The following is a 72,089-nucleotide window of genomic DNA, read 5'->3' on the forward strand; positions in this document are numbered from 1 at the left end:
AGTTCGGTGCAAACTGTTGTGAAAGGAACACTGAGCAATTTCCTTTACTCGTACTGTGGAGCATCTGGGACGAGTAGAGCAAGACTATTAACAGGGCAATTCTTACCAAGGACGTTCCTTAAAAGTTTGCCATCCCCGTGTAAAAATCAATATTTTGGTACATTTTCCTTAAAAGTTAAATGTATTTTTTTATTCTACTTTATTGTATTCTATTTTCTATACATATACGTCAAGATAATAATGACTGAGGAGAATACCTAAAATGACAGGGGAAAAAAATTAAGAAACATGCGTTTTTTTATATCTGCGGTAAAATGTACCTATGGGTACAAATAAAGGGTTAATAATATTTTAATAAAAATTGAAGCACATTTGATTGGCTTTGATTTGATACCCATATCAATGATATACGATACGCCATTGCGAATCTATAGTCAAAAGAATAGAAACAACCACGTAATTTCTCCCTTTTTTAGAGCCACCAACAATTTCAAGGCCTAAGCGGCAGGCATAACCGCCGTCCAAAATCCAAATGACTGGTATATTTAGTTTCTATAGAACTGGGAAAATTGGAAAATTTCAAATATTAAAAGGTTTGGAAAAACAGTTTAAATTTGAACAGGTCTAATGTACATCCATATTACGCATGTGTTAACCCTTGATTGATCGTTTTGGTGTTTGTATCTCCCTCTAAAAGTAGAATTATCCCCTATCTTTGTTGTAAATTGTTTGAAGAATGCAGAAAAAATTAAATTTGAAATTAAATCCGGGCTCCCCAAGCTTCTGGTACGTTATAAAAGAGGTGTGAGCCCTGGTGTTGTCTTGATGTAAAACGATTCCTCTCCTATTCACCATTGTGGTGGCTTCTGTTTGATAAGCAGCTTCAAACGGCCGAGTTGTGTACAGTAGAAGACATAATTGAGCGTTTGGACATGGAGGATCAGCTCATAGTAGATTTTTAGCTGACAGTCCCAATGAAAACTCAGCATCACCTTCCTTGCTGCCAATCCTAACTTTGTAACAATCTGGACCTCTTCACTGGCTTTCGAATTGACGTAAGCTATCTACTTTTCACCGCCATTTACAATCCACTTCAGAAGTGGATCTGTTTTTGTTTTTTTGGTCCATGAGATTTTTAAAACATGGAAAATTTCTTCTTTTTAAACCTCCCTACTCATTGCATGATAATTTACCACTGAACTGGTCATGCGCAATACTGTCCGAAAAGTGTTTGTAGTATTCACTCAGTACAACATTTTATCGTATGGTCCGATGTGACCAATAATGAATAAGATATACATAAATTAAAAAAAGGGTGTAAAAAAATACAAAGTTATTTTTCCCGTAACCTTAATTATTTATTTACTTAAATATGTACATAATGGAAATCCAATCTCTCTCGTTTGATAATGAAACAATTGATAGGAATGATCTGCAATATGAAATAGACCTTGACCGATATTTAAGAAAATATGTAGTTTATTTTAATTAAAAAAAAAATTTAACATCACGCCCTAATAATGAGATTCTCGTAAATAAAAATAACTAACTGTTCTACAAAAGAGGAGTAGGTTGAGTGATAATAGTGCTATGTATTTGTTCCTATTCCATTTATTTATCTACATATATAGGGAATAGTTTAATAGAGTTTTTATCACATTATTATAAACCTTAAAGTGGGATGAAATTCAAATCTAGATGAAATTGTTATAAAATATTTATTTATAATTCCATGAATCCTAGGACATTTTTTTCCTATTATGTGACTACTTAGCATGTGAAAGTTACAATCCTACAAACAGGTTTTGAATGAATGTACATGACGTTATTACCTATTTGGCGCATTCGTTCCAGGGTCATACTATCAAATAGGGTGGGGTTTCTGACCTTTTTATGAAAAATATGTAAGGGTCAATCACCTAATATATGTATATATATTATATTTTATCTGTTTCCATAAGATGACAACGTTAACAAATTGTTCAATATCCAAATGTATTATTTTACATCTTAAGTCCCTAGAAATGGTGCAAGCTTGACATGTGCTCCAATGAATTTTAAACAAAAAGATAAACCTTTATACCCTAGGTTGGATATACTAAACCTAGGGCACTTTTTCCACGAACTAAACTTTATGACCACTATACTACACTACTAAAGACCAAATATATACTGTTTTAAAAGTATTTTTATACGTGAGCGGACAATTAGGCGAATTTTTTTTTGCCGAAGACAATTTTCCGAAGAACATTTTGCCGAAAAGGGAATTTACCGAACGGGCAATTCACCGATGAACAATTTGCCTTCATGACAAGTTGGAGAACAGCCATTTGCCGATTGTTAATGTAAAGTAATTAGTATTTTTTCCGAAAATATTTTTTTTATTAATTAGGTATATCCATTATTGATCATTATATATATGAACATAACACAGTAGAATGTCGTTCGAATCTCTTACCGTTCTTGTACTTTAAATAAATTAAACAATAAACAAACACGACACTAATTCAATCGAATGGACAAAGTGCTAAAAAGTAATCTCCGTAATATATCCCTTATCAATTTCATATTTTTCACTTTACTACAATGTTTTATAAAAAGTGTTAAACTCATCCAATTTTAGCCAAGTATGCCCCGTTCTGTTCGATATGTTGCCATCGAGAATTCAACTTCATAATATCCTTCTCGGAGAGACCCTTATCCCAAATGGCAAAAAACTTGGACAACCAATTTGCACAATCCTCTTTTGATGCCAAATTTGTATCTCCAAGCTCAATGGCCATATATAGTACTCACTTGGTGTCAGGTCCAGACTGTTGGGTGGATGCATAAGAACTTCCCATCCAAGCTATCGGAGCTTCTGGTGTGTCTTCAAAGATGTGTTCAGCCTGGTGTTGTCTTGATAATGTCTTGTTGCGTCCTATGGATCAATACTGGCGTCTTATATTCGATTACATGCTTGAAGGTGTTGAGTTGTTCACAGTATATTACAGAATTGAGCATTTGTCCATGGGGAGCAGATCATAGTAGATTATTCCCTGTCAATCAACACTTTCCTAGCAGTGAATCCTGGCCTGGCTAAGTTCTTGGCCACTTTGTTGGCTTTCGAATACGATCTCTGTCGCTTGATATCAATTTAAGTCATCCATTTTTGATTGCCAGCCACTATCTGCTTGAGAAATGACGTGTTTTTTCCTTTCAAGTAGTAAAAATAAAAATATAGGGGATTTCTTCCTTTGGGATATACTTATCCGACGTAAGATAATTAATGACTCAACTGGCTAAGGGCAAAACTGTCAAAAAAACTTTTGTAGCATACAATTACAAATTGGCAACACTTTATCGTATGATCCAATGTGACACATAATATACAAAATAGACTTTGCTAAAAAAAAGGGCAGGAAATACAAAATTACTTAGTCCCAACTAAATATTTACATATACATATATTATTTAGATTTAATATATATATATTCTTTGTTGAACTCTTATTTTATTCTTAAAAGTTTAATGTTCTTATCTTAAATGTATTACTTCTACATTAAATGATAATTTTTATATTTCAGTCGTTTCTTATAGGCTTTGATTATCGCCGCTGGTTAAAAAATAAATTAATATGTCAAGATATTATGGGAAATTTCATACTTCTATGAACAGGTCCACGCCTACATCTTAATATAAGCCATCTTGATTTAGTTACACAATATATCAACATAAATTGATGGCAAAGCTTTCTAAAATTAAGATTTATAATATGATTAAATGGTGATATGGATAAAAACTATTTATATTCTTCCCTTTTCTGAATGACAATGAATACGAATCTTTTTAACCTTGTTCTACATCAATTGGGGCTCTTTTATATAAATAATGATACCTATAAAGAATCAAACCTTTAAACGACCTAGTAGTCATGACTTGGATATTATGTATAATAAGTTTAATCCTTTTAATGTTAGTTTATAAACTTTACCCCTCTTTTAAAACTTTGAAAACAAACTGAATGTTTTTGGAATAACTTAATTTACCTATATACAACATATTAGGGAATAAAAAACTTTTAATTGTAAATACAGAGTTAGTAATATGTTGCTAAAGTATATTGATCTTACGAAGAGGTTATTCACCTATATTCTCCAATTCACCACTTTTTAGTGAGTCAACTGTCCATTCCCCACTACAGCATCTGTCTTGAGAAATTCGTTTTTAACCACTGGAGTGTTTAATGCGTAAATGGGTAGAACGGTTAGCTAATTTTAATATATAAAAATGTAAATCCCAATGGTTAATCGATACAATAAATCAGGCTTGTGAACGGAACACAAAATTGAACGGCGTTCAATGAAAGGAACAAAAGTATTTCTTTAACGTTGAACTAAAAATGAGATTGAAGCATTTAGTTTCAATAATACTTACAAAAATATCAAATCGGCCATACTTTGCACCCATCTTGATAATGAAAGAACCGATCTGTTGCGCATTTGAGCTCTAATATTCGCTGGATTATTGTGGTAAAAAATCTTGAAACCTAATTCTCAAATGAGGGCTCCCTGACACTATAAGGATTGAAGTTGCAATTGGCTGTCGTACAGTGACCTATATGGTACTAAGTTATGATTAGCACGCGGAACAGAACGGAAATAAGGAAATTTTCGCTCAATGAAAAAAAAAAACAAAAAACAAAATTGAAAGGAATAGCAGGACACTTACAAGTTTGCTATAAATATATTTTAATTTGTGGATATGTCTGTTTTCATAGTGTTTTAAATATTGTCTCGTAGAATTATATAACTATTCTTAAATTGTAAATATATCTGCTATTAAATTGGCAATAGCTAGTAGGTATATGCTAGAGTGTGTTCTGCTCAATTTTACTGTATCTGAGGCTTGGGACGTCTCTTTATCTGTTCTGCACGGCAGTGTACTTGGACCTACGCTCTTTGACGTTTACATCAACAATTTCGTGAGTAAGTTTCCGGAAAATATATTTTTATACACGGAAAATATAAAAATCTGATATCTACTATTTCGTTGATGTTTGTACTAAATTTCTTAATTAGAGTGTCACTTGGAGAATGCCTAAAAATGTTAATAAATATATACTGCTTCCATTTTCCAAAAAAAAAAAAATCGAATCATTAAAACAAGTTTCAAAACATGTAACTCTTTGTTCATGGTGAAACTTAAAAATTTGTGTTGTCCCGATTTTAATGTATATAGCTTAGATGGGGAATACTTCTAGAAACTATTCGAGTTAGGGTTGTTTCAATTTTCTTTCATTGCAACAATACCACTATGCAACAAAATCAAGATTTTGGAGTGCCCGCAGGCTAAAGCCCTCAACTATTATGCCTATTTAAGCAGTAGGTTATGAAAATGGTCATTTAAGCTTTCAAATTCTATATGTTTGACCTTTAAGATCAAGATTTAAAAAAAATCAAGTTTTTAGGGTATATCTACGATTCAGTACAAAATTTACACTTGAAAGAAATATCTAGATGAAAATAAAAGTAAATATAAATTGGTATAAACATATCATAAACATATTACAATGACAAAAAAAAATGCATTTAACCACCAAAAAATCATGTAAAATGAAGGACCATACTTAGAAGTTATTATGTTTTTTATTTTTTTTTCATTTATTTTTTATCCTAGCTGAAGTTATAAAATATCTCTTAAAATGAATTTTAAAAAAATGAATTAAAAAATAAAGGTTGATTTTGATTGATTTTTGTTCATTTTAGTTTTTAATATTTATTAAGATATTTAAATATAATAAGCTGGTCAGGTTCCATGAAAATAGATTAGAATAATATTCCAGGGGGAAATGAATTGCTTATGAGGATAATTAAATAAATGTTTGAATATAAAGCCAGTAATTTAATAAGTTTTTTGTGAATAGCTGAGGAATTTTTAATTTTTTTAAAATAGCTGTGGATTTTTTTTGTCAAGAAATTAAGTTTTTCGTATACAGCTAAAAAAAATTTAATTCTTCTTACAAAAAATTTCACATTTTAGATTTTTGAATAACTATGGTTGTTTTGAAATTTTAATTTTTGCATGTTTGTTTAAAAAAAACTACAAAAACCAACCCCTGGACATCATTTCAGTTGAGAAGATTCATCGTAACCTCCTTCAAAGAGATAAGCTACCTGAAGTTTGAAATAAGAGGTGGCTGTCTAGAAAAGTGATTAGGTTGATGCACTTAGGAATAATTCTTCATTTCTCAAGTTCCTTCTTTATTAAATTATGTACACAAGATTAATATATATACAAAAAGAATGACTATGCAGAAAGTGTTACGCAACTTAATATACATAAATAATCACGCAACTCCTTAGTACTGATCAAACACTTCATACAAATCTAAGTCAAGTCCAAATCCTTAAATACTCCTTCAACTCGAGTATTTAAATACTCCGATGAGTTTAGTTTGAGTCCTCAGATATAATTTTAGCTCTGGTCAAGTCAATAGTTACAAAATAAAGTTGAATATGTTAAGGCTTTTCTTGAGTTCCGTATGAAATAGCTATCTAGTACAAATCGTGTTGCAAGTCTTAGGTATCGAGTGCAAGTCAAGTCTTTGATCATGAGGTCAGTTCGAGTTAAAATTATTCAAAATATGGATTCAAGTCCAAGTCGAGTCGCAAGTCTCAAGTTTCTTTTGTGTATTGTCAGGGGCGTGCAAAGGGAGTGGGGTAGAGGAGCTGTAGCCTCCCATTCTAAAAAATAAAATAATATTTCCCTTTAACTTGAAATTTTTTTGTCATTCGGCAAATTATGCAGTAGCTCAAAAAGTTTAATATTTGAAATTATTTTGAAGAACTGTGGATTTTGAATTTTTTTTTCTGAAAAATTTAATTTTTTGTGAATAGCTATAGATTTTTCAAATTTTTTTCACAAAAATTGAATTTTTGGAATTTTTTTATTTTTCCCAATTTTTAACTCAAAAATTTAATTGTTCAATTTTTTTTAAATAACTATAGATTTTGTTAATTTTTTGATCTAAAATTGATAAAAATTCAAAAAGCAAGCCCCTTCCCCCCCCCAAAAAAAAAAAGGTATATATAAAACCCTTTATTGTTGACAACATTTTTATACAATTACCATAAAAAATCCATGCACGTAATATATTCATTATCCAATTTCAATAGTAACAAAATAAACTATATTGCATAAGATTCCAATACTAGTTTAGTAAAGCATTTCTGTATTCAAGTAACAACGAAGCAAACAGCAAGGATGCCAGTTGTGACACCCTCCTTCAACTTAAACGCGTGCAATGACAATAATATATCATGAATTATAATCAGAATAATACAAGGCCAGACTATGTAAAGAGCTCGCCGACATAATGTGAGCCCTACAACACATTCCTTCGTAGGATTACAATTTACAACGTTCGCCTAAGTCTGGAATGTATCTTATCTCATTCCTAATGCATATTTATATTAAAGACTTATGTGGATCAAGTGATTTTTTTCGTTTCAAAGAATAATGAATCTTCTTGGACTCTCCTTTGCTCCGCTTTTTATCCCGATCGAAAGACGGCTTCAAACCCTCGCAACATTTATATGGATGGGTAGCTTTCTATGTGGAGCTGTAATAGGTGCCAGTATTCTCTTGTATCTTTTATGTTATACCTCTTACTGGTGGATTTCATTGGCGTACATATCTTGGTTCGTTGTTGATCGCAATTCATGTAATAAAGGAGGCAGAACCATATCGTGAGTTTTAAGTTGACCTATTATAAAATGGGGTTTAATTTGAGTATTTTTAGGTGGATGCGGGATCTTCGTATATGGACGTATTTCCGGGATTTTTTCCCTGTAGAATTAGTGAAAACAGTGGAGTTGGATCCAGAGAAAACATATTTATTTACCAGCCAGCCTCATGGTAAGATTAGTCAACCTACTATAAAGCATATTTATAAAGAAACGATCCTTTGAGTCACTCTAAAAGCTCCCTCAACCTTTTAGTTTTATTTGATGACTATAAATAGGGGTTTTTCCTATTGTATGAGTCATATTATCTTCACTCCAAAAACTAAAAAAACTCCATAGGTGTTTATTTATCTTTCCATAAGACATAAATATGAAAAATTATATACGAATAACAATTGAGACTCTTATCATTAAGGAATTTGTGTTAGTAATACACATTCTACGCAGTACGATTAATAAATATCTAAATAAATAATAATATCATTCAACATTTACTTCTATTTTTAAAACAATCTAGCTAGAGTCTTCACATATGTTTGATAATACTATATGAAACATGAATTTTTACGCAGAATCAAATACCAAAATCAATTTAATGGCCCCTTCTAATGAGCTAATAAAGAAATGTTTGATCGATATACTATTGTTCTACACGTACAAATCAACTTTCTTTTTAAGGGCAACATACAATTGTCACGTAAACAAACGAAATGATATTCAATACGAGTGAGTATACTTATATGTTATAAAATACTTTAGATATATTCAGTAGTTTAGCATGGTTTCGATCCATTGTTTGAATATATGTACGATATTTAACATATTAAATTTTAGAGAAAAATGATTAAAACTCCCTTTAAATACTAAAAAAGGGTTGTACCAACAAGAAACTACATTTAAAAATATAAGACTTATTTATAGAACAAGACTACAACATTTGAATACATACATGAAGAATGTAATTTAATTCTTTACACAAATCTAATGATATTGAATTATTGCATTTATGACGCATATATGCTGTATACTTATGCATGTATTGCACATAAGTTGTAGCTAGTACAATTAGGCTGTACACCTTGTAATAAAAAATAAGATGATACATTTTGAATGCAAATTTTACATATGAATTAAGAACAGTACAATCATTGAAGTTCCATTAGATGTGTGATATGTTAATGAGGTAATCTTTGGGTCTTTTGATAAACATGGACTACAAATCGACATGTATTATGTCCCCCAGTATCAAATTGAAATGCCCACAGCTATATTGCTCCTTAATAAAGCAAAATAAACAACTTAATGTGATGTTAAATAGTAGCTTCGATGTATACAAGTGTTTTGACAGTCCTTATTTAGAACTGAAGATTGCAGTCCCCCTCCAGTTCAGTCCTACATACCAGTCCTACCTAAAACTATAAACCAAGTAGCGAAACGAAGAACTACGTGATCAATAGCTGAAAAATGTCGTGGTGTACAGAAACTTTTTTTGTCCGCTAGAGGTACAGTTTAGTTCTTATTTGGAGATACCATTAGGAGTTACCATGTTATCTAATGTATTTTACTTTTTTAGAAGATGTTCATTCGAGGTGCGGAAGACAGATTTAGCTTTACTAAAGAATGTTTTTGTAAAATGGAGTTTTGTTAACCCACTAATTTGTTTATTCGAGTTCAAAGATGTTTATTCTGCGTTAGCGAACTTAAAAATCAATTCAACTTTATTTCTTATTCTTTTAATCAGCCCCAGTACTGACAGTCCGAATGACCGGCAGCTTAAATAAAAATATACCGCAACAATACTGTTACATGGTGTCATTAACATAGATCAATAACCGACAGATTATAGGCCTTTTTTCTTTTTTTTCGGAAGAAAGCTTGTGTAATACAATAAAGGTAACGAAAACTCCTCTAATCAATGTTAGTTATATTGAATGTTTAAATTAGAATTAGGAACTGTTTAGATGTGAATAATTCCCCACATTTATGCCATAATAATTTTAAAGCGGGTGGTCCATTAAAATGTGAGCCCTATAATGAGATTATTCCCAAAATTTCAAGGCCATTATCGTTTTACTGGGGTGCCCATTGAAATCTGACCACTTACTAACTCAATAATTAATTGAGGTCGAGTGATTGAAACTTATTCATATTTCGATAAATTAAAGCATAAACAATTAGTTCCAAAACAAAACAGATCTGAGCTCTCTACCTTACGTACAGTCGAGAAAATGAAACTTAACGTGATCGACAAATTTTCTTTTGCGCAGTCTAAACAGTTGGGTGTCTCCAGGACCACCTTCTACGCCGTCATGGAGTCCGAAACGTTTCAGATGAAGAAGGGACCTCTCGAAAAGGCCAAACAGGATCCGGAGGAGTTCAAGAAAACAAACCAGGGCAATCCCCCCAGGTTCTTGAAGGGCCATGCATGAGATCTCGGGATTTCATAATCCCCCTGTCCAGAGATATATCAAAAAAGTGTGTGGAAAGAGCCTTGTGAGGGTGGGGAGGCCACTTTTGACACAAACAATGAAAAAAAAACAATCTCCTCCGTTGCAAGACTCTTTTGAATTAGTCTTTTAAACTCTTTTTTGACACTTTTGCCTCCCACTCACTGATGTTATCCCCGTCGACTAAACCTTTTGGGTGCATGTCATGGGGAAGGCATGCAGTGTCAATATTCCAACCACCGAGGCTGTCAATGTCACTTTCAGCCAGCACTGTGGCTATATCTGCACCGGGTACCAGGCCTTCTGCCATCGCCTGGAAGCCATCATTACCAGCTCTCCACATTTAATTATAGTATTAATTTTATTGAAATTTGATTGTTCATTAATAAAGTATATATTGTTGAAGTATAAAAAATTATAATTGTTCAGATCTTAATAGACCACTCGATAGCTAAATATTAAATATTTTTGGGACTTTTTTTTGATAAAAAGTTTGGGTGTACAAGTTAAAATTTATACAAAATTGCAACATGGACATAACACATATTATACCAATTGAATCTACTCTTTACAGTTAAATAATTACAAGCATTATATTCTAGGAGTCATGTGTGCTGGAGCCTTTGTTTCCTTTGCAACGAATGCATTGTCGTTTTCGAAACTCTTTAATGGTCTACATAGCCGTCTCCTAGTTTTAGAAGGACAATTTTGGTTCCCAATTTACAGAGAGTTCCTCATATCCCTTGGAGCCTGCAGTGCATCAAAAAGCAGCATGACTTACTTACTGGAGTAAGTTCGAGCTTGATCAAATATCAATCAATCTAGCAATAATTCATTTAATTTATTTCGTTACAGAAATGAGAAAAATGCAGCCATTGTTCTAGTCACCGGTGGAGTTTTGGAAGCAATGGAGAACAACAAAAATGTCATGCGCTTAGTTTTGAATCGTCGTAAAGGCTTCATAAAATTAGCCATAAAGCACGGTGTCCCTCTCGTGCCCACATTTACATTCGGAGAGAATTTCATATATGACATAATTAACAATCCAGTAGGATCCCTACTCCGGAAAATTCAGGAATTTTCTGAAAAGAAATTTAGTTTTTCACCCATTTTGTTTAATGGAAGAGGGATTTTTCAATACAGCTACGGAATTGTTCCTCGCAGGAAGAAATTAACTGTTGTGGTGGGAAGTCCAATGGATATCCCTAGGGATGAAGATCCATCAAGAGAATTAATTGAAGAAACACACTCAAAGTTTGTTGATTCAGTGCAAAAACTCTATAACGAGTATAATCCCAAGTATGGTGATCCAAAAATGAGTCTTGTGGTCTCATAATCATTTCTATGCATGGAGGTCCTCTTTTAAATACATTCTTTTATATCATTATCGTTGAATTAATCATTGCTTGTGTGCTAATTGCCATCATTATAAGGGAAATTGTTATTTTAACATATTTTTCAATTAAATATTTATTTAGGATTTTATCAATTGCGTATTTTCGTTAAATAATTTGACAGAATATTTTTATTGATAAAAAAATAAGTTTATAAAGGACATGTACAAAATGAAATATTATTTTACTTATTCAAACTATCTTAATACAAAACTAAGAACAAATGTAGCTTGTATACAAATCATTATTCACTTATAATTATCGTTATTGCTTTTGTAAATATGTAATTAAACGGGTATATATGATATATAATTAATCAAATAGTTAAATATTTTTATTTAAGTGTGTGCGAAATTATCAGAATAAACATGTGAAAGGTTGCGTGGTAGTTGTATAAATTTGTTACGTATATTCGGTTAAAATCAATATAATAATATTTTAGTATTATCTTGTTTCTTTATTTTCAAAGAATATACAAGTAGTGATTTAAATCCTGTGAATTTTGACACTGGCCCCTTTGTTTGGAATTGGTAATCTGAAGATTGCGTTTTCTTATCTTTAGCTGTTGTCATTATTATTTAATTCCTGAGTTGTTAAATTCCTTCTCTAAATAGATTCCACTATATTCAAAACCTGCATGAACATTCGTGTGTGCTCATGGAAGACATTTGAGAATATGTTGCAGAGTTATAATTATAAACCTTTGTTGGTCGAGGAGTAGAGATGGGGATCGAAATTGGATTAATTCTTGCATATATCCTTGTTTATTTCCTTCTCCACTCTTCATAGCTTATTTTATCTGATTTCCTACAAAACATTCTTCAAATTAGTTGGGCTTCATATTTGATTTTCGGTTTCTTTTTTTTAAGCATGCCCATTAAACACACGATTTTCATCACTCAGTATGTTATAGAACGGGGACGTACAACAGTGATTTGTTGCGGCACAAGTGCTATCAAACTCCTCTAAACAAGATTTTTATCGCTCTCAACACTCAACCACCGAAAGGAAGAATTTATAAAAATCTTTGGTCTTCTGTATTTTGTTTGTTGTAAACTGTTAGCTGTTCTTTAGAGAATAGTTTTGTCATTGAATAGATAATCTTATCACTTCTTAAACAATTTTTAAACTCTTTAATGGATAATATTTAATATGACCATGTAAAATCTATGTAATACCTTTTATAAGATAAGTAAATAGTATGTTTTCAACCATACAATACTATACTTTTGAAAATTTATGAAAACAGCTGAAAGGAAAATACAATACTTCTATGGTACCACCATTAATTTTCATAAGTTGACTCTTGTATGTATTTTCAAAAAAGTTATTAGAGAGGATTTGGGTTTTTATATTTATTTTTAATTTCAATGGGTTTCGTTTAGAATTCGTGTCATGCCATACTCTATCATTGATACTTATTTTTATAGAATTATCAATTCAATCTATATAATGATTAATAACTAATCCTTGAATAATAATTTAAAGTTGGTAACAAGAAAAATAAAGACGGCTAGCTATCCTATTTATTTATTTTTTTTCAAATTTTTCCTTTCCCCTTTAACGGTCGGGGTTGAGAGTGGATTAAAAACAATCGTAAACAAAAACCGTTACTTTTATGTTATCATAAACCTACGAAACCTAGCAAAATAAGATCTATATATCTCTCCAGTACTCCCAACCATTCATTGTCATGTTATTTCTCCACAATTTATATAATAAATTACATAAATATATCTCGTAATATTAAAATCCTACATATTATTTTATTGGATACTGTTAAATATTGCTTAGTAATATTTTATTAAAAGAATATATGTTTTTATATGATAGTCAAAATTTCTTCAAGGAAATAAAATATACGAGGAAGGATTATGGAAAAATTGAATTCCTGTCCTTTTGGAAACGGAGCTTAAGTATATTCAGAGATGCATAAGACTTTTACTAGAAAATCGGAGCGGCTTGTCTAGTTGACAATCTGAACGGAATATACTTCAATGAGAATTCTTACTTGAAAAAGAGTAATTGCAATACTATAATGTTTACTCATACTTAATCAGTGCAAGTAAACCTGACCAATTAAGGAACTTTAACGAAGAAGAAATTTAAAGTCCTTTAATTATTCAGACTGAAGAGAATAATTAAACCTAAGAGTGTTGTCAATTGAACTACGTCGTTCCATTAAGGCTTATTTATTCTCCAAATGTGTTATCATTATTATTTAATTCTTGAAGACCAAACATTTATTTATAAATCAATCATGATTTATAAGTGGATTTCCTTATTGGACTTGGAGTAGAATTAAGGTGCGAGATCGGAACCTTACCAGCCTATATGTCCTTGCTTTATTCTTAAATACCTGTGTCACATATTTTATGCTTCATAAAAGAAGAATTCTCCACTATCTTTTGTGGAAATTGTTTTAAAAATGCATAATAAAATAATATAGGAATTTAAATATAATTACCTCACACGTCATACTTTCTCTTTCTATCTCGAAATTGGAGACAGCCACAGAGGATAGTTGAAATGCAACTCTCGCAACCTTTTAATAATAAAGAAATTAATTTCTTACGCGAAGAGTAGGGAAGAATATAATTGGCTGAGGAAGAAATGACGCGAAGTCTTCCGAGTTATTTGGTTAATTAACACTTCGAAGGGTCACGAAAGTTGTTGGAAGTTCTCATGGTGTGGAAGAAGTTGTGAATTTGGCTCTTATGGAGTGTTGGGAGGAGGGGGGGGGGTGAGTTCTGCCGGAGTCCATCCGTTGACTGAGAGAGGAGACCGGAGGGGATCATATCTAATTATGTAAGATATGACTTCCGACTATCCTAGGGACCGGTCCCAAGAACTGATAGATTAAGGCTAAAAGACTATCGGGTTGTACATTGAAATCAGAATACTTACTAATTCAATAATGAATGGTTGAGAAATGGAAATTAATTCATATTCCGATATATTGAAGCATGAACAATTAATTACAAAACAAAACAAACTTGAGTTCTTTAGCTTATGTACAAGTCTAGAAAATGACACTTGAATGTGATCGATGAATTTGCATTATTGTCCGTATTACGCTTAGTCGGTTCAGTTCTGAATCGAGTATGGGGGTCTCAAAGGAAGAAATTCGCCCAATTCTAAAATTTTCCTACCTTTAATGGAAAAATGCATCTAAACTACCAAAAAAATTTGCGATGTATACAGGGCTGATACTGTTTCCGTTCGTGTTGAACACCAGCAGTTGCAGCAATTTTTCCAGCTGAATTCTGCCCTCTACTGTGAACAACTCGACCGTTTGATGTTGGTGATCAAATAGAATTGGCCAGCATTGGTGAATAGGAGGCAGCAAGACTTCATCAAGACAATACCAGTCCGCACGCATCTTTGAAAACGCACCAGAAGCTACGTGAGCTCGGATGAGAAGTTCTTATGCATCCACGTTACAGTCTCGACCTGGTACAAATTGGATACCTGTCTATGGTCAACGTGTTTAAGGTTATAAATTTGACCTCAATGGAGGTATGCGAAAATTGGTTTCTCACGTTTTTTGCCAATAGGGACAAGAGCTCTAAGGACATGATAATTATGAAGTTGAATTCTCGTTGGCATCAAGTTTTTGAACAGAAAGATGCATAATTGGCTTAAATCAAGTGATTGTAACCTTTCGTATAAGGCAGGGAAATAAAGTGGAAAAAGTACAAAATTACATTTTCTCCAAATCTATAATTTACTAACAAGCAGATTATGCGTGGAGATCCAATGGATATAAATCCTTTAAAATACTGACCTCAAGAACAACCTTAGCATTATGGACTTGACGTAAGCTCGAAATATATCTGAAGAATCCATGAAAATACTCGTATTCAAAGTATTGCACTTGCAAGCAAAGATATGTGACTCGACTGGGAATTGGCAATGAAGATTTATTTTAGCATACAAATATTTCCTCTCATATTTTCATAAACTTGCATTCTTAAACAGTTAAATTATTCATAAATGCATTCACGTTAAATTTTATTTGAATACCTTCCTCAAAGTTATATTTACCTATTTAGTAGATACATCACTTAGATAAGCACACAAGTATACAACAATTTCCGACTCAAAAAAAGAATTTAAGGAATTTTAATACTTCATAACTCGACTTACTTATATATTACTCTTTCGATCATAGCTAATTTTTGAATATATCTTATGTGTGCTCAATCAATTACAGACACTTAGTGATTACTGCGTGCGATATAAAATCGTGGATTGGACTTGAAATCAATCTAGATATATTTTAGGATGTATTCATTTTATAATACATGTTTGCATTATTAAAAGGAGGGACTATTACTGTTAATAAAGGGTAACAAAAGCTTTTCAATATCAACAGCTGTCAGCACGGAGCAAAAAAGGTAAATGATTTCTGATTTGCTCTAGGCCAAATTTATCATTCGGGAGATCATGAAAGTGATAAAGTACTTCCAGAGTCTTGTTTATAAGATTAAAAGTATTGCAGCTTCAGATCAGGGCCCTGAAAGGTTAATCATTGATTTGCCTGTGAGGAGGTATGTGAAGAATTTGGGAAAAGCATCTTATATATGACGACATCGGCAACTACTTTCAACAGTAACCAAGGCCAACTGGGTCAAGAGAGACTAGAAATTATTGACTTGGTGTTAAAGCATGATTGATCAACAGTTCACATCTGTTTACAGACTGTTCCTCCCTAAACTATTCCGTTTTGGGTGTAGTCGAGAAGAGAGCCTGGAATAAAGGCTAAGTGTTGCACTCCTTTTCGTTCATGCAAACGTTTACCCTATTTGTTCATGATCAAAAAGTCCACGATTTTATGTTGTATACTGTAAAAACATTATTGTTCCCCTGTTAATTCCTTGAGGGTTTTATTTATTATAGCCACTGAAAAATATAATTTGGTTTATTTTGGAGGCAGAAATTAATCCCACGACGATCGATTAAATAATGAATAAAAAAGAAGAAAGAATACACGCAACAACCGTTTTTTTTTCTAATTTTATTGGTACTTTTTTCATTAGAAACTACTCCATTGTTGTGTAGAGAATAATGTATCTCTACCGATTAGAAAAGGAAAAACAGTTGAAGCGTGTGCTCTTTTTCCTTTTTTGTTTATTTTTTTATAAGTCATGGGTGTGTTAACATATCCATCTAAAAGAAAAATTATCGCCTATGTTTGATGTAAATTGATTTAAAAATGAATAAAAATATATAAACATGAATTAAATACAGTTCTGATCTTTTTCCTACAATAAGGTTATTTTAAATGTTAAAGGTTCTCCTCCTTATAGGATTAATTCCCCCCCCCCCCCTTTTTCCAAATAATATAACAGGCAGCAAATATTAACAAGGGCCTTAATTTAAGGTGTACCATATGTGATGATTTAGCTCTTACACAAATTCAGGGAGTTTTTTTCCGATCGGCAATCAATTGCAACATGGCCATGTTATATCTCTGGCTTAGTATTGCAATCGGTCCTGATCTTTATACCGCTATATCACAACAAAAATAGCAAATTAAGTGCAATTAGATTAATTTCTACAAAATTAAATATTGTGTAATAGTACTATGGTTCTCGAGAACGGTCTTTGTCCTAAAACTGCTGAGTTTATTACCTTCGGTCTTAGTCTTGGTCTCGAACTAAGAATATTGATATTGGTCTCGGTCTAGATTTTCCTCTCTAACTTTATAACATCGGTCTTAAGTTTGTGTTGATCTTTATATATGTCGTGGTAACGGATTTTTGCCTATATTTATGGATAGGAATTTTTGGCATTGCAAATACTGAATTTTAATTTCTTCACCAAACGTGCCAAAAAGATGGATACAGCCAAGCAGGAACTGGAAAGATACCTGGCTAATTACTCTGAAGACCTGGAAATGATATTGGCCTACCGGAGGGTCTAAAAGGTATTTCAAAGATACAATGTCTTACTTCCGCGTGGTGTCAGAAGGGAACGTTTGTTCTCCTAGGTCCAATGGATCCTAAGAAGGACTAGACAGAGTCTGGGAGACGAAAACTTTGAGATGCAGCTCCTGTTAGTGGAAAATAAAGACCTACATGAGAATAATTTATGTAGATATTATATTATTCACCAATAGACTATATTTTAGTTTTTTCTATATATATTTTATTTTTTTGATTTTAGTAAAATATTGTAAATAAATACATTTGAAACAAGTGAAGTGTTCTTTAAGTTTAAACACTATATACAGGGTGCCCACGATAAATTGGAACTACTTTATACTTCATCCAGATCCATAATGTGGATATTCGAGGTTAAATCATACTAATATAAAAGGGTGCGTGAACAATACATTATAACTTCCACCACAATTGTTTTGACAACAAACAATAGTTATCATTGAACAAGCAAGGAGAGACGTCATCCTCGAATTGGCTCGCGCGGGACACAATCCCTCTGCTATCTACAAACTTCTTAACTACCCCAAAACCACGGTGTACCAGGTCTTCAATGCCTGGGAGGTTGAGGGGAAAGTCTGCCACAAGGCCCACAACATGAGAAGTGACCGAATCCGCACTCCCCGCTTCCTTGAAGGCCTCCGGAAGTCCATCAAGGCTTTGCCTGGGACTTCCTTGTCCAGGTTGGCCAAGAACCCTGGACTGAGCAAGTAGCTGGACTCCAAGGCTGTGAATGGCATCCATGAAGGCCACCAGGCTCTCCAACGGTAAGTGTCTCCTCAATGACCTGAAGAGCCATGGAGAAAGAATCATCTTCTTCTCCGACGAGAAGAACTGGACTGTCGACAGAAGCTACAACATCCAGAATGACAGGTGGCTTGCCAAGGAGAGAGAAGAGGTCCCTGTGGTCTTCACCACAAAGTTCCTGGCCTCCGTGATGACCCTGGGTGCCATTTGCAGCACTGGTGAGCTGATGCCTCCTTTCTTCTTCAATCCCAAGGAAAGGGTTAACGCAATAAGGTACTGTGAAGTCATAGAGGAGTTTGTCATCCCCTGGATGAAGGATACGGCCGCTGGGAGGGAGTTCATATTCCAACAAGACTCAGCACCCGCACACATCACCATGAGGACCACTAATCTCTTCAACTCCCACTACATCACTTTCTGGGATCGCAACATCTGGCCCTCCACCTCACCCGACCTCAATCCGTGTGATAACTACTGGTAGGGGAAGTTGGAGAGGGAGGTGTGCAAGGTCAGCTACAAGAGCATCGCGGCCCTGAAGGGCTCCATTACGAGGAAGTCGTAATTGTCGATTCCGCAGAAGTCATCAGGGCATGCAAATTATTTAAGAGCAGGATGGAGAAGATGGTGGCTGCTGAGGGAGGACATGTTGAATAAATTTATTGTTTAATATCATGTCTAACTTTTTCATATTGACAAATACAATCCAAATTCCATTTTTATCAAGCAGGTTGAATTTTAAGATAGTTCCAATTTATCATGCACCCCCTGTACATAAATAGATTTAAAGATATGATCATCATAAAATTGATCAAATTGCTGATCGCAAATGGGGCTGATCATTATTATATCGCTTTATCGCAGTGAATTTCAGATCGCAATGCTTGATCAGATTGCATTTTTTTCCTGAGCACTTACAAGCCTGCACAAATGATATTTCTAAGTTTCATTTGTATCAACAACAAATAACAAATTAAGTTTAATGATCGGATGGCTCAATACCCAAGGAAAGTGCCGGAGATATTAAAAAAAAAGATCGTAAATTCAAATCCGGATTGATTGATGTTTTTGTATCATTTCGTATGTTCTTATGCAGGGTCCCACTTTTATCATTCATATGGATTAGAGATATTCCATATCAAATAACCCAATAAAAGGCTATATTACTCTAGAAGTCATCATAATTTGATCCTTTATCGCAAATATTAAATCAAATAATATATTTGCAATTATGTGGATGATCAGTTCTCAAGACTCCAAATTTCAAATAAGTTGTACCCACTAAATCTGAGGGTCAATTTAATTGAATGGTTTCAAATATTTATACAAAATAAAAATAGTTTTTTCATCTTTGACCCTGTAGATTAAATTTCATTTTATTAGTAAAATGGAATTCATTGTAGCCTTGTAGATTTGTTGCGGAGTCCTTGTTGGACTCCAACAAAAATTGAGGATGGACATTATTGTAACTCTTGGCAATGTGTTTGTTAATTTTCTATTCCGCACTTGTCACAGCTGATCGTAGCTGATCTAAACATCATAAATACAAAGCTGCTTTTCTCCAAAACATTCTTCAAATTGTCAGAATTTCAATGTAGATTATTCGGCTTTTTTTTTAACATGCCCAAAATAAACATGATTTTCATAATTAATTATCACCCAGTTATAATAAAAACAGCATACTTCAACAAATTTAAAGGGTGATTCAAAACGAGAGGTTTTTGGATTGTAGAAATAAAACACATAAAATATTATATTATGGTCAAAACTTTAATATGAACCGAACAAACAATCCTTTACAATTATTTCTAGAAAATAATCCCCTTCATATGTTGGCCTCAACTAGCCTTTAAATGGCCCATTCTTTCGCGCCAATTTTCGATGACGCGTTCGTGCATTGTGACCGGAATCTCACAAATAACTCGCTCAATATTTGCTTCCAATACTTCAATCGTCCCTGGTTTATCCACATAGACTTTTGATTTTACGTATCCACAAAGAAAACAGTCCAAAGGTGTGATATCACACCATCTTGGTGGCCAATTCACCGTGCCAAAACGTGAAATTAATTGCTCACTAAAATGATGTCCCAAAATCCATTGAATCAATAAGTCCATTGTTACGCGCGCTGTGTGGCAAGTGGCATCGTCTTGTTAGAACCAAATATGGTGGAGACCATGTGCTTTAATTTGAGGTAGCAAAAAGTATGTTACCATGGCGTGATAACGTTCGACGTTGACCGTAACGTGTTTTTCACGATCTTTGGCTACACATTCGGCTACAGCCGCAATATTTTCTACGCTGCGAGCTGTATGTGGTCTACCAGACGACGGGACATCCCAGCAAGTTGCTGCCCCTTCAAATTTATCGATTATTCTGCGAATTGGGGATTCTGAAGGTCGATTATGTGGACCATAAGTTGGGCGTAATTTGCGAAAAACATCTTTCACAAAACGCTGATTTTCATAGTACAATTGAACAATTTGTACACGTTGTTGGGGCGTATATCTTTCCATGAAAAATTGTAAAACAATACTGAGTAAAAATAACGTATGAGTTTGACAGAACTCGCGCGTGCCTGTCAAAAAATCCCTACTGGAAAAAACCGCTTGTTTTGAATCACCCTGTAATAATTTAATGCAAACTCTTAATAAAAGTAAATACACTAAATATCAGCTTAAAAAAAGCTATGTAATTTTATCATATTTTTGTCAGGAGAAATTCAATGATAAAATTCAAACGACATTATACAATAATTATATCTTATATATAATTTGAAATACATCAATTAACTTTTCTTTAATTTTATTATTATTATACATGTCCATAAATCAACATGATCATAAGTTGAGACTGAAATTTAAAATGTGTTTATCGGCATATTGAACAGTATAAAATAATGATGGAAAATAATTATTACAAACTTACAAAGACCCCATATTATTTTACAAAATATACCTTGGCCAACAGGTTGTGCAGGTGGGCAGCTGGTCCCCAAGGGAGATCAAAACCTATCGCCGCCAAGATCAAGATCGGGGATCAAATTGTCGCCTACTTTAAACCTTGATATTCCCTTGATATCACCTTGAGTTCCCTGCAACGGTCATTGTGTTCGGAGTGGTCACCAGTGAAGGTCATGTTATGCCTCCCCACATGTTTGAAACGGGTCTAAAGGTCAATACAGAGGTCTACTTGGATGTTATGGAGAAGGTGGTTCTGCCCTGGATCCAAGGGGTGGCCGGAGACAGGCCCTGGGTGTGGCAACAGGACTCAGCACCCTGCCATGTGTCCAAAATCTACATGCAGTGGTTAACCGAGAACTGTTATGACGTCGTAACCAAGGATTTGTGGCCTCCTAACTCTCCCGACCTGAATCCTTTGGACTATTTTGTCTGGGGCTATCTCAAGAGACATACCAACAGACATCAAGGCCAGCCTGATGGACTCCATCAAGGAGGTATTCGGCAACATGGACAATGAGATGGTCAGAAGAGCCTGCGGCCGGTTCAGAGGCCGTATTGAGGCTGTTATTGATGCCAACGGTGATTATATCAAATGAATGGCTACTCTATACCTATATGCTCGTCATAGTTTTGATTTTCAATAAAATAGTTAAAAATATATATTTTGTGTTGTTTTTTGTAGAAAAATATTTTGGCGACAATTTGATCCCTGCTCCCTGTATAATACCAAAAATAGTTCAAGCCCTTGAATTTTGTAAAATTAAGGGAATCCTTGATGCTAAGGGAAATAGCGGCGGTGTGTTTCGAAACCATTTTTGGTTCAGTAGTTCATATACACAACCCATTGATCAGGGTGTGTTACAGGATATTAGAAGGGGTAATTGATGTTCAAGGAAGTGGCAGCGGTGAGTATTGGCCCACCTTGTGGACAAGCAGTTCACTTGCATAACCTGTCGGTTGGGGTTTATTAAAGTATGTTAAAAGGGGTGCATGATTATCAGGATAGCGGAAGAGATAGGTTTTGGTCTATCTTAGGGACCAGCTGTCCACTGACAAACCTGTTGACCAAGGTATATTTTGTAAAATAATATGGTGTCTGACGAGACAATTTCTTATTATATAATAATTTGAGAATATGGAAATAAATAATTAGGACCCGTCAAGGAATTAAATTTCTTATCATACAATATAAATTTCAATGAAAATGCACACGATTATCAAATTGAATCATAATCAAATTGCTTGGAATGAATTGTTTAGCATTGAAATTACCCAAAATAGTTTAACTTACAATGTAAATGAACGTAAAATAATCGTTTTATTGGAAATGTTATGGATTTCCCGGACGTTTTACACAATACTGCTTTTATAGGCAACCTGCAAAAAGCCTAATTTTGCCAAAAAAAAACAAGCAAATTCGAAGCACTAATTTTTACCAGCCTCAATTAAGGCTAACTTTGTACCCTCAGGCAATGTTGGCCAAAGACATGATCAGGTTGTAAGGAGGATGCATAAAAACTTCCCATTCGAGGTCACGGAGCTTATTGTGCTTCATCGAAGATGTGCACGTTCCAACATTGTCATGATGATGTTATTCACCAATGCTGGCCGCTTTGTTTGATCTCCAGCTTCAAACGGTCGAGTTGTTTACAGTACAGAGCAGGAAATAAATCACTGGAACCACTGTTGTGTAACACAAACCAAAAGTGTATTAGCCCCATACTTGGCAAATTTTCTTGGTTGCTTTTGAGAATATTTTCGAATTCAGGTAGTAAAAATTTAAAATATGCCGAATTTTTCTTTGATACCTCCATAACCGACGAACAATTATTCATAACTCAACCAGCCAAGCGCAATAGTACAACGTTCTATCGTATGATTGGATTTGACCAATAATGAACAATATATACTTAATTTAAAAAAAAGGGTGGGAAATATGAAATAATTTTTACCCCAACCTAATATTTTGTGTGTTTACCTATAGTATCTACATGGGTTTCTCATTTCTGGTAATTTGTTTCAGAACAAAATACTGGTAAATACAGGTATCCTGTTAGAAAATAGCTTACCTGGCATTAAGATTAAGTCGGTGCCTGTGTGTGCTGTCATTTTTGCTATGATGCATCAGTCTAATGGTGTCTTTTTTTTAGCGGCAGAAACGTTGTTTTATCAACAAATTTTAGAAAAGTTTTGGGGATCATAGCGATTGCTGCTCCAGATATAAATGAGTTTGAAATTACAGAGGAGGAACGGTATTACACCGTTATGATGATTTTCTAGACAACAATAACACATTGTCGTTGATCCATTAAATCGATAGAGATCGGCCTTCGGTCTTGTAACAAGGCTCATCACCTTGTCATGTCTCATGTAAGGATTGCTATGACTTGCCCCCAGCAGTCTGGATCTTATTCGAATGGATTTTTTTATGAAACTTGTTAAATCTAAAACAAATTGAGCTTTCTTGTACCATCATACACACACTGATTACCTCCATTCTTGCAGTATACATTGAATGGGATCTTTCTCAACATTCATATGTACAGTTCAAGTAAATTTTAAAGTAAATCAGCCGAACCAGGTGGCCTCAGTTATAATTTATAGATTTTTGAAAAATGCGCCTATTTGATCTGAACTTTTTTCGAAAACTATTGCTGGAAAAATGTTGATCATAAGACAATCTTAAGCCCTTACGACAATAAAGACCGTTTTAAATGCTTTGATAATTGCCATAGCATTCATGTTAGGGCTTTAGGGATATAAAACCTTGTAAATATGTAAATAATCGTTCCAAAACCAGTATTTTTTCCGGCTTTATCTTAAATGATTTTTTTGGTCTAGATCGCAGATCGACCTCAGATCGAAATTGAATCGTTTTCAAACAGATTTTTTTCGATTTCAATTTATAGATCGATTTGTTTTCAGTCTCGCTCTATAGAACAGTTATTCTTTCTCTCCCTTAATTTACGAGCTTTACAAAAATGAAGCAGATCTAATTTTGGTTGACGTCAGTAGGACGATGTTCCCCATTTGGAAACATACATGACATCATCAATAATTCATCTCTAAAATATGTTTAGAAACACACATGACATCATCAATAATTCATCTCTAAAATATGTTTAGATTGGAATTTGAAATAAGACCGATTTTTCTTCGAGACTGTTCTATAGAGAATATTTTTATTAGATCTCTTCAGACGGAATTAGTTCAATCCATCGATATTTTTACAGTTTCAGACAAGACCAGGATTTCTAGACAATAACCAAATATTAGCATCTAAAAAACTAATGTTGGATATGAATATTTGGACATGGCTTAACCGTTTGCATAATAAAAAATACGGAAATGATTTTGTAAGTTTTTAATCAACATATTATCTATAATTGCCAAATAAAGATAGCTTAAAGCTACCAAATAGTATTTGGTCATAAAACAAAACAACAATATAAATATTATTGCCAAATATTTAAAATGACGCCGGAGCTAATTTTTGTTAGATTATTAACTTATTCATAATTAATGAACATGCCCAAAAAATTAGAGTATAATAAAAATTAATTAATTAAAAATAGTATAAGTAGTTTATAGCATCTTGCTTATTAATTGACAAAATCAACTTTGTGGTAATAAAATAACTTTTCTTGTGGGTATTTATAAACAAACATTACTCGAAATCCTTAATTTAGAGCGGAGTAATGTAGCACTGAAGTTCGAGTGTCCTTCGATAAGGGCACTCCCAAACGAGCCCTTGTACTTGCATAAGTCTAAAATTTCAGACATAGTGTTCTTTTGTTGGAATAAACACCGGCACCAAAAATACTCAGAATCGGTGTTCACCATGTCGTAAATTTCCGAAAAGTTTGTAAATTTGACATGGAGTATCCCTCAAACCATAAATACTTTGTAAAATATATATACAAGTTCTGTCAAAAGATTTAAATCTATCATTTGTAAAGCAATTTGTGTCCAATTTACCATCTTCTGATATAAAAAGAAGTCAATTTTATTAGACAAGATTACGGCCGAAAAAGATAGTCGAAAATATAGGTCGTGCTTGTAGGCTGGGGCAGTACGCTAAACCCTAAGAAAATAAAATAACAAAATATATTATATGTGATCATATATATACGTATATGTATAAAAAAACGTACCGAAACCCACCGCTGTATAATCCCTTTGTTTTCTTCAACTTATCAATTCTTAAGGAAATAAATTAGGTGGCTAAATATATTTAGGAAAAAAAAAATAAAGATGAAGAGGTAAAAATAAATTCATGTGTACAAAATGAATAATATGGAGTTTTTCTCCTCAAAATGCCATCAATTTCGTTAGTCTCTTCCTCAGAACTACCGACGACATAAAAATATATAAAGAATAAAAAAAGCAGAAATTTTATAAAAATAACTAAATAGATAATTTAGAATCTTTAAATCATAGGATAACTTGATTTGAGTTAAAAATAAAATATGACACTGAGAGTTTTCTATATCATATTACGTGACCTTGAACCATTCTGCAAAATGTCCTTAAACGCTGTATATAAGGAACTTGCATAGTTATACCTATATGAATAAGTTGCACTATCGTTATCTAAAAATATATATTTCTTATATTTGAGAAAACATATTCTGGTTTAACAAATTATTCTTATATTTGATTGAAGCTTCAAGAAGGAAACGTTTTTTCTGATGGTCAAAAGTACACGATAGTATTTTTAAAATGAAAGAGGAGCATCTTCGTGATGCTATCACGGTTCAATTATGTTCAAACGGGTTTATCAGTACACCTGAGTGTATTCTTCATCATAGGAATGTTAAAAATAAGATACGCAAAATATTTATATAAAAAGAAAGATATACTTGAGAAAAATGATCAGTTTATTTGATAAAACAGACCCAGTGTCATCTCATTAAATTCTTTATAGTTCACATATTTTAATTTATAAAACACAATCCAATATGAATGCCTTTATGTCCTTTATACTTTTTGCCTTTTTTACAAGTAGCAATGCCCAACTCTCAAACTATGCCACTAGTAATGGCGGTGAATTTGGAGGCTCTAACAATCAAGGCTCTAATGGCTTCGGTCCATTCGGATCCTCATCCAATGTTGACCAAAGAATTGCTGGTTCTGGCTTTGACTTAAATCCCATTTCCGCTTTAGAAGAGGCTCTCCCCGGCGTTCCAGGAGAGGACTACCCCATCTTTGCCAAGGTCCCTGAAACCTCTTTCTCATGTGATGGACAAATTGAAGGAGGTTCGATCCTTCATTAAGTGTTGCACATCCACATAAATAATAATTTCTTTTATTGACAGGATTTTATGCGGATACAGAAACCAACTGTCAAGCTTTCCACGTTTGTGCGTCAACTGCTGAGGACGGCCTTCGCAAAATGTCCTTCCTTTGTCCCAATGGAACCATTTTCAACCAAGAGTACTTTGTCTGCGATTGGTGGTTTAACTTTGACTGTGCCAATGCGGAGTCTCTTTACTCCAGAAACGAGGAAATCGCTGCTGCTAACAATGAAGGATTTGTTGATAACTCTAACAATGTGGGATTTGTTGATACTTCTAACAATGGTGGATTCATCGATGATTCTAATAATGGGGGATTTGCCGGTTCCAGAACCAACAATGGTCCCTTTGGAGCTGCTTCCGGAACTGATTCAATCATTGAAGAGGCTCCTCAATCTAGTTATCAATCCCGATCTGGAAGATTCTTCCAAAACCGCGGTGAAAGAAGGTTCTTTTAAATCATTATGTTATTTGTTGATTATGTCGTAAAATAAATTGTTTTTATAGCCATTGAATTAAGTAACTAGCTTTCTGTTTGTGATTACTTTTTGTAGTTTCTAAGACACATCAGAGAATAGTTCATATTATTCTCAGAGGAAATCATTCAATCATAGTGAAGGCGCATATTGCTCCTTTAACCTCCGATGTTTAACTTTAATAAATGAGTGTTCATGGCCCAAGTATCAAATTCATCTTAAAATTAGCACTTTGGTGTTAAAATTTTCGAACGAAAACAATTAAAAAATAGGCACAAGTGACTTTTTTGGTAACTTAAGAACCTTTAAAAAAACATTTATTATAATCATAATAAAAAAACTGAAATTTTTTTTTGTTGAGTTACTCAACCTTTGATTTCCATATTCTTTTAATAATTTGAGGGGTAGAAATAGGAAGAAATCTGTGTATAGTACTCTCTCATGTAAATTATATAAATATATTTTTGATATAACAAATATTAATGTAGCCCTATTATTTAAATATTTTAGGCGTTTGAATGTATAATAAGAGCACTGTTTCTGTCTATTTCTATTAGATGGGATCTCTAAAGACTAAAGTACCCATCACTTATCCTAATATATAGATTTTTTTTTTCTCCCGAATTATTATTGTTATTCTTACATTATTGAAGCAAGAAATCATATAGGTTAATATACGTTTGATTAGTTACGAGTGAACTTCGTCAAGAAAAATGAGAGTAACATTGACCATCAATATTATTAAATCAAAATTTGATTTTTTAGTCGACGGACGCCTAATTATTCCGAGCAATGTCGTCGGTTACTACCTTTCTTGTGATATGAAACAACATCCTTAAGTTTAGTTTGACAATAGCTCAATCGAATTCTATGAGTGCTTGATAAATGGCTGTCAATTCCTGCTGTATCCAAAATACAGGTGTACGCGTCTAAAACTGAACACTCCTTTAAATTTTACGCCATGCACAGATTCGTGATTTTATTGTGTTAAACCCGGTTTATACTTTGAGGCAAGGGTCTTGAATAGTTATAAACAAAACTCCAGCAAAATCTAAATAGCAAGAGTGAAACAACAGCCGATAATATGGAGAGACGTCGAGTCGCAATTTTGGAACTTTCCGCGCGGGGAAAAACTCCCACTGAAATTGCCAAGGTTCTGAATTGCAGCCGCAACACCGTTTACAGCGTAGTAGCCATGGAACTCCTGAGGTGACCACAAGATCTAAGTCAAGGCCTCGAAGGTCGGACAAAATGGTTGCTGCTGTGAAAAAGTATGTCGAGGACAAGAGAGGCAAGGTCACCGTCAGCGGCCTTTCCAGGGAGTTAAACGTCAGCAGAAGGATCATCAACCGGCTATTTAAGAAAGATCTTGGCCTTAAGGTCTACAAGAGAACCCCTCGTCAAGCCCTCAATCCTGTAGACAAAGAAAAACGCCTTGCAAGGTCAAAGATTCTTCTCAACAAGCTTAAGAAAAGGACTCACTCGCCTGATTATTTGCCGCTTGACTTCGCAGTGTTTGGGCGTTTAAAGGGGATACTATTGGGAGTCCAATACAAGTCCAAGGACCAGCTGAAGTTTGCCCTCAAGAATGCCTGAGCCAACCTCGACCAGAGCTTCATCTTCAAGTCATGCAGCAAGTTCCGGTCCAGGCTGGAGTTGATAGTGGAGAACATGGGTGGCCATATTGAATAGACATGTGGTTAAGATTCTCATCTTCCATGTTAAATAAATTAATTCGTCGACAACTTTAAAAATTAACGAATTATTTTACTATTTTTAATAATTTCAGAGTGTTCAGTTGTAGATGCACACATATGTATTCCTAAATGGCTCATTTCTTGAAATGCTTGGATTTATTTGAATAATATATGGTATTCACTATATATTAGAAGCAAGATAATCATTTACTCAGAATAATAGTGTAGTTTTATCCCTCAGACTCTTTTGATCATTTCAAAGAAAGTTGATCATTCATGGGACGCGGAGCATTAGTCCGCTCAAGAAATCCTGACCGTGTTAACGCTCCATTAAAAATGAGCGGCTCTCATTTTTTCGATCGTATAGGTGAATTTTAATTTTGACAACTTTTTATGATTGTAACTAAATTCAATATATTGCCAGTTTAAGTGTGCCGTACCATTTGTGCCATTCCTACTCTATTGGTAATAGTTTATGATATTCCAAATGATTGGTTTAATCAAGCTTTATAGAAATACAAGGTTATACCATAACGCGTGTATGACGAATGTTTGACTTCCACCACGCTTTTAATATTGACGTCATAGTAAATGAGGGGTTTTGTGTTTTGTCAAAACCTGTTTTCATTGCCCAGCAATTGGTATAATACATCAGATTGAAAATTGTAGCAAGCCCAATTACATGATGATCTAACCTTATATTTCTATTAACCTTGGGTTTAATTAAAATATGTGTGTCAAGAAATGTTTACTTATCTTATGGTGTGGCTTGTACACAAAAAGTTGGGGGAAATACTGTCTTAAGGGACATTAAAACTTTTCGTGCACTATCATTCAGTTAAGCCTGATAATTAACTTGAGATTAAACAATGGTAGCCCCATTTTTGAAACATATGTTTCCATGAGATTTTGAGATCTTTCCTCAATTTACTACATCCAAAAATATAAAAATTGTATTTCAGTTGGGATAATTTGTTTACAAAAAAAAATATGATTTATCTTTCAAAGGTACATCCACACTGGAAGGAGGTAGCATAGGTCTCTAGGGAATCAATATTTGAGTTTTCTTTGACTGTCCAGCTACATGAGAGGCAAACTCATCCACTCAAACAGCAGAGAGTCATGCATACTGCATGTAAAAAAAAATTGACCTTATCTTGAGAAATAACTTCAACCGGCTATTCTTACAATCAATAAAATTTTATACCTATTGCAGTCATAATTAATATGTCTTAACTCATAAAGGTTTAAAAAGTTGCCGATGAGTAAGTATGGACCAAATATACCCAGGCAAAATTATATGTGTATTAAATTGTCTTGTATGTCAAGGGTTAAATAAAATTAACAAATATGTATACAAAGTACATTTATTATTATAAATTAAATATAATTAAGTCCATGATATTACTAATTCTATAAGTAATTAATATTATAGAAGCAGGAAGATTAACCCCAATTTAAATATGTTCCTTATCCAATGAATTTAATTAGTATTTATTGATAGGATGTAAATTATTTAATCGGTTTATTTAGGTATATTGTATTTCTGAACAAATTTTGTCTCTAAATTATTCGGTAATTCTTATAACAAGCCGAATTATGAACTAAAATATACGCATATAATTTCAAAACATTTTCAAACAAAATTTCATTATATATTTTTTTTGGCTTTTACTTAGCATTCCTATGTTTTAAACTAAACACAAACAAAAAGAAACACGCAAATGCAATAATAAAACGATAAATTATCCCTTTCATTATAGTTTGTATAATGTGACGGGCAATGTGCAAAATGGCCGGGCAATTTATAAAATTTCTAATAGAGTGGTCAATGGTTATTTTAACTTAATTTACATTGTCAGGTGAAATGATTGTAGATAATTTGATTATTAAACAATTCAATTCAAGCAATTTGATCATTAAGGATTTGATTGAGATACAATTTCATAGCAAGAAATTTGATAATTAGGATGTCCAACCTGTGGATCAAAAAGGACGTCTCTGTAATAGCATAGAATGATGCAAAATTAGTTTATTTGGTTAATATGTTTATATTTAGGATATATATTTAGTAAAAATATTCAAGTAAAAAATTTAGTAATATTAGATATGTTTAAAGGTGTTTTTTTTTGCGAAATGATTACATTTGACATAGAAAAGTATATTTGAATAAGTTTTTTGTTTGTTTATTTTGAAGAAACTAATAAAATTTATATCAAATATACAACCGTGTAGTTCGAATATTATTTAATAGGACCAACAATTCTAATGTAAATTTTTATTAGATCTTTACTTGTTGCCGCGAAGTGAAGCAGAAGGATCTCAAATTTCCAATTTGTTTGGTTAATTAGCACTTCGAAGGGTCACGGAAACAAATGGAAGGTCTCATTGTGTTGAAGGACATACTTAAATAAGGAAAATAATTTATCCTATAATATATAAAAGACGTTGAGAATATTAATTAATTATAAAACTTTGAATATATTAATAAATTAAAAACAGAGTAAATTAATAAATATATAAACAATTAATAACTAACAAAAATATCCGAGTTAAAAAAAATTAAACACAAATGAATCAACATGTAATAAAATAGAGCATTCACAAGAATATAAATTAAATAAACAATTAACACTAAAATTTAAAGAAAAAAACAGATAAAATCATATATATAATAGTCCAAATTTCCAATTCGTTTAATTCACAATCCTTCCGAAAGAAAATGTTTTTGTTTTGATCCAAAGCTATCGAACAAGTCGTATTTGGGAATCATATTTCAGGTATATTTCTTCTCCTTTTTGGATGAAAGTAATGGGTATCATTTTGAGGAACATACCGGTAGTTGCATAAATACGCAGACTAATTTTTAAACGCTTATATCTCGAGGTTCCGTGACCAGAAATAAAAAAATCCAGCAAAAGTATCTCGGTCAATCTTTTTGCTTTGTTTTGTTTTTCTTACTCGCATCAAACAAAGTCTTTTACGATGAATGATGAGGCAAAACATGCCATTTTGGAACAAAAACATTTGGCCACCTCAATCACCTGATTTGAATCCCGTTGACTACAGTGTGTGGTGGCAAATTGAGAAGAAGGCCTGTGCTACCCGCCACCCAAATTTGGACTCATTGAAGGCCAGTGTCAATGAGCAATGGGCAGCCATGGAAGACCATTACATCATCTATGTGTGCAAGGCCTTCCACGGGAGCTTGGAGGGTATCATAGCGGCTGATGGCGGTTATATTCAGTAATTATATTACATTTTATACCAAGAATAAATTCTTTATTATATAATTCTCAAAAAAAAACGTCATACAAATTTTATTACACATTTCATTATTTGCTACAAATAGTCCGCGTATTTATGCAACTACCGGTGTATGCCATCAAATCCAATATGTCATGAAAGAGAAAACAAAGCATAAATGAACTTTAAAACATAATTGAAAAAAATAAAAGAACCACTTATCGGATATTGGCATAATGTCGTCAAGAATTCTATAAAAATGACTAATATCCTTGAGAAGCTTCCTCCACATAAACCAGTTGAGATATGTCTGGAAAAACTCACCAGAGGTATTTTATCCTAACGTCTTAACCGTCTTAACATACCTCCGGTTAATAAATCAACAGTAAAGTGTGCCATATCTAATTCATTCCCAAGGTTGCGATAGTTTGCTCAATCGTCAGAAATGACAGTTTTTCCGGGTAAAAAATGCTCAGCAATGAGTGGTAACAATGTTGCCGATGAACGATCTTAAACTTTAACAAGGAAACATTCCCCACAGTCCCTCTCGACAACTCCAAAGACCAAATTACCCTCCTGGTACCTACCTTCATGGTATTTATTCTTCCAAAAAATATTTAATATTTAAATAAAAAATTAAAGCTTTGAATTTTTTCCAAAAAATTATACTTTTGAAATTTGTTTAGAAAAAAAAATTTTTTTTTTTAAATAATCCAAAAACAAATCAGTCCCCTCAAACAAAAAATATAATCCAGCTTACGCCCCTAGATATAAATATATGAAATCATATACATATATAAATATCAAAGTAATGGATTTTACTTTTGTATTGTAAAAAATACTATACATCAACAATTTTTTTCTAAGATTGAATTGTTTACCCACGTATGATAAATTATTAATTTATAATACGATATAAAAAAAGCAGTATTCTGTTTATTTAATTATATGCATTTATTTAAAATGTGATATTTTACAAAATATCCTTATACTAAATTATAACCCGTGACAAAGACAGAGGCGTCTGCAAGGACTGGACTGGAGGGGTTGTAGCCTCTTTCTTCTAAAAAATTAAAGCCTTTTTCCTTTTTACTAGATAATTTATTATTTAACATTTTTCAACAAAAACAATTTTTTTTTTTTTGAATTGTAGATTTTAGAAATAAAACTAATTTGTAAAATTTAATATTTAAAAAAAAAATACTTTTTGAAATCAACAGCTGTGGATTTTTGAAATTTGTATACAAAAAATTCAATTTTTTGAGAACAGATATAAATTTTTACTAAAAAAAGTAAAATTCTAACTTTTATAAATAGATGTAGATTTTTGAATTTTTTTACAAAAATTGAGTTATTTGAAATTTTATTTGGAAATTTATTTCCAAAAATTTAAATTTTTTGTCTTTTTTGTTTTTAGTTTAATTAAACCAAAAAAAAAAAAAAATTATATATTCCTGTAGACGCCCCTGAAACATGAATGTATACATGATAAAAAAACAATTATTTTTGAAATTCCTCATCCACACTTGGTATCTCTATCTCACCACCATTTTCTAATGTTTGAAGTATCGCTGACCCTTCATTAATCTCCATCAGATACCCTGTGGTCTCTCCAGATTCATCTTCTTTCGTTGGTTCATTAATAACTTCAGCCTCAATTTCCTCATGATTTAATGGAATGTCCTCTTGTGTGAGATTATCAAGGATTTCATCAATGGTAAGTCCATCCCAATGAAACTTTTTCCATTCATTTCGGTGTGGAACGCAAACACAAAGTAGTTTTCCTATGTTTGCTCGTATAACGTGAAGGCGAAGTTTGATAATTCGCAAGAAAAGCTCTTTCTTGTCAAGGGAGCTGACAATTGAGTTGCATTCAGCATTACATAGGTAATTCTCCTCAACAGGCTATGAAATAGAATATAAAGTTAATTAATAATTAGAAATCAAGATTTAAATTTAAAACGTGGGGAATTGCAAAATAATAAAAAAAGTTCTGAAATGCATGACTAATAACTGAAAAAAGATTTAACTATTTTATTCATTTTTTACTTGCCGTAGTACCCGGCATTGTCATGACTTGTTTTTGTCGTTCAACAGATAAATTTTGCTTTAAGTATATTATATCATAGATATATTCTTAAAATAATTACGAGGGACTTCTATATAGGTACGCGCGTATCACACATATATTTACATTCTAAATCCGGTAGGAAGCATCTTAAATAATGGCAATAAATTATGCAATATGAATATATAGAATATTCATCAGTATGAATTATCGTGTTTCATGATTACACTCACACGTCGATGCTCAATAAATAGATGTTCTTTTCTCGAGAATGAAACAATAATAAAATTTAAAGCTTGAAGGGGAAAAAAGTTATATGAAATTATGAGAAAGGGACTACTTTAGTATATAGAGCGCTACCAAAGTGAGTATAAGGTACAAAGACACGTTCTTAAAAATAAGTTTACAACCCATATTTTATATTACCGGGTGATCCATTGAAATCTGATGACTTTCTAATTCAATAAATAGTTAAGGTTAAGTGATTGGAATTAATTCATATTCCGATATATTAAAACAGAAAAAAATAGTTATAAGTCAAAATAAACCTGAGCTCTCTAATTGATGTAGAATATGAGAAAATGACACATGAACGTGATCGACGAATTTCCCTTTGCGCAACCCATTGACACTGGGCGTCTCCAGGACCACTGTCTACTCCGTTAGAACGTTCCGTCCGGAACGTTGGAGAAGAAGAAACGCTCTCTCAAAAAGGCCAGACTGGATCCGGAGTAGTTAAAGAAAACAGTTCAGGCTAATCTTATCAAATTTAGGAGGGCCTGTGCAGGAGATCTTGAGGTTTCACATCAGACTGTCCAGAGTGCTATCAAAAAGTGGGTTGAAAGCGCCTTGTGAGGATGGAGAGTCCACTTTTGACACCAGCAATAAAATAAACCTATCTCAACCTCTCCATGGAAGCAAATTATTACCGTGAAAGGCGGCTACATTAATGATTAAGAGAGCTCAGACACACATCCTTTTGTTGAAATTCTATAAAATTATATAGTTAATTAATAAATTATATCTTGTTGAATTTTAAAACTCAAAGTGTTCAGATTTTAATGGACTACTCGGTGTACAGGGGCTCCACGATAAATTGGAACTATCTTAAAATTAAATTTTCTTGATAAAAATGGAATTTGGAGTGTATTTCTTAATATGAAAAAGTTAGACATGATAATAAACAATAAATTTATTCAACATGTCCTCCTTCAGTAGCCACCATCTTCTCCATCCTGCCCCTAAATGATTTGCATGCCCTGATGACTTCCGCAGAATCGACAGCATTCCACTCCCTCGTAATGGAGCCCTTCAGGGCCGCGATGCTCTTGTGGCTGACCTTGCACACCTCCCTCTCCAACTTCCCCTACCAGTAGTAATCACACGGATTGAGGTCGGGTGAGTTGGAGGGCCAGGTGTTGCGGATCTCAGAAAGTGATGTCGTGGGAGTTGAAGAAGTTAGTGGTCCTCATGGTGATGTGTGCAGGCGCTGAGTCTTGTTGGAATAGGACCTCCCTCCCCGCGGCCGTATCCTTCATCCAGGGGATAACAAACTCCTCCAAGACTTCGCAGTACCTTATCACGTTAACCCCTTCCTTGGGATTGAAGAAGGAAGGAGGCATCACCTCACCGGTGCTGCAGATGACACCCAGTGTCATCACAAAGGCCAGGAACTTTGTGATAAAGACCACAGGGACCTCGTCTCTCTCCTTGGCAAGTCCTTGTCATTCTGGACGTTGTAGCTTCTGTCGACAGTCGTGTTCTTCTCGTCTGAGAAGAAGACGATACTTCCTCCATGGCTCTTCAGGTCATTGAGGAGACGCTTACCGTTGGTGAGCCTGGTGGCTTTCATGGATGCCGTGAGGAAGTGTTATTTGACCATTTGGTATGACCTGTACCCGAGGTCCTCATTCACAGCCTCGGAGACCAGCTGTTTGTTCACTCCACGGTTCTTGACCAACCTGGACAGGGAAGTCCCCGGCGAAGCCTTGATGGACTTTCGGAGGCCTTTAAGGAAGCAGGGAGTGCGGATTCGGTCACTTCTCATGTTGTGGGCCTTGCGGCAGACCTTCCCCTCCACCTCCCAGGCATTGAAGACCCGGTACACCGTGGTCTTGGGGTAGTTAAGAAGCTTGTAGATAGCAGAGGGATTGTGTCCCGTGCGAGCCAGTTCGAGGATGGCGTCTTTCCTTGCTTGTTCCATGATGACTATTGTTTGTTGTCAAAACAATTGTGGTGGAAGTTATAGTGTATTGCTCACGCAACCTTTTATACTAGTATGATTTAACCACGAATATCCATATTATGGATATGGATGAAGTTTAAAGTAGTTCCAATTTATCGTGGACACCCTGTATAGAGTTGTATAAAATATTAGTTTACCTAAGAGCCTAAGAGATTTTATTCATATGGGAATGCCGTTCTTATAAAACTCGAAACATATATGATTTTAGTGGTATAGTTTGTGATTAAAAAGATAGTGCGAGGAGAAGGCTAGAGCAAGACATATGGTAGGGGTGAATTAAGACCCATGTTAATATTAGCTTCCCATAACATTATTTTTTTTGTTTTTTGGTGGGGGGATGGGAGAAAATGAATTACTGGAAGTAAAAGGAGAACCATCTACATTTAAAATGATATTATTGCGTTGACAATATTGTAATAATATTTAAATTCATATATATTTATTTTATTTTGCGTATTGTAAACAATTTAAACCAAAAATGGGCAATACTACATACTTCAGGTTTAGAAACTAACACAGATTAAATTAATAACACACATCAAATATTTTTCTTCTTCCAATTTTTGAAAGTAGTTTTTTTCATTTCAAACCACTCAACTCTATATCTATATTATATAAACTAACTTTTCTTTTTTAATATGATTTGAAGGCTTTATGTTAGATACAAAAAAGCCCGAGAGAGTTTTATTAATATAAACATATTGATATTAGTCTTACCTCAAAAATATGTATACCACATACATCAGGGAGCACTGTAGACGGTTTACCCGGTATACACGACCGATTCTATATGGAAAACATCTACGATATTTTATTACTATGATAATATTGTTATTTTTGAGATCTATAATAATTAATTAGGACTTTTAATACGATATAAAATGTATGTTTGAAGCAAGGACGCTCAAACAGGTATGTGTTTCACTATGCCTGTTGTTTTGTAAAAAATCTCACCTACATCAATAGCCACATGTACAAAGTGCCAGCAAGTTTTGCTGGCGTTGTGAAGGGAGTTTATTTCCTGCATTCCATTTGGGGTTCCCAGGATCAAAAAGTTTTCATAGCCCCTGCTCCAGAGGTTAATCATATTTATGACATGTACCTTGGGACTCAATGTCCTTTAACCCTAACTTTATGTTTACGCCACTTTATAAGTTAAATAAATTTTTAATCAATGAAATAAATGCGGAAAAAAAAGATAAGATAAGAGTAAGGTCAAATGGATTATTTTTATCTTCGATTCATAGTTCTTCAGTTTTAAATATTACCAAAGTCTATTTTAATAACTTAAATGTAGCCCATTAAGTTTCGAAGTCAGGGGTCTAGGGGACTTGTACTCTGTCGCGTTCAGGGGCACCGTGAGGATAATCAGGGGTGCTGTTTATATTTATTCTTTAAGGTCTATGAGGGGAGAAAAATATTTTAACAGTTTTATAGTTCTTGTAAGGTTATTGTTCCAAGCAGGTTACTCTTAAGTTATAGGAGAAACGTGGCTCAATCGATTGTAGGTTGAGATGGTTTAGGTTTAAGTTCTTACTTATTGGTTTGCTACTATAATAATATAAATTCTTCAAATGCTGGAGCTCTAACTCTTATGCTGAATCGACTAGGAGATGTAGGATTGCTCATACTAATTTATGCTATAGTTAATTCTAGGCACTCCATAACTAGGTTTATAAGGGTTTCACGGGAAGTGGGGCGTTGTTATTACTTATGTCCGGCACTAAAAGAGCTCAATTGTCCTTTAGTACTTGGTTGCCCACAGCCATAGCTCCTCCCACTCCTGTGTCTTCTTTGGTCCATTCTTCAACATTAGTCAATATTAGGCTATCAAACTGTATACGTGTCATTAAATTTATCCAATTGATAGCATGTTTTTAAGATAATATATGTATACTTTGAAATTATTAAAAGAAATGAATATACTAAATTAAAGTGTATGAACCTCAAAGAATAAATTATATAAAAACTTTTAATATCGGCTCATTCCATTAAATTATGAAGTTTCAGGTGGTATAAGAATTTTTCTCTAATCTCGAATATTTCGAACCGACCACAAAGTATAATCTTTTAAATACCGACAGCATTTATTTAGAACCCCCCCAGTATTGCAACTATGCTGCTGAAAACCTTACGAAACTCTTTCAGTATAAGATCTGGGATCCTCAGAAAAGCAAATGCCTGATAGAATGACAAACTCATTGATCAAAGACGTAATATGAAGTACCTTGAAAAGGAAAATCTACAAAATACTGCAATTAGCAGTTTGATAGACAGCTGTCCTAACAGTTTTTATCGTAAGGAAGAATCATTGGTGACCTTCCTTGACATAGAACTCACTATTGACAGTGTTCACAGTGATCATATCATTGATGCCATGTACTAGCAAGTTGTTGACAAAACAACAAGTCGCTAGTATAGTGATCTTCAAAAATTGAACTATTTTTGCTAAGCTTGGTAGCGAGAGCGCATCAGCAAAACCAACAAGAGGATGCCCACAAGGTAGTATCATCCCCACACTTTCCCAGAATCTTTTTTATAAAAAAGTATTTGATCTAATAGAAAGCCCAATCTATAAGATTGAATATGCAGATGGCCTGGCACTATGTGTTAGAAGGGCTGATCGTCAAACACTAACACAGTTTATGTAAGGGCTCTTGATGAGCTCTAAGGATGGGCTGAAGTCAGATTAACTATATTCAGTGGTAACAGAACCGAATGTAACTAATTTACCAATAGAAGAAAAGGTTACAAAGTTACTGCCTACATGAACAGAACTGAGATACATAGGGTTAAAGCATCCTAGTATCTTGGGCTAGTCATAGATGATGGATCATATTGTAAGATACATCTAAATAGGGCAATGCTAAGGCAAACACAAGCCTTGAAGGCATTCGACAAAACGAATGGTAAGAGGTTATTAACATTATCTGATAGCATGTCCGCTATAGATAGTTTTAATATAAAACCAGCGAGCATGTTAAGAGAATAAATCTCTTTTTGTAAAAAGACTCTGTAGAATTTCAAGCGTGACATCACAGTTAGATGGCTCAAGGGTCACAATAATAGCACAGGGAATAAGTTTGCTGATGCTTTGACTAAGGAGGGTGCTGAAGAGGGAACCAGTAACTCTCTCCGATTCCGTGAGTCAGACTAAGAAAGCTCTCAGAAAAATTCCTTTGAATGAGTGACAAACTTTTTGCCAACAGTTAGATAGCTGCTCCAAATCTAGTCAGTTTATCGTCGAGCTGTACATAGGAATAAAAGTTTAGAAATACAATAGATATCAAATCATTAGTGGCTATATACAACTTAATTGATATCTTTTTTAAAATAGGTAAACCCCTGAGCACGATTTGTCGACTCTTTGAAGAAGATGAAGAAACACCATTTCATCTTATCCATGACTATGGCCGTACAATGTAGGAAATGACTGAACTAGCCATGGAGTCTATGGAAAAGAAAAGATCAATGGAGGAGCAACTTTAGAGGATTTTTAATATGGTGTGTAATTATGATTTATTTTATAATGATAAAGTTAGAAACTCATAGGTACATCTACCGACTGATACCGGATTGAGTTCCAGTGGGGTGGGGTGTATCTAGGAGCTAAACAAAGAGACAAATTTTTTAGTTTTTGCAAGTACAAACAAAATCTCGTTAGTTTTATGTTCCTCTTTACAATTCCAATAAATGCTGTTTACTTTTTTTTTTCAGCATTAGTGAACAAAAATATTTTGTAATTTGCTTCACAAATTTTGATTGTGGGTTTTTTTGACAAAAAAATAAATGTATTTATCATCTAGACAAATTTTTTCATGTGTATATGTTAGTATGTTACTTTATGTTTATAACACATTTTTTTTTATAAATTCATAATAGCATATATATTATAATGCTCGCCCTATGCCAAAGGTCTTTAAATATAAAGAATAAATAATATGGACCATTGTCAATGGGATTTCCTACTCCTTCCTTGGCCCGAGCAACGGTGGGTTACCCTTTGCTCCTTATTTATATAAATAAGTTTATATGGTAAAAAAAATTGGGTACTCAAACTCGTCAAAAAAGAGACTAGCAACGCCAAAAATATGAACTAAATATTTTTGTAAGCTGTCGATATTTCTTTTTATCTTTCTCTTACGTGTATTATTTACTTGAACTCAAAGTAACTTGTGTTAAATTGTGAACAATTACAATCTCTAACAGCAAAAATAGTACAAAAAGTATATGCTCAGTTTAATTGAATTTGATCCCCTAATTCCAAATATGGCCTAATTTTTTCTTTGCTAGCCTTGTGGTCTTTAGAAAAAAGGCATACATGGCTGTCTATTTTAGGCTACTTTTAAGTTTCAAAGCCTTTGTAAGCGCTTGGTGTTGAAGATAGGGATAAATTATGTGAATATATTGTAAAGCCTAATGTTGAAAAAATCTAAAACTATTTTTAAAATGTATATGTCATGCTTTTGACTTGAGTTTTGATTATCTAAAGTTGAAAATAGATGCTTTTTGTGCAGAGGCTCATATATTCAAGACAAATATATTGGAAAAGTTTAAAAAGTGTGTCTGAAAATTTGAACTTTAATTTTTGAAAAAAATAATGCCCAAAACTGCTCTGTATCATTGTCAATTTGAGATAAGCCCATGACAATTTATTAAAAATAAAACTCATTTTTGTACTGATCTCATAAGAATAAACTTTATTAAGATTTTATGCGGCGATATATCCATATATTCGGGTTGTGGTCGCTTGAAATGATTAGAAAACTTCAGGATATGGTTATGTAGTTTAAAGTTATAAATGGACTGATTAATTGTAATATCAAGCCCAATGTATGTATAAAGGCGTAAAACACTAGGTCGTCTTCCAATTTTTACTTAGTTCAGCCCAATCGGCAAATACTAATTACGTCCAACATAGTTTTTTAAATCGAACTATAAGGATATGAACAGCCTTCCCGGAAGAGGTGAGAAAAACGTCTTCACCTTATGGTTCTAAGATACTTTAAAAAAATAATCCACATCTACTTTAATTCCACACCACATTATATCAATTCATTTTACCATCTTATTTCATTAAAATTTATCATATTGTTTTATTATACTCTATTATAAAGTTTCATTATATTTTATCATGACTTGACAATATATAAAGGAAATTAGACTTAGTAAAGATCCTGGAAACACTAAATGAAAAATTGAGAGCCAATGAGGGCCTCCAAAATATCAGTTTAATACATAATATGGGAACAATTGTCAAAACAGGTATGTCAAATATTGTGAGAGAGCAAATTATTTTTTAACGTAACAAGAGATTTGAAAATAGCGAAACGTTAAAAAAGGACATTAAATCTATATTACACAAGAATGCCACTATTGTAGACAAGAGAAAAGATATACATAAAATGATTGGGGATTATTTTCGCAGAATCTATGGTTCTTGGCTCTGAAGGATGCAAATTGCAAATAAATATTATCTGCAAATGCTTCTATGGGGCTGCTTATTTCATGTACTTGCTAATGGAGACCACAGGTTTGATCCAGATTTAACTGAAATAACACTGAATGATGACAGCTTTAAATGTCATCATGTCAGTGGAGGAAATAAAAAAGATCTTCAAATCATGCAGCAAAAAGAATAAGGAGCTCCCATGCGAATTCTATGTTAATGCTCCACCAAGTTGTCACCTACCCCTTGTTCAAAAAAAAAAAGAAGAAGGTAACATTGATTAAATACTTTTTACAGGAGCTATTTTATCAAGTAAGAAATAATTTGACTAATTTTTTTCCAAAATTGTCACATGACTGTAAAATAATTGGATTATTCGATATGGCCACCCTCAGCACTAATGACGGCCTCCAACCTCCATCTGAAGCATTGCCACACCGCGATAATATGGTCTTCCGACAATGCATTCCAGGCTGACATGATGGATGCCTCCAAGTATGCTGTTGAGCTGCTTGATTTGTTCTAGAAAACTCCCTCAACCTGAGCCTAAATGTTGTTGTCCAATGGGTTCAGGTCAGGGGAGCTGGGAGGCTACATGTTCTCAGACCACATAGAGGTCATATTATTGAAGAGCCAATCTTGGCTTCTTTTTGGGTGTGTGGCATGGAGCACCATTCTATTGGAAGACAAATGGCTCTTCTCCAAACACCTCATCAATCCAGGGATTGGCATGTGCCTCGAAAAGATTGATGTAATGGGCCAGGAATATAACAGAAGCCGAATATTTGGTCTTTAATGTAAATTTTAAATGGGACGTCAGCAGGCTTTTTGTCACTGATGTATCAATACGTACGGGAGTTTGAAACCCGATCTATCCTTTAAAAAAATCATCAGAAAACGAAATTGTTGGCGTTCCAGCCTCGAGTTTGTTGAGGAGTAGTCTTGATCTCGTAAACCTGTTTGCTTTTGTTAAGTCATTGATGATGTGTTTTTTTCTTCTTGCCCTTCACTTCATCCCCAAGTCCTTATGAACGATCCTATGGACTATACTGGAGGTCAAAAACATGACCTTTGCCTTCCAACAAAGAGTCCTGATTGGATTTCTCTTGATCCGAGCTTTCACAGATGAAAATTAAGCCTTTGTCCGAACTGACCTCTTCTTCCAGATCCTTTCGACTGTCCCACGCTCCTTCTATTTATTTTCATGATCCTCCAAAGGTCCCATTGCCCGAATATCTTGGAAAAGTCAAGATATCTCTCCTTCTAATCCAAAAATATACTCTTCGTTTGGCAAAATTATTTCCTAATTATTAAAAGGTTAATAATTGATTTTTAGCTATCCATTGTCGTTGTCTTTAATTTCAAGATAGAAAGAGAAAATGTGGCAAACTTATACGACGTACCCGTCGTTCTTGAATAAAAATAATACTTGCTTTACCTCTCCTGTTTCCTCACTGCTGACTTTTAAGAATGGATTGACAGCCCAGTCTTCTACTATTAGCTAGAAAAGATGCTGATATCGTTCATACATATATATTTCCAACACTTCCAGGAGAGCACAATAGACTTGAATGTTAAAATCTGATATTGTATTTCCTTTATTCAATTGACAGCAACTTGAAAACTGGTAAAGATCATGGCGGGATAAATTTCGTTGGATTAACTTACACTTAGATATAAAGGTGGAAATACTTGATCGAACTTAGAAATTAGAAATGATTTGTATAATTTCCTTGCAAATCCAAATTAATTAAATTAAATTTTGGGAATACATCTGACAATAAGCAATGTTATCCTTGATATTTTTTAGATCATCCAAAAACACAGTTTTAGAGTGGAACAAAGAATGAAAAAGTCGAAGGAAGTTTTCCTTTGATAGTCGTGTAACTTCCGTCTGTAGCAATAAATGCTAAAACCCTTAATCCCTATCAGTATATCATTTAGTATATATTATAAGATTTCTTACAATGATCATTTCTTGTTCCAACTTTTCATCTTTGACAAAAACAAAAATAAGCGAGAAGCATATATTTATTTCCTAGTAAAATAGACTTATCTAACTTCAAACTAAATTAGGATGCAGCAAGAATTTATTTTCAATGTTTTTAATTTATTTTATTTTATTTATTCTTCTTTAAGCTGAGTTATTACTGAGTGGTATAGACTTCATAATTTGGTCTGGTGATTTATGTAAAACTGTGTGCATAATCTTTCTTACTGCCCAATCTTCTAATTTTTACCAGATCTAGCAATTAGCAAAGCTATGCTGTTGGAAGCACGTTTAACTCTTCGTGGATTGTTGTGAAATGATCAAAACCATATTCCCAATATTTTTTCGTACTTTTCTGAACTATTCTCAAAGTAGCAGAAAAATAGGTTTCATGACGCTCCAGGACTTTTGGTTTAAACAGTTAAATAAATATAAGAATATTGATGCACTAAATAGCTTAATAGAGTTTTACAATTACTGGGCGTCCTTTAAGTAATTGCTTGAAGTTTCAAAAAGGATAATTTGGGTTTCTGTACTTGCATCCTATTTTTCTGAAATTCCACTTTTTTTTTAAATAGTATAAGATTTTATTGTAAGTAGTCTGATTGACTTTGAGAGTAAGAATATACTGAATAGTGAGTTATGAATAAAATATAAAGGCACCAATAATGAAGTACATTATTACAACCTTGATATAAAGTACTTCTATCGTATCAAGCGAATAATACTCAATGAAGCTATCTTTTAGTCATATTTTTCTAATTTTGTTTGTTTTAAGTAATCACACTTTACTGAACCCCTCCCCAATCGCCCCTTTTTGAATTAATCCCCCTCCCCAGCATCAAAACACTCCCCACAAAGGGTGATTTCGCCTAATTTGTGATACACTCCTCTAAAACCTCTCAATAGAAAAAGGTTTTGTAAAAAGAACCAAAAAATCACCTTCTATTTAAATATTGATTATGATTTTGTAAATAGTATAAATCAAACTTTAAAAAGTTTATATACATAGAAATAATTGGCCAGATGAGCTCAATTTTTTGTAAAACTTATATAATCCAAAACAACTGTATGTTTTGTCACATTTTGATCAAAAATTACTTCTATTAATTGATTCAGGGATTACAATTATAACATCTAAAGTAAAAGCTTAATCACTTAACTTCACCATCAGATATTTTTCTAAAATCCCTCTAGTGACAATATCGGCCTCAACTGGCTTTTCCCATATGTGCTCAAACCGCTGTAAACTACTCAAGGATTTATTTTCTAATTTATATTATTTTTTTAAATTTCCGACCAACTAAGAAATCGTTCATTTTAAAATTTATATATGTATAATATACAGGGTTCACTGTATAAAATGAATGTAACCTCAGAGGTGTTTAGTTCAACTCATACTATAGGTATGTTACAAAGTCTGAAAAAGACAAAATATACATTTGTAATGGAGTGTTTCTTCCAATAAATATCTCAATTATTAAAATCCCTTGGCTAAACACTGAAAAATCTGGAGATTCGTGGTCGAAAATTAAATCCGTCTTCTCCCTGGATCGTACGTACTAAGAACTGGCTTCTTAAGACCGGCGTGTTAAATATGACACACGGAGATTGTTAATTATTATCTCATTCAAATTATGTCTTTATGCATTTAGGACTGTCGTAGTTTGAATCACGGAACCTACACTTCCCTAGATGTGAATTGTACGAGATTCAGTGACCGGAAAGAAAGGAGCATAACATTAACATGAAAGTTCTATCATAATTTATTACCCCCGACAAATTTCTTCATCTCATAAAAACTGATTGTGTTATTCAATTTTATATTTTTTTCAATAATGAATATAAAAATGTTTAAGCTTCCTTAGCTTTAAAAAAATCTATTAGTTCGAAGGGTCATTTTTGTCCAAAAATATCAAATATACGGAGGTCATTTTAAGTTATTAAATGAAGCTGTATATTGTGACTTTTTCTTGAATTTTTGCAATGCCAATATAGTGTAAACCCTCTAGAACATTATTTGGGTAAACTTTTTGTAATGTCTTTAATAAAAAAAATTTATTATTTAAAAGATGTACATATTTATTGCGTTTTAAGCGTCACGATACTTCTGATCGATCAGCTATTCAAGCAATTTAATACTTGGGGTAGAAAAAAGATTAGAGCACTCCCTCTTTTGTAACATAACTACGTATCAAAAAAGAAAAAAAAGACGGAAGTACTTTATGTAAAATTTAAAAAATGAATGTGACTCTAGACTCTCCCTGGCTCATCAAATAATATTAAATACTTTTTTCTCGATTTGTTATTATTATTTTCTTTTCTTGAGTTGAAATTATCTAAGTATTAAGTGAGGAGCTGTATGAGTGTGTGCGCATTATCCACAGAGTGTAACTCCCAGATGTGTTGGAGTATTATTTTCTATACTAATTAAGCAATATTTGTATGTTTGTCGACGGTTAATAACTCCGGGTAATGCGGGGTACTACCTCTATTATCAAATAAATGAATAAGGTATGACCGCTGTTTGCTTATATTAGATTGTTTACAAAACGGCAGAGAGGTGTGTGGCAAAATAATACAACTACCGGATTTGTATGATACTGTGAAGAACTATCTCAAAGTATCTTCTGATCAGCCTATAATCCAAATCGAAAGAAATAATCAATTGCAAGCGTATATTTGTAATATATTTAATCTTTGTAAATTTAAATTCAAAATTGTATTTAGGTACAAGAAAAACAAATTAATAAAGAATACCCTGTTTAATTTATTTATGTTGTAACCACAAACTATTTATTGTCACACCACCATGTGTATAATATATACTTTTTTAATTTTTCAATCCCTATCACATTACTTGAGGTTAGAACCATGACATAAAAATGACTCTGTATAAAATAATGACATTCAAAAATGTATTATAGCAGAGGCATATAAGTATGTAGTAATAGTTTTAAATTAAGTAAACTTCAGAATTACTCTAATATTCATGCTTCAAATTCAGATAAATACTGCGTCAAAAAGATTCCAACAAGGCCAGAGCGCTTTGTTTGGAATACCAATGAGTAGAGTAGGACTTAAAAGTTTTCTTAACATTCAAATACAACATAACGACATTGAATTGCTTACCTTAATATTACTTTGAGCAAGGATTTTGTGAAGTATTTGATGAACGGATGATCTAGAATAATCATACTCCACATTCAGCTTTGAATATCCTAACAAACCCGTGAGAATGTAACCGAGTTGAGCTTGAAGAGTTACTAATTTTAACTGATCTCTTGCTTGCTCTGAAGCTGGAATGGATGGAAGTTGTAAAACGGATTTATGAGGACAGAGTTGAGTTTCAAAGTTATTTTCGAATATGAGTCGTAGGTTTTCTTCCTCAAAGATTGTCTCTGTCGTTGCATCGGAGGATAGGTTACCATTTAGGATGAGTGATTCATTATTTACAATATCCTTTTAAAAAATATATTTTTTTTTAGTAATCTTAGTCAGATATTAATGATCAAATATCATTTAGCTTGACAGGTTAATGAAAAATCTCATATTTAAATTACACATAGGTGTATCAAATCAAATGAAAATCAAAGGAAAGGAAACATATCTGTGTACAGTACATATTTAACGACTCTTGGTCTATATATACATGTAACAGCCAAAATAATTCTTATGAAATTTGAATCACATTACACTAATTTAAATATTTATAGCGGTAAGAAATAAATCCTTTTAAAAATAAGTATAATTATTATGAATCCTTCGATTCAATTTTACCTCAAAACTTCCATTTATTTTCCCAGAGTCTGCCGTCACAGTTACAGGTATAACAAATCCTGATGTAGCTGTCAAAACAGGGTCTCTACTACAGTCTTTTAAATATGCATTATCATCGACGATTTGACTAAGAGTCGTTCGATGTCCTATTGAATTCTCAACCATGTTTCCTTCCATAACATTCTCTCCTCTATTCCCTACTTTTTGTTTTTTACCATCGACAAAAGCCACAACCTCCTGAACAAGCCTATTACTTCCTTCGTCCTCTTCATTTTGAATAGAAGCAATGGCTTCATCTAAGTCAGGGCCGAGAGAATTGCTATCTGCCGCTTGAGATACATGGATTCCCGGGGAAGAAGAATAAGGAACATCGTGGTTATTCACCTTGCATATTCTTTTTGAAGATGGATATTGCTGCTCAGGGGATTTGTAAAAATAAGGAGGTGGTTGTACATGTTTGGATGACGGAGGATGGACAGGGGGAGCATAACTACCACAATTGGAGTGAGGATATACATGTGGCGGATGGGTATATTCATTTGATGCCCAGGTATATGAAGGATACCGCATGGGATGCCAACCACGAACAAAGTCTGGATGAGGTGGGGGAGGTAAATACCATCTTTGTCTTGGGGAATATTGTGAAAACATGGATCCTCCATTGTAGTGATTCATGTATAGGTTTTGAGGGGGTCGATAATTATACTGTTGATGAAATAGAGGCTCATGTCCACTTCTTTTTCGATGAGCAGCCATTTGAAAGTTGTTGGAAGGTAAATGATGATTACTGCCTCCAGGAGGTACATAATGTTGTTGAGGTCCACAATTTGTTTTCCGAAGATGATCTTGATATTGTTCATATGATGCCGCTTGAAATCGACATTCTTGACAATCAAAGACGTGCTGTTGATGGAAACTATTGTTGGGATTACCAGAGCAGGAAACAGCTGGATGTATATTCCTTGGTTTAGGATAATGAATAGCGCCTGGGTGTAATGAATAAATGATTAGGAATATTTTTTAGGGTGTCGAACCGTATATTACCTTTATTCATCAAGGACGAATCATCTTCAGGATCATTACCAAAGGAAGTGTTATCTTCCTCGTTGTCTGATGAATCAAGCTTTGGAACTAGAATCAAGAATACAGAAAATTACCCTACTTTGTTTCAATAATTATAACTATTGATTATAAATTAAAAACTTTGAAATGACAAAAGTTGGGAATTTGGTATTATTGGATATTTCTTATTTTGCATTTCATTTATCTTAACAAGAAAATAACCCTCTAACGTTCAAAAAATGGTCTTTCGTTGACGTGTATTGATTTGAAAATCTGACAAATGTCGAAAAAAAAGAAAATTTTGCTCTTGTTTCATTCAAACTATCGAATTGAATCCAGTTACATAATTTTTATTCTATTACGTATTATAGATAAAACATTTATGTTGCAACAGTATTATTACAGTCTTTCTCTAACGTCTCTCCTGGTATGAGTATTTCAGTTCCAAACATGCTGCCCAATAAATATATATTATATTTTGGTACCGTGTATTACACGTCATTTATATTATTATAAAATCTATTTTTATTGTTCATTTATGCCATTTGAGCTGAAGCCTTGGTTACTTCTTTTCCTGCACGTTCGTACTTTTGTGTGTGACATGGTATTTTGAAAAGTTTATGTGGTGAAGAGACAAAACTAATCAGTTGACTTTGATGAACGACAACTCTGATAAAAGGTCGATAGGCCTTATTCCAATTCTTGATATTGATAATTGAAGTAGTATCCTAATCAAGGTTAGATGAATAGTATGGCCGTAAACTGATATCTCCCCAATCCTTTCCATCGTTTATGTCTTTTATTTTTGATATCCCAAATAAACTAAAATTTTGCTTAGTATTCCAAAAACATAAATGGGTAATATAGTGTTTTTTATTTGGATAAATGAAGTATCAAAGTATATTCAATTATAATAAATTATATACTTGTTATCAAGAAAATAGATTTGTTTAATATAAAAAAAGAGAAACATCTAAATAAGTGCACGTTAAACACAATACCAAAAGAGAATATTTATTTATTAGCAGCATGGTTGGAACTAAAATCCTTTGAGGCAAAAGTTATTGAAATATTGATGCAAAATATATGTTTTATTTATACTACTTAATAAGATAAAAATCCTGTTACTTTATACAAATCGATAATTTTAAAGAAACAACATCCAAATTTCCATTTTTTTGACAATTTACAGATTTTCAAATCAAAACCCACCCATGAATGATAATTTTTTCTACTTTTGATAGTTATTTTCTAACTTAAAGGAATCAAATACAAAATAAACAATGTCCGGAGATTCAAAATTTCCAACTTTTGTCATTACGGTACACGCTAATATTATATATTTATTCTTGGTCATTTATATCCAAAAATGAATTCTAATACATACAAATTTTTTCCCTTCAATGTTTTAAGGATTATTATCAGGAAAAGTTATAGTAATTTGTAATTGATGCGCTATTTCTTGCAGACTCCCCTGTACATAACCTTATTTCTTTCAAATATAAACAACGAGTATATTAGAAAGATGTTCTGAAATATGGTGCGTGATAAAACATGTTTAAATGTTACGTTCTATTTTTGTTAAGGAGTAGGTTAAAGAAATCATAAATTGTTCATGATTGAAAAATTTACATCAATTATCTAGCATTGCAATCAGTTGTTTTATCACCAGTTTTTTTAGAATGGAAATCATCATAACATGAGACTGAAACATAATTATAACTAGTGAAATATTAATGTTTTAAAGATATAGATCGTTAAAGTTTTCAAAAATGAGATGCATAATTAAAATGCTAAATTTTAGCAAAGTGTATTAAATACTACCAAATAGTTCTAAAGTTAAAATATTTTGACGTCAAGAACTAATTTAGGCCTAATTTGTTATGGGGAAGGAAAGGGTTTGAATGATGGCAGGAAATGAATTTATTGAAATGGTTCTAGATGTTAGACAATAAAATTTTGAATCTTAATTTATTATTATGGGTGGCTTTGACCAGCACACTGAATAACATGTTTTACTCCAGATAATTTCTGGAGCATATCATAACAGTAAGTGATATTATACACGCAATTGCATCATCGAATGGTTATAATATTAGTAAATTAATTTAAGATATATTTTAATTTCATCCAAATAAACAATATTTATAAAAATACAAAAATAGTCAAAAAAAAAAGTTCATACTCAATAGTAAAACATTTTAGTCTGTTTAACCCTAATATGTTCATATCTAAATTATATGACCAAAACATATTTTGAAATATATAATTATATTAATAAGGGACTATTGGGATAACAATTTCTGCTCAATCTTCTTAGTTTTACATCAGATAAAGAGAGATGTAAATACTATCAAGTCCATTTTATCTCACATTTTTTCCAAAATATAATTTTTAGTTTTGGAACTTTAACAATCTTAACATAATCTAAATATCTTTTGGCAATACAGCAACTCTTAGTTATTGAAATATAGGTATACATCACCAGTAAAAAGCTCGGTGGATAGGTTATCATGTATAAAATTGTCCCTCAGATCCCCAATCAAGGAGTGTCTATGACTAAATGCTCAGATTACGAATATAAAACAAGTTTTTTTTTTGTATCAACTTCGATTTTGGAGAATTTTTCATTTGAACTTTTTAAATAGATTGATCTATTTTATCAATTTGAACTAGTGTTGGGCTTCAGTCTGAAAATGGTAGACAGTTATAATTTTTTAAGACGGAATTGATTAGGTCCAAGTTCGGTTTGGACCGGTTTCGTAGTAAAACTTTGTCGGAACAAAATTTTGTAATGATTATGCCTATAAAAAATGATTTTATAGATATGAACCGAAATGTCGATCCAGGTCTGTCTGGAATAAATCATTTAAGACCGAACCAGAAAAAATAATCAGTCTCGAACTGAGACTGAACGCTAGTTATATCCAGCTTTGGAGAATAAAAAAATATCAATTATCCAAATCCTTAATTAGTTATAGATTATAATTATGTTTCTTTTTGTACAAACATGTTAACATAGGTATGTTAAGTTTTTTATTAGAAATAACAAGATTATACAGAAAGGACAGAACTGATTTTTCATCTACATACATAATTAGATTTCTTAAAGCCAGTCTAATATGTAGAGTAATAATATTGCTTTAAATTTGTTTATGCAGAAATTGCTCGAGGTTCTTATACTAATAAATAAAAACTCCATCATTTAGTATTTTATCATTGTATTTATTTTCTTTTTGAATACAATATATGAAATTCTTTACTACGGAATTTTTAAGATTTGAGCAGTTAGCCTCAAGCAATTTCTACTTGAAAAAACTGGAGCAATTATATAACCATTCCAAACAATCCTTAAAAAATTATCATTTTGTATATAATATGTATACCCAGTGGCGCTATTAGTCCCTTTTTGGGGGACTTGTTGTCCCCTCCCAAAAATTTATGTCTTTATTATATCTTATATATAATGAAAAGTCTGTTTGTGGTATTATATCACATGGAATGTAAAAACAGTCGTACAGTATAGTATAAAATTTATCAAGTAGATATATCAAATAACCAACTATATTCCTATGATATTTTTTTTTGGCCTCCGGGGGCATTAAGTGGCTGTTTTTTACCGAAATAAAGCATATTTTCCCTACTTTCTTTCTATATCTCTCTCCTTCTCTCTGTGTCTTTTCTCCTACATTCATTCTTTGCTTCTATGAGTATCTATTCAGCCTGCTATGCGGGCACCCTCTGGTAGTTTATAAATAATATAAAACAAAGTTATTTATATAACGCTGCTGATCATTTTTGGGCTAAGCCCCAGCCCATCTAATTATGAAAGCTCGCAACGCCCTTGTATATACCCATTTTTGAAATCAACTTAAAATCTAGTCATGTGCCGGGAGCTGAATTTTGCTGCTGGAGTATATTTGATTTTATAAAAAAATCACTCGAGGAATTACGAGCTATTCTCATCACTGGTTTGAATACGAATTACTCTCATGGGTATGAAACTTGCTATTTTCCCCCAACTGAAAACTATGGATGATGAAGACGATAATTCATTGATTTAGGGGGACTACATCCCCTCCAGTTTACTACCTGTGAAGCCCCTGACACTACCTAACACTTTTTGCACACTAAAAAAATTGTTAGTCAAAAAATCAAATTTCATATAAGATTATTGAAAGTTTCTTATTTAAAAATTGTTTTTCCGTTCTCTAATTACTAATAATAAGATTCACATCCTTAACTAGCTCGGACGATGCGGCGTTCTTCCTCTTGTGTACTCGAAATTTTTGAGGATGTACATGCTTTATATTCTCAAAAAAAAAAGAAGGGACTAAACTTAATTTTGACAAGTTACGAGTAAATAATCACATTTTACGCACACGGCCAGAGTTTTTTGTGTGTTTTTTCGTTTACTTCCTAAAAATTGAGTACTAATTTATGAGTTTTGCTCATGACACATCATTAATAAAATCAAAATATTAGGATCAAACATTTAAAATGGGTAAAATACCTCAGCTAATTTAAATTATAGAAAAACATTATTTGATAAAGAAAACTAACTAACATTTATGATTAAGAAGGGCCCAACAGGCATTGTTTACGTGTAACCAAATGTCAAATGTTCAAAAAATAAATATATATATTTTTTCAGAAAAAGGATTTACTTAGAAGTAGAAAGAAACATTGTTTTCTAAGAAAAGACGTCATTAAACTAAATATTGAAAGAGCTGTGAAAAGGGAATCAAAAAATCCCAACACTTGCCTTGATTTTGCCTATACATGTATATGTAACAATGTAATATTTGTGCATTTTTTGGCAAACCCGTTTTTGTTTTTGCATGCTGTAGCGTATTTTTTTCTTCTCCGTAGCTGTTATCATTAATATTTAGTCCTCATGAATATATGTGAAACCTTAAGGAACATTTGCGTGAGCTCATAAATACAGAGAGTACCACAAATAATTTATTGGAGAGTTTTACATGTTCGTTCTTGTTGGACTCTGTGTATAATTGAAGATTGATCGCGGAGTAATTCTCGTCTATGCCCTTGTCTATTTCCTTCTCCGCCTCCACCCTCTTTACAGCCCCTTGTAGTTGAACGCCATGACAGCTAAACTGCTCTCCTCTAAAATATTCTTCAAATTATCAGAGTTACCATGTTGATTTTTGTTTTCTTTTTTTAACATGCTCAAAATACTCCAAAATCAGCATCACAGATTATATTTGAAATAGGGATCATGTTGAAAAGACATGTTTCCCTAAGATTCTATGTGAGCCCCGTAATGAATTCAACCGTTCCCGTCCAAGATTAAAAGTCCTAACTGCACACTTGATTTGAAATAATGGTCTCATTTATAGAAATATTTATTACTATTAAATCCAGTTCTAAGTTTTAAAATAATATATTAAAATAATATTTATATAAATAAAATTCATCATTTGGATGATCTTCTTTTAATTCAAAACTGCTCAATCTTTTTTAAAGCTTATTTTGCGGCGTTTTATCCTAAAAATATATTTCTTAAAGTACCTTTCATATCAGCAGTGTAGTGACTAGTGGATCTATGTATATAAGTTAGAAAGTAGAAAGTCAAGCGTTGTAAATGTTTAGATATTCATCCTAAAGTTGTATTCAATGTACATGTTACATCATCACAAAATAGTATTTGTGGCCTCAAAGAAAAAGGCACGTGGCATTGCAATTGTTCATTGCCTGTAGTGTTGTGTCTGGACTTATTTATTCGGTTTAGTCAAGTCTTATGACCGGTCCTGTCAGTCTTTTGGACAGGTCCTTAAGACCTACGGTCCTTTGGACTTTCAGAGTACTAGATCTGATGTTTTAAAAAGAAATAAACTTGCCTAATATCATCAAGAACCGTACTTTTTAAGTTTCAGTACGGATATCCAGGAATGAACTGTATAGGCCCAAGATCAAACTGGACGGAATTGCAGTCTTCCGTCCTAAATAAGGACCGGTATAATACTAATTGGAAGTATTCTTTTTTTTCACTCCTACAAGTTCTTTCAAATTATTCTACTCACATATTAAAATGACATGCCTATATTTTTTAAAACCTTTATCGTCTTTATATTTGTTAAAAAAAAAAGTGCAAAACTGACCCTTAGTGATCTTTGATCCCTTTCCTGCCGGCCCTTTTTTCTTATTGACACTTCCTTTTGGTCTTCCAGGGCGTTTATCCTTTGTGGATTTCCGACGAACCTCATCATAGCGCATTTTCTCGTCTGAGAGAATGTCTGAAGAGTTTCCTGGAGCGAATCTTTCTTGCAGGAGTTTGAGAGCATTGAGGGAGGAAGATGATGAAGAAGAATGATTTGTCATCTTCTCCTAGGAGATTCGTGAATAATGGAATCGCAGTACAAATCATTTTTCCAATACTTTTTTTCCTAACAGCTTTTTGCTTCTTTAGCTCTTGCACACACACCACACACTCTCCATGCAGAAAAAAAAGTTGTAAAATGATACGAAGAAATATTCATAGGTAGAGGAAAGAGAGAGAGAGAGAAAGAGGTGAAAAGAGGCAAAGACTATAAGAGAAAAGTTAGTTGTCCTTTTATGCTATAAAGAAAAATTGATTTATTTGTTGTCATATGAGAACCTATTTTTCCCATTAATACAGAATGTTATTAGAATGAGAAGGAGTAGAACTACTACGCCTCTGAAATCCTTCCTTTTTGTTCAAGAAACAACCTGTTTTATAGTTTTATATTCATGCATGTACATTCTACAATACACATATACTGACAAATTGCCTGCAAGAGCATATTAAAACAGGATACTCTGGAAAGTATTCTTGCCTGTTTATGAAAACTACGACTCAGATTACGTCGTCATATATGTTTTTGTTAACTCTGATATACGGGGAGCGGGGATCAAATTGTCGCCAAAATATTTATCTACAAAAAACAACACAAAATATAAATTTTTTAACTTTTTTATTGAAAATCAAAACTATGACGAGCATATAGGTATAGAGTAGCCATTCATTCGATATAATTACCGTTGTCATCAATAACGGCCTCAATACGGCCTCTGAACCAGTCGCAGGCTCTTCTGACCATCTCATTGTCCATGTTGCCGAATACCTCCTTGATGGAGTCTATCAGGCTGGCATTGGTGCTATGGGATGTCTGTTGGTATGTCTCTCGACATAGCCCCCAACAAAATAGTCCAAAGGATTAAGGTCGGGGGGATTGAAAAAATTTAACTAAGATGGCACTAACATGTCATAAACGAGTAGACACTCTATTTTAGTACAGATACCAGTATAAGAATATTTGTATAGTGACAACAATCATAGATATTCCTTGTCCCACTTTTTAAAATTCCCTCTATGGTGTAGTGTCTTAAATATGAGAAGGAACAAATAAACTGCTCTTAATTAAATGCTTTACTTAATCTGTATTTTAGTTATCCCTTTTTTAGTACATCACTACGACAATTAAGTAAGAAGAAATTCCTCATAAAATAAATATTTTGAAATAATTTATTGATGCAAAAGAAAATGGTTTAAACATGTTTAATTCACAAGAATGAAGACAATTTTAAAAACCCAAATAAATGTAACAGCCTACCAACTGTCATGAATTTAGAGTGATCAACGCTCGCCGAAAAGGGATTTGTATCACATATCTATTTTTTACTCAAACTTAGATAGAAATCTCTAAGTAAATATCAAATAGACTCTTTATGCAAATGTTTTCTAATAGTTATTTTTATTATATATGGATATTCCAAGAAATTGATAAAAGTAACAGGTAAATGGTAATTGAGAATTGAAGGTTTCATCAAATATAGCAAAAGAAGAAGAATAAAAAAAAAACCCAGTGCCTTTTAAGTTTGTTGTTTTTTTTTTTCTCATATATGACATAAAAATCCTCCTAGCATCTTTCAACAAAAAAGAAAAAGAAGGTATAAAATCAGTTGGTTGTTAGGGAATTTTGTCTAAAACTGTTAACATAATTCTTTTATATTTGAGTATAGAATAAGGTTTACCAACGATTGTGTGATCATGAATAATGAAGAGTGTCACTGGAGTTATCAGCGTAAGTCCCTGTTGGACTCAAACTAGAATTGAAGATCACAAAAAGAGTACTTTTTACCTGCATTTGTGGGGCACATGTTTATTTAGGGGCTTTCGCAGAGGGTGGACTGGAAGGGCTGTAGCCCCTAAATAAATGAATATCTGTTTTTTACACTAAAATGTAATTTTTTTTTTTTGAAAAAAAAAATTGATATGTGAAATCTAATTTTTACAATTTTTCTTTCAATTTTTTTTATTTCCTTTGAATAACTAAGGCTTCTCAAAATATACTATACAAATTTAAAAATTTAGAAAACATAAATTTAAGTTTTTTGGTAAACAGCTGCAAATTTTCCAATAAAAACAAAAAAAAAAAATATTTGAAATCTGTTTCTCAGATTTTTTTTTATAAACATATTTTTCAATTTTTTATTATTATAACAATTGATTTTGAATTTTTTTTCACAAAAATTCAATATTTGAAATTTTTCTCTATACAATTTAGTTCTTTCTGAATAACTAAATTTTTTTCCAAAAAAATTATTTTTTATGTTTGTGTTATTATTAAAAAAAAAATCAAGCCCTAGATAAAATATTATCCTGCGGACGCTCCTGTTATTTTTTTAAAGTAATAGCTCATTTATTGTTACGTTATGACAACTCTCTTCCCAAAAATTCTCTAAATTGTCAAGGTTACCATGTTAATAGTCGTTTTATTGTTTTTACATACCGAAAATGCTTACGATTTACAAAACAAATATCATGACACTAAAAAAAGGAATAAGAAGAAACAGTTTCTTTAAAAAAAAAAGAAAAACATGGCGGATAATTCTTGAATCAATGGGGTCAGATTTTTTATTACAAATTTGAACCTCCTATGCCAATTTTTTATATCAAAGTTTATAAGAAAATTATTTTGTTTTATTGATTTAAGTACTATAGGAATTACTCACGGTCCACCATGTGATACTGTTTTTTAGTCACATCAACACCGTATTCAGTCTTTTTACGAAGATCACAAGTAACTGCTGTTCTTGTTAACATTGTGTTTAATTCTTTTAAAACAATGGGAATAACAATTTCAAAGGAAACAATAAACAAAGTGTGAACATTTGTCAAACAAAAACGTTAATTCTATTCATTCTTACAACTTTTAATAATAAATAACTCCATAGTAAGGTTCCTTATCTACAATATAAAAATATTCAAGGATTATATCTACAAATGCGCGAGATGAAAAATAACTTTATTCCTCTATATTTTTGCGATGTAGTATCATTCTACCTATAAATAAAGAAATACTTCATTAAAAGGATAATTCCACTAAACCATCGTTACTTTATTGCATCACGCAACCTTTCCTCCAAAAAGAAAGAAAAAAGGCCCGAAATCATCTGATAGTTAGCCAAATAAGACAATAATACCAACTACTATATAGCTCATTAAGTACTCCCAGACTGTCATTGAGATATTATTTATCCAAAGTTTGTAAAACGAATTACATATAAATATTTCATACTATTAAAGTCCTACTTAGTATTTTATTTGAAACTGTATTAAAATGTTGCCTAGTTATATTTTATTAATAGTGCAACTATACACTATATTGTATTTCTAAATGATAGCCAAAAATTCTTCATAGAAATAATAATATGGTAATAATATATATAACTTACGGTCGATGTGGAAAATTAGATATTTTGCTGAATGCCCGTTAGAGCGGGCAATGTGCAGAATGCCTGTCAGAACGATTTATGTGCAAAATGACCGGGTACTTAATAAGATTTCCCATAGAGTGGTCAATAGTAATTCTAACTTCATTAATATTGTCAGGTAAAAAACGATTGTGAGTTATTTGATTAGAAAAAATTTCATTGCAAGCAATTTGGTCATTAAGGATTTGATGAAGATACAATTTCATTGCAAGCAATGTTTGGGTGTGTCCCCCTACTAAGGTGTTTCTTATTTTTTCATTTTGTTGAAATGTCCGTGTTGCCGGATCAAAATCAGATAAAAAATGCAATCGGCAAAGTTTTGGAGTAATTGAAAAATATTTAGAGGTTGCTGAACAGCCTCACAGTTTTAAAAAAACTTATTCTTCAACTATCCTGAAAACAGTTTAAGATACAACTTTATTTTTTATATTCTATAATCTTTTAAAGCTGATTAAATTTACTATAATACATATTAATGTTTTATATGGGTAAAAGTATTTTAAATATGAGTTACAATGAAAAATAGTTGAAGAGAAAAATAATACCTATAGAACGTATTGCGCGCCATGTTTTTATATTTTTCTTACAAAACACACAAATTTCATGATATATTTTCATTTGGTAGAGTTTTAGAGTGAACAATTAGTTTTATTTATTAAAAATAATACCATGGGTAAAGTGTATGTTAACAGCGGCTTTTCATATTGATAATTTAAAAAAAAATGATATTCTATTAATAATTATTTATTTTGCTTTGTGTGATATATATTTCATTAGTTTATAACTTTATTAACGTAAAATAATTTATATCATAAAAATAATAGTTTTTAGTCTATCAAGCATTATTATACAATTTGCATATTAATAAATATCCCTTTTTTTGAGTAATATGTCGAATATACGAAGGCATCCTAGTTACGTATTTTTTTGTTCGAGTCCGGATACATCTTTCGATGCTTTTCAACAACTTGTAATAAGAATTGAAGCTGTGATTCGTCAGTCTTTAACGAACCACTCTATTCTAGAAGAATGTGCCTCCTTCTTCTGCTTAGTCATTGACAAATTGAAGAGCATCAATTATTTGAAGGGATTTCGTAGAATCATCTTTACTTAACCACAATTTTGGATCAAATTTTAAAAACTCTTTTCGGAGTTTCAGTATCCCAGTGTTTCGTTTTTTTTTTTTGTCTCTATGTAACAAAGTCTTCCAAAGTTTTATAGACACTTTTTCTGTTGACTTTTGGTCTTGTTTTTCTTTTTGTTAATGTGATGTCTACATGCAAATCGTAATACAAAAATTGCAGGAGCTTACACTTCACCTGTACCAAATGGAAGCCTTGGAACACAAAGTAATTTGGAAATTTTTATTAATATTTAATTTTTTGCCCATACTCATGATTGATTCTGCTAATAAAAAAACATCTGTTCGATTAAACATTTTTGTGCAATCAAGAGCTGGTGCAAATTGTTCAGACATTAAAATTTTTCTTCCTCTTTTAAAATTTGATTGAGTAGACCCTAGTTCCATTCCCTCCTTAATATTTTCGTTGTATAAATATATTACGAATATAATTCAATGCCAAATGGATTTAAATAGTAAAAAAAAGTACTCCAGATCTGCATATCCGAAATTATTCTTTCTTGATGGACCCCTTGATATTTAGGACACCTCTGTAGGACCGATCAATGACGATAATTTAGCATACAAATTAAGGAACAATACAATTAAAACAAAGAATCATGTTTTGCAGAAGGAAAATAGTAAAATGTAAAAACGCTACAAGTATATTTGTATTTGTTATATCTTCAACTATTTTGCAGTTTAATTCATATTATGAATATTTTTTTTTTGAGAATAGCATAAATTTATCTTTTAGTAAATTGTGTCATCTTTCAAAAATTATAAATTAAAAAAAGTTGTATTGTGAACTGTTTTCACGATAATCGAGGAAGAAGTAAATTATTTTTTGAAAAAATTGGCAATTTTCAAACCTTCTAGGCCCGTTGAGCAACCTCAACAAAATGAAAAGAAAGAAACAACCTTTCCACTACTTGTTCTCACTTAGAATAGTATTTTGTAGCAAAATTGTCGCAATATCATCAAAACGCATAGATCACTCATTATACGTACAAACACTAAAAAATATCTGAGGGTTTTCTGATATTCTAACAGGGTTGCCACTTTAGCTTTCTTAAGCAATTTCGCGTTGAGACATTAAATTTGGTCTTTATTTATATTTAATCTAAAATTGAAACAAATTTTTATTTAATAATTTTGTTTGATAAAGCAATTTTTCAAGAAATTTAACTAAATAGGTTCTGCGGCCCATTAAAATATTTCAAGTGACAATGCGGTACATTTCAGTAAAAGGCAAATTATCTAATACACTTTTATTGAGATTTATATTGTATTCAGACAATCAAACTATAGTATGATAAGAAATTGTCAAAAGAGACTCCATTTTATTTTGCAAAATATACCTTGGCCAACAAGCTTTGCAGGTGGATCAAAATGTATCTCCACCACTATCCTTAGTATCAAGGACTACTTCGAATATATTATTATACACCCCAGCCCAAGGGTTACGTTAGTTAACCACTTGTCCACAGTGGGTGATAAAAATCCATCACTGCCGCTATCCTGAGTATCAAGGACCGTTTCTAATAGCCTATAATATACCTCAGTTCACAGGCTGTACAAGTGAAATTGCGCATACAAATTCCTAACACTAACTATCTTCGGAATAAAAAGAACCGCAGGTTCAAGAGGTGGATCATTACCCTCCGAGTCTGCCTCCCTGAGCATGGAGGACTCCTTTCAATATCCTATAATCCAATATTCTATTAGTGTTTTAGATTCAGTTCAAATACTCAGGTAATATCTACCTCTGAAAGATATTCTGTTTATTCCCTAAAGATCCCAAACTAGGTAGAAATCTCCTGAGACTAGGCCTTTAATTTTATTAAATAATTATATATCAGATTACTTTCGATACTATTCTACGTTGAAGAGGATCGTCCGGCAGTATGACATTTTATTACAAAGAGATTACCGTCAAAAATTGAAAAGTTTTACTCCAGTGTTTTTATACTTTTATTGCTGTCAGGTCTTGCTCAGGTGGTCTAATTATAAAATACGATTTTTATTTATATTTTTAGTAACGCAATTCTTCCTAATATTTTATACTCTTTTAATTCTACAGAGTTGTACAGCAAAACGTGGGCTGTTAAATAATGTAAGTTTTCTCATTAATATCGGAAGGTTTAGTGATTATTTTTTGACATTCTGGTTCATTAATCCTTTAAGAAGAAAGAAACTCTAATAAACATTACGTCAACTCGTCATCATGATTGAGCAAAAAGTAATAAAGTGGTGCATACCAGACACAATTTCAAGAGAGATCTTGTGTTCTTGTCTAGCAATGAGAAAAGGATTAAGGACGACCCCATCAAATCGATGTATCCCCTCGCCAATTACTTCTTCGTGGCTGCTAGTACCCCCAGCAGGCCCGTGAAGGGCGACTTGGGATGTTTCTCATACACAAGGACCCAACGCCACTTTCTAAAGAGGTCATGAAGGTCTTTGTTTTGCTGTCCAATCCTGTATGTACATATATCATCAACAGTATGAAACAAGATCTTTAAAAAAATGTGGAGACCCTATCATTTTATTTAAATCTGGTTTTTTGTTTTTTTTCAAGATTGCTTTTATGTTGACGAACCGAAAATACTTATCAATTTGTCCAATGCATATAAATCCTTCATATTTTACAACTGACATTCCATTTTTGTCCAACTCAAATGATTTCAATGTATGCTTATACATATCTCCTCCAAAAACAAATCCACGAATTAAAAACTCAAGTACACCTTCTTTTTCCCTTGTAAGAGTATTCTTATTAATATTGTGGAGGTATTATGTATCAAATTATAATAATGTAGAAGCGTGCCTTCAGAGACGGCTTCAAATTACGATTACATGCATACATATTATAATACATTATATATTTGTGTATGCATGCAATTACTGTAACAAGGAATGCAGTGTTAAGTAGCACAGAAATGATAATTGATTTATCTAAGCTTTACTATAAAAGAATTCGAATCAGGTGTAGAGAGGTGCGGATAAATCTTATTTTTCAAATTTGATAAATGTTGAGTTTCGAGGGTTGAACTTTTTCCTTTTAGGCGGAAGGCATCGTATTCAAATTTTAAACATTTAAAAAAATATTTAGAGATAGCTCAATGCAGCCTCCAAAATTTTGAAAATTTTACAATTTTTGCAAAAAGGTATGTTTTTACCTGAATATCATATAAACACTGCCTGTTACAACAAATCTTATAATACAAGAAATTTAGCTAAATAAACTTGCTATCGAAAATATTCATAATTTTTTCAGTAATGTTTAGTGCTAATTTGTCAAAAAGAGCAAAGACTACCACAATTTGCATTTCATCTGATGCTCATTAAAAGAAATTATATCCATATTTACAATTTATGTGTCCCAAATTAATAGCAATTGTTAATTTATTACTCAAAATAGAACAATCAGTTGAAGTTATTATAAATTTGACCTTTTTCCTACCTTTTACTGACGTTTTGTCGAATAAAAAGACTTTATAAGCTAAATTTATTTAATAATTTGTAATTGAGTATTAAGAAATACTCATTGCATATATTTTGACCTTTTTCTGACCTTTACTTGATCCAAAAATTCTTAATAGACACATTTTAATCAATAAGTAAATTTATTTAACCTGATTTTATTTACATATAATGAAATAAAATTTTGACCACTGCTATTTAGTGCAAATTTTTCATGGAGGAAAATACGTGATCAAATTCAAGGCATATGCTTTGACACAACAAATATAAATTCGGATAGGACTGCTAGAGCTTGTCGTCTTCTTTAAAAAAAAAAAAAAAAAAAAATCTTTTACCTCTCGCATGTAAACACCATGTTATGGAATTAATCAAAAATACAGCATTTCAATCATACCCTACGTCTGATGTTCAAAAGATTTCAGGAAAAATGGCTATACATTAATACATATAAGTATGATACTGGAATTGAAGATCTTGAAATAGCTAGTCCTGTAGAAGATGTGTGACAAAAGACCCTTGCTAATGCCAAGAAATGTATGGAAACAAATCTCCCTTGACAAGTCTATAAAGAATTCCTTAACTTGGTAATTATATTCCTTGATGATGTGCATCCTCGAGCTGTAAAACTTATGTCACCTGGATGCTATATACCACGCCTGATGGCTATTAAAAGTTTTATACAGCCTTAAAATTGGGATGTTTTGATCACAATTTAAATTACTCACAGAGGAACAAGGATTACTCAATATTTTTGTGTTTATATTGAAAGTGTCTCTGCGAGCCTGGATGTCTGTTCCTCAAGCCTTAAGTTCACCTAATAATGACTTAAATTTAATAAAACCTCTCCTTAAATATTCCTCAAATAATTCAGACATATAAAGTCTCCCCGTCAAAAAATCATTACGGTACTTAGTTGATATTCTGATCAAAAAAATGTTGTTAAAAAAAATCGTAAAATTTCAAAACTTTGGACACGTTGAGCTACCTCTAAATATTTTTCAAAACCCTTTAAAATTTATATACAATGTCTTTTGCCTAAAAGAAAAAATTGCAACCCTTGCAACTTACATTTCTAAAATTTAAAAAATAAGCTACACCTTAAGGTGCAGGCTATTTATCAAAATTACACAGGAGACTCTCATTGAAAAGTTTTATACAGTTCTTGAGAGCACATCTCTAATTATTTGAATCATCATTTTAATTTTATTTATAGCAAAATCTATTCAACCAATTAAAATTATTGCTTTGTCGGCGGTATTAATACCTAAACAAATAATTGGCAGAATAAAAAAGAAAGAAGATTCAAACTATTTGTCACTATTTAACTCATCGACCAGGATTTCTTTTCAAAATATTGTATCTCTAAAATAAACCACTTTTAAATCCAAGAGTTTGTAGAAGATATAAAAGCTATCTCCATATCATAACAAAGTTAACAGCTATATGCAAGAGAACAGCATTTCACGTGTTTTGTAAAAAGCTTTGTGACGGTCTTTATATAGGACTAAAGACTGCTGTCCCGTCAAGTGCAGTCTTGGGAAGGTTCATTTCAGTCCTGCCTCATTGGTATCAGTAGGGTTATATATAAATATATATATTTAAGGAGGGTGAGATAGGCTCGTTTTTTTAATTAAAAAACCCTAAAAATTATCACTTTTTGGAAAAAAAAATCCAAAATCATCACTTTTTGAGAAAAAAATTCAAAAATTCACAGCTCTTCAAAAAAAGATTTGTTAAAAAAAATCCATATCTATTCACAAAAAAAAAAAAAAAAAAAAAAAAATTGAAAGAAAAATTGAATTGGTAAATATTAAGAAAGAAATTTCAAATCTTAAATTTTTCGTAAAAAAATTTCAAAAATGAAATTTCAAATATTATTTTTTTGGAAAAAAAAATCAAATATTTAATTTTTGGGAGGAAAAAAATAAAAAATCATATCTTTTACATACATATCTAGTAGTGTTAAGACACGGTCCAAGAGATAGATTTTCTTCGGTCAGGTCTTAATTCATTTTTTCAAGACTATGGATCGAAATTTACGCCGACCGAAATTCAAATCATGCATTGATATTTCCTTTGTCGAAAAAGAGTGTGCATTTTATTCCTTCAAATTTCTCTTACGATTTTATAACGAGATCGGTTTAGACCGAAGTTGAACCAAATTAGTTGAAACTATAACGTTGTATTATTTCTTGACCGAAGTCTATGTAGTTACTAGGTATCTACAAATTAATTGCAAACTAATCGGTTATCGGTAAAGTTCTGCCAATTAATACTAAAGACATCTACTACCTCTGGGTATTACAGAAAAGTACACATAGCACATCTTTTTAAAAAATAAAATAATACTACGTGCCGTTCACCTAATAAATACTCACACTCAAAATTTTCTTTCATGTCCTGGCGTAAAAATACCGTTGGAATAATTGATAATCCACAAATGCAGCTTATAAAGATTTCAACATACAAAACACTGTTATAATTGACCAACTACCAAATAACTCGCACGCTAACAAATGGTTCGGATGAGCAAATTCAAAACATAAACATTTTTAGTTTAATTTATAAAAGAGGATTATATTAGAACATCTATCATATAAAGACACTCTTCAAAAGAAAAGTGCAAATTAAGGGTAAGGCAGCATATGTACTGTGAAATGTATCCTCCCCTTCCGATATCTACAAAATAACTAAGCACGGGGTGGTCCATTGAAATCTGAACACGTACTAATTCAGTAATTAATAAATAAATTTATATTTTGATATATTAACTATAAGCAATTAGTTACAAAACAAAACTAAACTGAGCTCCTAACTTGCGTACAAGTCGAGAAAATCACAATTGAACGTGATAGACGAATTTCTTTTCGCAAAACTCCAAGCAGTTGGGCGTCTCCCGGACCACCGTCTATACAGTCAGCAAGTCCAAAATGTTAGAGAGGAAGAAGGTTCTGTCATAAAAGCCAAACTCGACCAGGGCGAGTTAAAGAAAGCAACTCAGGCAAATCCATTCAAGTCCATGAGGGCGTATGCAAGATATATTTCACGCCAGACTGTCCAGAGAGTGATCAAAAGAGTGGTTGGAAAGAACCTTATGAGGCTGGAGGGTCACTTTTGACAACAGTAAATAAAGAAACCTATTTCATTTCTTGCAAGACTTTTTTAAATTAATCTTTTGAACACTTTTTTGAAACACTTGGCCTCCTACAGCCCTGATGCAACCCTCTCGATTACACCTTTTGGGTGCATGTTGAGGGGAAGCCCTGTAGTGTACGCCATCCATACACCAAGGTCCTACAAGCCACTGTCAGCACTGGGAGGCCATGACAGAGGCCTATATTTGCAGCAGGTGCCAGGACTTCAGCCACCGCCTGGAAGCCATCATTACCGTTAACGTCGGCTATATTAATCATTAAAAGAGATTGGACACACATCAATTTATAGTATTAGTTTCGTTGAAATTATATCGTTAATTAATAAATTTTGTCTTGTTGAAGTTTAAAATTCAACAAATTCAAATTTTAATGGACCACTCTGTATTAGAGTGTGCCAGCATGGCCGGTGCCGTGGGGGTGACATTTGAGTGTTTGAATAGGAAAAAAGGGATATTAATTGGAAATTTTGGATTATTTACTCAACATCTAAAAAAACAGGGCTCTTTATAAAAGGACGATAAATATTTAAATAAAAAGATTATTTTCCCAACGGAGTCATTATATTATAAATATCGACAGTGTCCGAAAAGGGACTCAAAAAAAAGTTTTACATTTTCTTAAATAACGCCATTTATAAAAGTATTTTGATTAAAAATTAACCAAATTAATTTTGCAGAAAGGTCCATAATTATTTTGTGAAATATAAAAAGATTCATATCGTATCTTTTATAAAAAGATACATGATATTAGAGACGATATAAACAAAATGAGATTTTACAAATATATGAGTATGGTTCAACAATAAAATTTTATTTGAGTCGATTATTCGACTAATTGTTATAAGTATTTAATATTTTAGAAGCAGGAATTTTAACCCTTAATTTAAATTTTGTATGTCCAATGTGTTTGATTAGTACTTATTAAAGATTAAGTTGCTTAACCAATATGTTTATATTTTATTTGGGAACTTTTCACAAAACCATTGGTATGGCTTATTTATTAAATAATATATAATAAAATTAAAAGTCAATCGACGGCGCACTCGGGAAAAGTTATTCTCTTGAATTAATTTAATGTGCGTTCGTGCCCAGGCAATTTCTAGAGAAAGAAATATACTTTATGTATATGAATTTCACCAAAAGATTCCTAGGTTAAATGTATAATGATTATAATGTTTACATATCCTTAATCAGTGCAACTCCATCTAACCATTTAAAGGAACATAAAATTAAAAAAAGTTAAACCGAAAAGATTACTCAAAATTGACCTTTTTTTACACCAAATCTTGTAAAGTTGAAATATAAGGCTAAGTTTTTAGTTTTAGCTAGAATATAAAGAAATAGAGCAAAATATTAGCTTTCAAATAGTATCCTTCATTTTACTGGATATTTGTATGATGAGGCAAATATGTAAGAACTTTATTCAAGATAGAAATATCAATAATTTATCTATCGAATGGTGGAATATTTTTATCAATTCTTATTATGTTTGATTTTTATCTAAATAGTTATTTCATTTCAAAATATGTCTTTGAATTGAAATTATACTCAACATATTTCATTTAAAAAAAATGTTAATACCCAACCAACTAATGTTGACGTTTTAAATGGTCTATATTGTTTTCTATGACTTAAATAACAATAATAAATGTGGATTTAAGCTACCACGCAAAATTTCTCTTGCATAGTGTAATCGGCTGATGCTTAATCTGCCAAATTGTTTATTGATGCATCCAAAGTAGTAGATGTTAATTATATTCAAAAGAAAGAGAAGTAAAGTAGACATTTCTTTGGTTTAGGAATAATCCAATCAAATCTATGACCCTATACAAAAGTTATAGTTAATATAATTACAATTACCATCATATATGCATTCCCCTTTATCATACCTTTTAATTTTCTTTTGTAATCTCTAAAAAGGATCTCTAACTTATAGTATTTATATTTTAAAAAACACGACCATCTTAATTGATAATTATAAGATATATTTGATTATAATGCTTATGAAGTGAAGAATATGATCATGGGGGATCAGAATTAGCCACACCCATTTAGACATTAATATTTGTACTAGGCAATTAATTTACGATGTTTTAATAAGTTATTGTTTTACTATCTATATATCAAATGCGATTGAAGGTGTATGTATGAGTGTGTTTGTCCGGGAATAAGGCCCAAACCAAAATGGATTTTTTGTAATTTTTCAGATCAAAAAACGGTTCTAATAACAATTTTTTGGTCATAGCGGCTTTAAATAGCATTTTTATACCTAGCAACTTTTTGGACTAATAAACGACTAGTTCATATGAAGCAAAAATAGCAAATGTAAGAATGAACTTTGCTGGATGTTGGCTTGTACAGGGTTCGGAAGCAAAATGTGGACTGTTAATAAATGCTACTTATGTAATTAAAGTAGAGAGGCTTTGTGATTTTTCATGCATATTCCGAATCTCCTGTCCTTTCTGCATAAGTAAACAATAATAAACATTTCTGAAACCTTTCATCATGAGTGAGCAAGAAGCAAAGAGGCAGAGGATCACCTTGTGGATGCCAAAATTGAGGCGGCAGAGATTATGGAGATTGTGAAGTGCTTCATAAGCCTCATTTTCAAGGTGGCCAATATGAAAAAGGATGGAAAAGACCTCCCAAGAAAAGAAGGAAATGGGGAAAACAACTTGAAAAGGGATTCTGAGTTTCTGGGAACCTGAAGAAGAAGATCAAGGAGGACCCCACAAAATCCATGAATCGCCTCTCTAACAGGTTTGACGTGGACGAGGAGACAATCCGGAGGGCTGGGAAGGAGGACTTGGGTTTGTTTTCTTATACAAGGACCCTACGCCACCTGTTGGCGTACACTCTGAAGGAAAGGAGACTGCAGAGGTGCAAGAAAGTTCGTGCATAGATCAAAACAAATGTATCCACAGTAAAACTTATCTCTAACGAAAAGATTTTCACCGTGGGCCAGGCCTACAACTGTCGAAATGACCATTGCTATGGGGGATCAACAGGAAAGGTCAAGGGAGTGTTCTGTACATAACATCCGGCCCAAACAATGGTCGTGGGTGTCGTGGTGTCCGACGAAAGGAAGATGCCTCCCTTCTTTTTTAAGACTAGGGAGGAAATCGGCCATGAGACCTACTACATGGTGCTGAGGATCACTATACTGCTATGGTTCAAGGCCACCAACCTAAAGGACAACTATGTGTGGACCCAAGATGGTGCACCGTCACACACATCGGCCAAATGTTAGAAGTTATATGCCAACAACAAAGCTGAGGTTTGACCAAAGGACATGTGGCCATCATCTTCGCCTGATTTGAGCCCGTTGGACTTTGCTGTGTTGGGCACTTTGGAGAGGGAGACTAACCGGACATCTCGCCCGAAAATGGACTCCCCTGAAGGTCGTTATTGTGAAGGAGTGGAACAACTTGTCCGAGAAGTTCATCATCAACTCCTGCAAGGCTTTCCGCCATCGTGCAGAGGCTGTAATTGCTGCTGAGGGAGGCCATATTGAGTGAATATGCTCACAAAAGGTATTTTCTCAAAGTTATGTTAAAAAAATTTAGAAAAATTATTGACATTTTTCTAAAATCAGTCATTCAGTCATATAATTGTTAGATTACATAGAAAAGGCTTTTTAAAAAATGATACCATGTTAGTGAACTCCCAAAAAAAAAATTATTGTCACGGTCCTTACCCTCACTAAACTTTGAAGTTCCCCTCCTTCGATATAATTACGATATTGCACATTATAATGGTTTATTTTGAGGGGGTTTGATCATCTTTTTCGAAAAAAAGGGATATTGGGAAAAGTTGTGTTTTTAAGATAAAAATATAATTTGTGTAAAATATAAGTTCCAGGGAGTAAATTTCAGAGGTCCCCAAAACATACAAAGGGTTGATCTTATCTAGTGGTACACTGAATCTATAATTGAATCAATCAGAAATTTATTCATTGGTTGTTTTAAATGCGGGGGGAAGATAGGTTTTGTGACTCAATATTCCTATTTTGGGAAGAAGAAAGAGTGGCTCAATACCCCAGGAGAGGATCTGTGCCACTCTTCACAGGAGTGTCTACTATCTAGTCTCTTGAATTAGCTAAGCAAGCATCCACTTGATTACAGATTTCATAATATCTTGAAAAGGATGCATATAATAGACTGAAAGATGTAATAATGTCCACTTTGTACAAAATAATTAAAATTAATTACAAACAACATTGGTATGAAAGCTTCTACGATAAAACAAGTCAATGTTACCAGAGGTTCATTTGATTGTCCTGTTGAAACATACAGCATACGTCACCCTAATATTGGTGGCTTCAAAGCTTCCATTGAGTATAAGTTGGGGTTAATTAATACGGAAGAAATTCGTTGGACATGTTCCCACTCGCCTGCAATTTTTGTTGTTGTTATTAGCAACCAGGGTATAAAAATGCGTCATCGTTCGAAGTTGAAACTTTGAATGTAATTATTATTTGTAAATTATTATTTGTAGAAACGTAATTATTAAAATTTTCCAATATCTTGATGGAATATCCAAATTATATTGACTTGTTCATAAAAAAGGAAAGAGAAAAATTTTGTGGTGTAATCTTGTATATCATATGTATTTAAGATTTATTGTCTCAAAATACCGAGTGGTCCATTGAAATTTTACATGATCTATTGTTTATATTAACAAATAAACAATTATTTATAAAACAAAACAAATTTGAGCTCTCTAGCTTACTTACAAGTCCAGCAAATGACATTCGAATGAGATCGACGAATTTCCATTCCCGCACTCCTTGACACTGGGCGTCTCTAAGACCACCGTATACTCCGTCAGCAAGTACAAAATGTCGGAAAGGAAGAATGACTGTCAAGAAGCCCAAACTGGATCGGAGGAGTTAAAGAAAACAGCCCGGGATAATTTCCTCACGTCCATGAGGGCCCGTACAAGACATCTAGCAGTTTCACACCAGACGGTCCAGAGAGCTATCAAAAAAGTGACTGGAAACAGTCATGTGGGGGTAAAGAAGCTACTTTTGACTCCAGCAATGAATTAAATCCATCTCCTCTGTTGCAAGACTCTTTTGAATTAGTTTTTTAAGTTCCTTTTTGATTCTTTTGCCCCCTTCCCACAGCCCTAATGTCAACCCTTCGACTAGACCTTTTGGGTGCAGGTCGAAGGGAAGGCCTCCAGTGTCCATCATCCAAACACTGAGGCCTACAAAGCCACTGCATCCAGCATTGGGACTCCATTACACAGGACTACATCTGCAGCAGGTCCCAGGACTTCTGCCGCCGCCAAGAAACCATCATTGCCGCTAAGGACATCTTCATTAATGATTAAGATAGCTGAGACACTCATCTATTGTAAAATTTATTTTGTTGTAATTCCATTTTTAATCAATAAATTTATATTGTTGAAGTTTAAAATTCAAAGTGTTTAGTTTTTAAAAGACCACTCGGTATCTTTGAACACTTAAGAAATTAGATTTAATAATAGGAAACTGAGAAGCATTTTAATATTTTCATGTATTTGGTATTGTCGTTAAAGTATAAAATTAGGATTTTTACCATGTATCTAAAATGACTTTTACACACAATAATACCTGGGGATTGGTTGGAAATACGATAATTATACCACGCAACATCATTCTTGTGCAAATACTGAAACCCACATTTATATTGTTATTAAAGGCGTAGAACACGAAAATGACCATTCTCTGCAGGTTTAGTATTTAAAGCTTTTTTAAAAAAAATCAAGTCTTAAGGGTATGGATTTAGTGCAATATTTTGCCATGAAAGGCCTATTTAGATGAAAATCAAAGTAAATAACAAATTGATACATGCATTCAGCATTTGAAAAAAATGCTATTTAATCATTTATCTTTCTTACAATTAATGAAAAATATATATATAACTTCTAAAATTAGAGTAAAATGACTTATTTACTGAGAAGGGAACTTCTTTTTGGTTTTTTCTTCAAGTACTTTATATCTTAGCTGAAGTTATAGAACAACTTTACATTTTAATTAAAAAGATTTAATTAT

General features: G+C 32.6%; 3 protein-coding genes and 1 long non-coding RNA gene across 5 annotated transcripts; 3 read left to right on the forward strand and 1 right to left on the reverse strand.

Annotated features, from left to right (window-relative positions):
• Window positions 1–7,315: 7,315 nt before the first annotated feature.
• On the forward strand, window positions 7,316–12,012 carry LOC121132265 (2-acylglycerol O-acyltransferase 1). The gene is made up of 4 exons (XM_040727631.2): window positions 7,316–7,730; window positions 7,784–7,899; window positions 10,777–10,963; window positions 11,030–12,012. Exons 1-4 carry the CDS (start codon window positions 7,501–7,503, stop codon window positions 11,508–11,510), a joined length of 1,014 nt encoding a protein of 337 aa, XP_040583565.1. The 5' UTR covers window positions 7,316–7,500; the 3' UTR covers window positions 11,511–12,012.
• LOC121132266 (uncharacterized) lies at window positions 7,906–10,322 on the forward strand. Its single transcript, XR_005869291.2, has 2 exons — window positions 7,906–9,229; window positions 9,301–10,322. It is a non-coding gene; the product is annotated as an uncharacterized lncRNA (long non-coding RNA).
• A 14,103-nt stretch (window positions 12,013–26,115) lies between the features above and the next one.
• Window positions 26,116–27,040, forward strand: LOC121132152 (uncharacterized). Its single transcript, XM_040727568.2, has 2 exons — window positions 26,116–26,479; window positions 26,539–27,040. The coding sequence occupies exons 1-2, from the start codon at window positions 26,182–26,184 to the stop codon at window positions 26,973–26,975; spliced, it is 735 nt and encodes a 244-aa protein (XP_040583502.1). The 5' UTR covers window positions 26,116–26,181; the 3' UTR covers window positions 26,976–27,040.
• A 5,831-nt stretch (window positions 27,041–32,871) lies between these two features.
• Window positions 32,872–57,627, reverse strand: LOC121132267 (uncharacterized). 2 transcript variants are annotated; one of them, XM_071894153.1, is made up of 5 exons: window positions 57,528–57,627; window positions 48,513–48,599; window positions 47,469–48,454; window positions 46,821–47,150; window positions 32,872–33,841 (listed from the first exon to the last, which is right to left on the reverse strand). In XM_071894153.1, the coding sequence occupies exons 1-5, from the start codon at window positions 57,616–57,618 to the stop codon at window positions 33,437–33,439; spliced, it is 1,899 nt and encodes a 632-aa protein (XP_071750254.1). In that variant the 5' UTR covers window positions 57,619–57,627; the 3' UTR covers window positions 32,872–33,436. The 2 variants fall into 2 exon arrangements, with proteins under 2 accessions (XP_071750254.1, XP_040583566.1); XM_040727632.2 differs by lacking the exon at window positions 57,528–57,627 and adding an exon at window positions 54,653–55,039.
• Between the last annotated feature and the right edge of the window lie 14,462 nt (window positions 57,628–72,089).

Source organism: Lepeophtheirus salmonis, chromosome 2 (assembly GCF_016086655.4).
Source record: "Lepeophtheirus salmonis chromosome 2, UVic_Lsal_1.4, whole genome shotgun sequence".
Classification (NCBI taxonomy): Eukaryota; Metazoa; Arthropoda; class Copepoda; order Siphonostomatoida; family Caligidae; genus Lepeophtheirus; species Lepeophtheirus salmonis.

Coding starts and splice junctions, on each gene's coding strand:
- LOC121132265 (XM_040727631.2), top strand. CDS start 7,501: ATGAATCTTCTTGGACTCTCCTTTGCTCCGCTTTTTATCCCGATCGAA. Junction 7,731..7,783: donor AAAGGAGGCAGAACCATATC/GTGAGTTTTAAG, acceptor GAGTATTTTTAG/GTGGATGCGGGATCTTCGTA. Junction 7,900..10,776: donor ATTTACCAGCCAGCCTCATG/GTAAGATTAGTC, acceptor ATTATATTCTAG/GAGTCATGTGTGCTGGAGCC.
- LOC121132152 (XM_040727568.2), top strand. CDS start 26,182: ATGAATGCCTTTATGTCCTTTATACTTTTTGCCTTTTTTACAAGTAGC. Junction 26,480..26,538: donor TGATGGACAAATTGAAGGAG/GTTCGATCCTTC, acceptor TTTTATTGACAG/GATTTTATGCGGATACAGAA.
- LOC121132267 (XM_040727632.2), bottom strand. CDS start 54,872: ATGACAAATCATTCTTCTTCATCATCTTCCTCCCTCAATGCTCTCAAA. Junction 47,151..47,468: donor AAATAAATGGAAGTTTTGAG/GTAAAATTGAAT, acceptor ATTTTTTAAAAG/GATATTGTAAATAATGAATC. Junction 33,842..46,820: donor TTGCTCAAAGTAATATTAAG/GTAAGCAATTCA, acceptor TCTATTTCATAG/CCTGTTGAGGAGAATTACCT.